We start from the raw sequence: 72,089 nt of genomic DNA, 5'->3' as shown, positions 1-72,089 counted from the left end.
GTCGAGCCTTGATGTTGCATCAAAACTTCAAGGAAAAAAGACTAATGAAGGAAGGTAATAGGCTATATTCTATTACATATCAAATTTCATATGCTCTTTCTAATACTCACCATTCTGAATTATTTATTAGAAATGAGTTCATTGAAATTCCAGAGATATTTGAGAAAGTTGCTCAAGCAATATACCCGGAAAGAATCGAGTTTCCTTTAATTCAGGAAACAGACATTCAAATTCAAGACAGACCTGTTCTATACAGAGACCTTAAAATAGAACCCCGAAGGTTATATTTCCAAGGAGACCGAATGACAAGTAGGAGATGGGACAAATCTTCTATTCAAGAAATTCCACCAGAAGAAAAGGAGTTTTCTATAATAGGAAAACTTAGATCTTCAGAAGGATGAAAAGAAGTGAAAATAGTATTCGAAATTACAAGTCATCGGAATCAGTTTCCTTGTAACTCGATTTACTATTTGGAACAACAAGAAAAAGCAACTTACCAAGGAGTGATAAATATTGGAGAATTGGAAGTTCAAATCTGTGGAATTCCAGGAAAAGAGATGGATCAGCTCATTCTTGGCCTAGAATTTCTGGAGGACCATAAACCATGGAAACGCCTTGAAAAAGGAATAGAGTTTATGGCAAAAGAGAAGACTTGGAGGATTCAATAAAAATTCTACGAGATGGAAAACCAAGAGAATTGGATAAGGGACAATCCTTTAAACAGATTCGAAACTCTGTTTACAAACAGAGGAAGAAGCAACTATTGAAATTAGTAAGTCATGAACATGATTTACTAGGACGCATCGAAGAAGTAGAAAGAAGTAACCATACTCTACCTTCTGAAGCCTTAGGAAAACTAAAGGTGAAAAGTCTTAATCGGATTACTGAGTTGCAACACAGTCTGTTAAAAATGGCAGGGCCATTTAGTAATCCCTTTAAAAAATGACAACAAGTCCTTTCTTCATATACATTCCAATAGGAATGTTGTATGAACAATATAAGGCTGAATACTTTGCAGCTTATATTGACTCAGGAGCAGGAATTTGTACAGCAAAAAGAGGAGTCTTCCCTGAAGAATGTGAAGAAGAATTGCCAAAAATTTCTGGACGGGATTTCTCTAGAAGAATTTTAATTCTTTGCAAAGGAATAAAACAAGCAGAAATCCTCATGGAGGAGCAGGTCAAACACCTTGGTACAAGGTAAAGACACCACCAATCTATTTCCATGATACAGGAGCTGATATCCTATTAGAAAATAACTTCTTACAAATGTTTAAGAAGTACACACAAGACAATGAGTCAAGAAGACTTATGTTCACTACAATTTGTGATCATAAAATTATCGTTCAAAGACTCAAAGTCGCTTTTTATCGACAATTGCCGATAATATTTCGCAGTCAGCGTGGTGATAAAGGACAACTTTTTCACCCAAAAATGAAAGATCCATGAAGGTTTGGAGAAACCATGTTGAAAATAACAACAGAACAAGAACTCCAAACAGAGGATATGGAGCTTCTCAAGGTGACTCTAAATCACAGAGATATAGAGTTAGAAAATAAGGTATCCCTTGAAGATGTCAAAAAGAGGCTCCAAGAAAGTTACAACGAGCATCCTTTGGCATGGTAGGATAGAAATCAACTCAAAGCTAGTCTTACTCTAAAGGAAGGCAAAGAGTATGAATTCGTCAGATATAAGCCTATCTCGATGAACATAACAGATCAAAGGGATATGAAAATAATTATCAAGGAACATTTGGACCTTGGTCTAATCAAAGAAGGAGTTTCACCATATAGTAGCCCAGGATTTCTGGTCATAAATCATGGTGAAATAAAAAGAGGGAAACCCAGGTTAGTTATTAACTACCAAGGTATTAATAAAATCCTGGAGTTTGATGGGTACTTCATACCGAGTAGAGAACACCTAATTAGCTGTGTACGAAATGCTAGAGTATTCTCAAAATTTGATTGTAAGTCTGGATTTTACCAGATTCGAAAGGAAGAAGGCAGTAAGAAATTCACAGCCTTCTCTACTCCACAAGGACACTATATTTGGGAAGTTATGCCTATGGGATTGGTTAATGCACCCCAGATATTTCAAAGAAAGATGGATAACCTTTTTAAAGATTATTTCAACTTTATGTTTGTTTATATTGATGATATTCTTATAACATCAAAAAAATATAGACGAACACGTTAAACACTTAGAGATTTTCTCTAAAATTTGTAAACAAGAAGGACTGGTCTTATCTGAAAAGAAAGCAGTCATAGCAACAAGGAAAATTGAATTTCTTGGTATTGAGATTGATGAAACTGGAATAATTCTACAACCCCATATTGTGGAAAAGGTAAAGAATTTTCCAGATAAACTCAAAGACATAAAACAACTCCAGAGTTTTCTTGGAGTAGTTAATTTCGCAGGGATGTTCATTAACAACCTAGAAATGTACAGAAAGGTGTTCAGTCCTTTGTTAAAAAAGGATGCTAGGTTTATATGGACCAAAGACCATACTCAAGGGGTAAACCAATTAAAGGAGATATGTAAGAATCTCCCAAAAATGGCTATACCCGAAGATGAGGATGATCTGGGTTTATTTACGGATGCTAGTGACGATTGGTGGGCAGCAGTCCTTACCAAGATCACTCCGGATGGAGAAATACCATGCAGATACTGTAGCGGTCTTTTTTCAGAATCAGAGGCCATCAGATGGCATATCAACGAAAAGGAATTTTATGCAGTCAAAAGGGCTTTCGAAAAATGGCCATTATTTTTACTTGCTAAAACATTCACGCTAAAGGTTGATAACACCCAGGTAAAATCTTTCTTAAAAAATAAGATTGAATCTAAACCTGAGAAAGCTAGGTTATTAAGATGGCAAGCATTATGTCAAAATTATATTTTTGATATTGTTATTATTAAATCTCAAGAAAATATTCTTGCAAATTTCTTAACAAAAGATGGAAGGCAGTGACGTGGATCTCAGGGAACACCTTGGATTGCTTCAAACCGAGTTCAACCAATTAGCCGTTAATGCTGAAATGGCCGGCAGGTTACAACAAGCTGATCGGATCAAAGTATCTAATCGAACTATAGGGTGTATGCAAGCTCAAAGACAACTATGGGATGCTATTCAAGGGCCAATTGTGAAGGCCATAGAGAAACCATTGGTTTCTCATAAACAAGATATGATAAAACCATTGGTTTTACAAAAACAAGAGATACAACCACCGGTTGGAAAACAAGATGTTGAGGAAGCTAAAACTCAAGAAACAAGTGCTAATCTATAATCAGCTTTTGATGATCTAGATGAAGCAACAATTGATGAGGAATCCTCATCAAGTCAACCCTCCGCCTCTGGGGTAAAAGAGGAAGAGATCAATCTTAGGCCCAACACTGACAAGGGAAAATCTAAGATCGATACTAATCCAGCTATTATTTCTCCATTTCAGGTTTATCAACAGAGGTGGGAGAAATTAAGTACAAGAAGTGAAATTAACCCTAACACTTGCAGGGTTGATGTTGCAGGAATATATCCTAGGGTATGGCTAAAAAACAATGTCAATCCTAAGGATGTAAAGCTTTGGTATGAATTTGGAGCCTTGGCCTCAGTTTATACAACGTCACCAAGCTTCCCTGAGATATCACAGTTACCCAAATGGATTCAGGAAGCAGTCCAAGAAACATGAGCAAATAACGACCATTTGTCCAGAGGAGATGTGCTTGAATTATATTTCTTTAGTGCAGCTCCAGAACCAACAGGGAAAGGATCACACGAACCCTTTCATTTCATCAAGCTAAGGAGACCTGACATGAATAATCAAAGATTCATTAAGGACCCTATTCCTGAGGAAATACCATTAGTGTCCACTTTTGGAGAAAATAAAATCTCAACCAGAAGGGCATGTGGTATTTGGGTTTGTCTCAACGAGATGGACAAGATCAAGTTTTCATTCAAATTTTATCAGAATTCTGTGAACGGATCATTCCTGTTAAACACAATGACAGGAAAAACTACGGCTTTTGCGGAAGAACTCTTCGAAAAGAAGAGAAACTTTTTATGGAACAACAAGCTGCCAGGGAGTAAAGAGACTCGCCGAAAATTTTGTAACATGGCTCATATCGAAAGATGGTCAGAGAACATCTGCCCAGAGTGTCCTAACCAGAAGGATCCAGAATTCGGAAAAAAAATCAGACCCCGAACGGATCGAAAAGATTTTTCCGAGACAAGCAAAGGTAGACAAGGACCACAAAAAATGCGTTTTCACAAGGGCCTACTTCAAAAACAAAAGATTCTCCGATAACAATAAATCAGGCATGTGAGGAGAATAAAGCCAAAAGAAAGTGGCAGACATGTGATTCCTCCACTAGTAAAAGATGTCATCAATAATGACATAAAAAATACAAGACAGCTGCCTCCTCCACTAGTAAAAGATGTCATCAATAATGGCATAAAGAAATAGAAGATAGCTGTAAGATTCCCTGAAGTTTCTCGATGAAACGAGTGGAACCTCAGCTATAAATACAAGCGTTCAAGAAAGCTGAAGATATCGATCATTCCCTTCAGTTTTCTTACAAACAAATTGTTGTAATATTTCTCTCTCTATTGTATTAAGTTTTCTTTATGTATTACAAGAACAAGGCTACTATGAGTAGCTAAACAAGTTGTCTTCTCCTCTTCAAAGGAGTTGATTTATATAATAATATCATGTCTGAATAATTTCTTTAAAGCTTCTTGTTCTTTCATGCTCATATTTTATAATTAAATTTATATACCATACGCCTTAAGGTAGAAAACGAATTAAGGCTGTGCTGGGTGTCGTTGAAGGAGCTTGTGCAGAAACCATCTGTTGCGACTGCGTGGTTGGAGTGTGAGGAGCACTTCGTAAAACTCGGCAGGTATGACCCAACGACATTTTGTTCAAAGAGGTATTTAAATTTATTTCATCTTACGGAAGCATGTTGGATCCTAATTCAGAGTATATCGGCTGGAAACCTTGCGTAACTGATAGTCTTGCATGGCCGAGACTGATTCGATAGGTTAATAATGTCACGTACAAAGGATTAGTTGCTAAATAATATTTAATTCAAAAATGGGGACCACTAGGGAGTTGAAATAAAGAAAATTATGGTTAGGGAGTTAAGATAAAGTTTGAAGGGTTGGTAGGGATTTTTAAATCATTTACCCTTATATCATAATGATAAAAAGTAATGAAGTGTCATAATTGATTTGTACGTTATACCATACGTACGTTGTAGTATCGAGCGTTTGTCGTTTAACCAAAAGTAATAGATGGTGGTAATGATACAAAAACTCTACTCTTTTAAACCGCATAGCAGCCCAAGCATCATTGTTCGATCGCTCTACCAGTAGGACAATTATTGTACCCCAACAATCTTTCTCCCAATAATTGCACTCCTTGCAATCAATGATACTTGAACCCATGACCTTGGCTGTAATACCAATTGTAAGACAAAACGCTTGTCGCTTTATCAAAAACTATAGCTGGTGATAATGGTGCAACTCAAATATTGTAAACCGCACAGCAGCCCAAGCGTTATGGTTCGATCGCTCTACCAGCAGTGATAATTATTGCACCCCAACATACGTTATATCATACTTTTAAAAGTTATCGAGGGAATACATTGTAAATTGAAATATCTTTTACTATTTATTAAAGTTGGGCATAGTAGAGTAACTAAATGGTGTCTTGGTATGTTTTTCAATCTACCTAAACTACCCTCACCCCATTTCTCCATATTTTCACGGTTCCAGTTCCAAGTTCCAAGTTCCAAGTTCCAACTTCAAACTTCCAACTAATTCACATTTCTTATTTTCCTCACAAATTTCAAACATATTCATTCTTTTTTTTTAAACGTCATTCTTATTTTTCAGCTCTAGATGAATTCTCTTTTTCAAGCCAACACAAAAATTATACTCATTTTTTTTAATTTCTGACGAATTTTGAACAACTATCTTTTTTTTTCATCGCTTTCGTTAATATCTTATTGCGTGTGCTTATTTGCTAGTATATATTATGTACCAACGTAGACGTTATGTGCTTGTACAGTTATTTTTTAATTAATTTGATTTATATTTAAATAAAAGTTATATCAAAATTATAAAAATAATGAAGTGTCATAATTGATTTGTACGTTATAACATATATATATATATATATGTTTACGCACGTTATACCATACTTTTAAAATTATCAAGGGACTACATTGTAAATTGATATATCTTTTACTATTTATTAAAGTTGGGCAAAGTAAAGTAACTAAATGATGGCTTGGTCTGTTTTTGAATCTACCTAAACTACCCTCACTAGGGATGGTAATGAGTCGGGTTTAGATTAAACCCGTCCCGTCGACCCGCCTAACCGGGTCCACAAGCGGGTTTGGAGTGGATCCCGGGTTTGGCCAAACCCGTCCTGGACACGCTACGCCAAAGCATATATATATAAATTTATAATATACATTTATATATATAAAAATATATATGTAATATATAATATATAATTATATTTTTATATTAAATAATTAATATTTTATCTATAATTTGAGTGTATAATATTATTGGGTTGTAATGAATTTATTTTATTATGATATGTTTAGTATAAAAATATATCATTATAATTTTTTTGGCTAATAATTATTAATTAATTACAAGTTGATAAATTTTAACTTCGGAGAATATTTTTTTGTCTTAAATATTATCAATATATATTTAAAATTAAATTTAATGATTTTTGCTAATTTTTAAAATTTTAAAATTTTTAATTTAATAAATTTAAAATTAATTAAATTATGGCTGGTCCTACGGGTTTAACCCAGATTGGACCCACCGGGTTCGTTGGGCGGGTTCTGGGTTCAGCAAAACCCGCCTCAGACCCGCCCCGTTTCCATCCCTAACCCTCACCCCACTTCTCCACATTTTAACGGTTCCAGTTGCAACTTTCAACTAATTCACATTCCTTATTTTCCTCCCAAATCCCAAACATATTCATTCTTTTTTTTTTTGAAATTTCTTTCTTATTTTTCAGCTCTAGATGAAATCTCTTTCTCAAGCCAACACAAAAATTATACTAATTTTTTAAAAAAAAATTCCGATGAATTTAGAGAAACTATCTTTTTTTTCCCATCGTTTTCGTTAATATCTTTTATTGCACATGCATTTTCTAGTATATATTATGTACCAATGTAGGCGTTATCAGGGACGTAACCATGATTTGACATTGAGGGAGACTAATCAGAAATTCTTAAAAAATCATATTGACGAACGCAATCCCGGTCCCGGATCACCTTCTAAGTAAGGACCACTAGTTGTAAGAGAATATCAACTTTCTAAATATCAGTTCTTGGAGAGTTAGGAAAAAATTAAAAAAAAGAAGATGGTTCATCAATATTTTGGAAAGAAATAGTTGCACTTGTTTAATCATAATTCGATTGTTATAAAAATTGATTAAGAGTAAGTTTTGATTTTTTTTTTCGCTTAAGAATGTTGTGTTCTCTCGACATTGTAACTAACATGTATAAATTTCATTAATAAAAACAATTACACAACTAATAAAAGTATTATTATTGAAAAATAAAATTCCAAACATTAACAATAATCATTATCTATAATCAAAAAACAATATTTTTACAATTTAATCTAATTACTAAGAACATTTCGATTAACATAATTTCAATTTCTAAACTATTATTATGTTGAATAAAAATATGTTATAAAAAATTATTCTGGTCCTTAAAACACAAATAGTCAAAAAAATAACATATGAAATATATAAATAAAATATTCAGATAAGGCGAAAATGAAACCGCATAAAGGAAACATGATGTGCTCTTCAAGGCTTGAGTGGTGGGCCGATTAAATAACTTTAAGGGGTTTTAGAAGTGAAATTAGTATTGGGTTGGGCTATACATAAAAATAAAATGATTATTGGGCTATTAAATTGGTGATATACTAATCCTATAATTCGAAGGGTTAGATTGGGCTAAAGCCTAGTCCAGCCCCTCCTTTTGGTCTGTCTCTGGGCGTTATGTGCTTGTACAATTTTTTTTTATTAACTTTTTTCTAATTAATTTGATTTATATTCAAATAAGAGTTATATCATAATTATAAAAATTAATAAAGTGTCATAATTGATTGTACATTATGCCATAATTTTTTTATGTACGTTATTCCATACTTTTAAAAATTATCGAAGGACTACATTATAAATTGAAATATTTTTTTACTATTAATTAAAGTTAGGCATAGTAGAATAACTAAATGATGTCTTTGTCTATTTTTTAATCTACCTAAACTGTCCTCATCCCACTTCTCCACAATTTCACGGTTCCAGTTCCAACTTCCAACTTCCAACTAATTCACATTGCTTATTTTCCTCCCAAATCCCAAACATATTTATTTTTTTTAACGTCTATCTTATTTTTCAGCTCTAGATGAAATCTCTTTTTCAAGCCAACACAAAATTATACTCAATTCTTTTTTAATTTCTGACGAATTTAGAACGACTATATTTTTTTTCATCGCTTTCGTTAATATCTTTGATTGCACACCCAATGCATGTGCTTATTTGCTAGTATAGATTATGTACCAACGTAGGCGTTATGTGCTTGTAAAGTTCTTTTCTAATTAATTTTTTACTAAATTAATATGATTTATATTCAAATAAGAGTTATATCATAATTATAAAAAGTAATGAAGTGTCATAATTGATTTGTACGTTATACCATACTTTGTTTTGACGTATGTTATACCATACTTTTAAAAGTTATCGAGGGACTACATTGTTATTTATTAAAGTTGGGTATAGTAGAGTAACTAAATGGTTTGGTCTGTTTTTTAATCTTCCTACACTACCATCACCCCACTTCTCCATATTTTCACGGTTTCGGTTCCAACTAATTTACATTCATTATTTTCTTTCCAAATCCTAAACATATTCATTCATGTTTTTTGAAACGTCTTTCTTATTTTTTAGCTCTAGATGAAATCTCTTTTTCAAGACAACACAATAATTGTACTCAAAATTTTTTTTTGACAAATTTAGAAGAACTTTTTTTTTCGTCTATTTCGTTAATATCTTTTTTTGCACACGCACTTATTTGCTAGTATATATTATGTACCAACGTAAACGTTATGTGCTTGTACAGTTCTTTTTTAATTAATTTGATTTATATTCAAATAAGAGTTATATCATATTTATAAAAAGTAATGAAGTGTCATAATTGATTTGTACGTTATACCATACTTTTTTTGACGTACGTTATACCATACTTTTAAAATTTATCGAGGGACTACATTGTAAATTGAAATATTTTTTTACTATTTATTAAAGTTTGGCATAGTAGAGTAATTAAATGGTGTTTTGGTCTATTTTTTAATCTACCTAAACTACCCTCACCCCATTTCTCCACATTTTCATGGTTCCAACTTCCAACTAATTAAAATTCCCTATTTTCCTCCCAAATCCCAAACATATGCATTATTTTTATTTTTTATTTTTTTTGTTGAAACGTCTTTCTTATTTTTGAGCTCTAGATGAAATCTCTTTTTCAAGCCAACACAAAAATTATACTAAATTTTTTAATTTCTGACGAATTTAGAACAACTATTTTTTTCCATCGCTTTCGTTAATATCTTTTATTTCACATGCATTATTTTCTAGTATATATTATGATGCGTTCAAAAATTTTGGATCATATAAATTAGCTCGAATCGATAATCAACGAATCAATTTCTTCAATAAACCGAGCCAAATTATCCCAAAATATTGTTGTGTATCAAAAAAAACATGTGACTCCAACACTCAAGTCAGTATAGAATTTAGTAGAAAAAATATGAAAATTGGAAGGGATAGAAAACATGTAAAAAAAAAAGACATAAATAAGATGTGTATGAAAAATATGGGAGACATATGGAAAAAGTACCTTAATAAGGGTTAGAGACCCCTTTTTTTTTTTATTGGAATAGAGTCCTAGTCCATATAGAATTTTATTGTATAAGTCTACTAGATCTATCCATATCCATGCAATATTATGATATATCTCTAAAATATAAATAAATATATGATAGGATTTTTATCATATCATCAATACTACCTCCCGGAGAGAAGTGACGACGAGTAAAATGAGGAAGAACTTTGAAGGGGTTGACTCTATATTTTAGAGCATGTAAGAAAATATTTTTGTTGCTTGAAATTTTCTTTGAGCTTTCGAGATGGAGTGAGCTTATTGAGAGGTGCCAAATAATGTGGATAATATAGTCGCCAGACACAGAAGAAATAATCAAATGATCTTTCACGCCGAGTTGATAAAGAGTCATCAAAAGAGCCAATATTAACTATATCACTCAATAAGAAGTCGGGTCAAGATACTCAAATAAATATATGTAGATGAAAATTTGGTTAGAACCGATCTCAAATAAAGAGCTATTGAGAATAATCTGCTGAACACCGAGCCCAAATAAAGGGTAGAAAATAATTGTTGTTGCCGAGCGTGTGGTTGGACTTTTTATACAACCACGAGTGGTGGATTTACCTAGTGCCGAACTGATCGGGATTTTGAGACAACTACAAGTAGTGGATTTACGTGATAACCACGAGTGACATGGATTTAGAAGGTGTCGAGATGGTCGAGCTTTTATACAACCACGAGTGGTGGGTTTACGTAGTTCCAAACTAGTCGTGCTTTTGAGACAACCACGAGTAGTGGATTTAAGTGATAACCACGAGTGGCATGGATTTAAAAGGTGCCGAATGGATTGTGCTTTTGAGATAACCACGAGTGGTGGATTTACGTGATAACCATGAATTGCGTGGATTTACAAGGTACCGAATGGATCGGGCTTTTGAGACAACCACGAGTTGTGGATTTACGTGATAACCATGAATTGCGTGGATTTACAAGGTGTCGAGTTGTTCGAGATTTTGAGACAACTACGAGTGGCGTGGGTTTACGTGATAACCATGAGTTGCGTGAATTTACAAGGTGCCAAACGGATCGGACTTTTTAGAGTATCGAGCTGTAGATTGGGGCCTTACTGCTAGATTGCATGCATGATATAATAGAATAGGGTTTTACTGCGAGATTGCACGCCCGATGTGGTAGAATAGAGTCTTATTGCAAGATTGCATGCCCGATGACGTAAAATAGGGCCTTACAGCGATATTGAATGCTCAATGACGTAAAATAGGGCCTTACAGCGAGATTGCATGCCCAATGACATAAAAGTAGGCCTTAAAGAAAGATTGCATGCTCGATATAATTAAATTAGGCCTTGCTGTAAGATTGCATGTCCGATATCTGTGAAAAGGCTCAAACAAAAAACACAAGACAATAGAAGTTCGATACAATATTGGGTTAATTAAACGTATGGATTTACATAAAATATTCATTATGAGATATCTCAAAATGTGTCACAACAAGAATAGTTTGCTAAAAATAAAAACACTTAGAAAACTTATCTTTATTTCTAAGTTGTCGAGTAGACTTGACTAGGTTGTCACAAGGTATCAAGATGCGGTGCCCGATAGTAAAAGTGCCATGTGAAAGGAATATTTTATTCCTTAAAATTCTCAAGTTTTTAAAAAAAGATTTTAATTGGTATCTTTTGCCTTTCTTGGACATGAAGTAACAAGTTATTTATTTCCTTGAATAAGTTGATTTGAGATTTTGATAAGCTTATTATAATATTTATCATATCATATCTAATATATATCTTTCTTTAATTGTGTAGATTTGATATGATCAAATCACAAGAATCCTATGCCTACAAGGAAACATGTTGAAGAAGGATTCTAGTCCATATATTGAAGATGGACGTACCAACCGAAAAATAGAGAGAGACCGTGAGATTTTTCTAAGAGCTTTACGTACGTACTTTCTGAGAAGAATTGAACTTCTTCTAAAGTTCATATCGATCAAGACTACGTGATGCATTGAAGAAAAATCTAAGATTAAAGATCAAAGGGTTTCTGTTTCTACGAAGTTTTGGCATCAAGATTTTCTACTCCTTGCTTTCTTTTATTTATTCTATCGTGCATAAAATTTTTAGGAGTTATTTTTATGGTTTATTTTCTCACTTGTGTTGAGAAATTGATTTTTACAATAATCATTAGTTTTAGGGTTTGTAAAACTCTTTGATTTATTTTCTAGTGAAGTTTTGCCCTGAAAGAATATTTTATAGTCTTGCTTAAATCATTTGAGTCTATTTATTTAGTTGCTTGTTTATTTTATTCACGTTTAAATCATATTCCGCTGCAAATTACTCAAGATGTTATTTTAGGTGTTGTCAACATATTGTGACAACACCTCAAACTGTTTATGTGCAACCCCCATTCCCTTACAAGTGGCATCAGAACCATCTTCTTGATACACTAAGAACTGATCTTGGTTTGTTTATTTTATTATAGGGAATAAGATGGACTCATCGTCTGTTGCAAACTTGTTTTTGAAACCTCCGGTCCTTGATGGCATGAATTACGCACTATGGAAGACTAGGATGCGATATACTATCAAAGCGATGAATGTTCGTGCTTGGCAAAGCATTCTGGCTGGTTGGACTCCTCCAAAGATGTTAGATCTAGAAGGAGAATATATTATCAAGCAAGAAGAAACTTGGACCGCCGAGGAAACACAAAGTTCAAGCTACAATGCTAAAGAACTCAATGCAATTTTTTCATCTGTGGATATGAGAATGTTTGGACTCATAGCTGATATCTCTGATGTTAAGGATGCAAAGGAAGCTCTTCAAGAACACTGTGAAGGAACTGATAGTGTGAGAAGAACAAGACTGAGATTACTAAACACAAAATTTGAGAATATCAGGATGGATGAGAATGAGACTATTGCTGATTATGATAAAATACTTAGGGAGATAGCTACAGAGGTGCATGCTCTTGGACGACCTATTGCTAGTGAAAGTATGGTGAACAAGGTTCTTCGATCTTTGCCAAAGAGATTCAATGGGAAAATTTGGGCACTTGAGGAAGTGAAAGATACCTCAAAGATGAAGATGACTGAACTAGTTAGTATCCTTAAAGTTTTTGAGATGAACCTTATAGCACAAGAGAAGGATAAAGGGAAATCAATAGCACTTCAAGCTTCAAAGCCCTCATATGAGGAGTATGTTCAATTCCACCAAGAAGTTCATCAGTCTGATTTAGATGATGATTCGATCTCTCTCATGACTAGGAAATTCAATGATTATCTGAAGAAGATGAAAGAGACAAGAAATACGGATAAAAAACTCAAGGCTCCAATGTTTTCTAGCAAGCCTTTGAGAATTACTGGACCAGAACAGTCACCAAAGAGACCTAATGATACTCCTAAGCCTCGACTGATGTTGGAAAGGAAGAAGAAGCCAGTACCAAATAAGTTAGACACCGTATAATGTCATGCTTGTCAAGGCTTTGGGCATTATGCAAATGAGTGTGCTAACACGCTTAGGAAAGGTATGAATACGTCTTTGAGTGATGAAGAGTTTGATGAAGAAGAACATGAAGATGAAGAAGGCCACACTGCCTTATCTGCCCTATTGGAGAGCAAAAAGAAGTTTTAAGTCAATTTTTTAGGTGTTGCTGCAGGTGTTGCCACACCTGGCCGCAACATCTCCCAAAGGTTAGTCTGTTTAAATTCTTTCATTACTGATAATTTGTGTGATAATGATTCAGGTGATGAGATAATATCCATGGAAGAAGCTCGGATGATGTTTGAAGAATTACATGCTGATTGGATTGAAAGGAATAAGATGAATACTATTCTTTCAAAAGAAAATTCTGATTTAAATGCTGATGTGTCAAGACTTGAAGTTATGCTGAGTAAGAAAGACACGAAACTAAGTCAATCAAAGGATGAACTCGGAAAAGCAAAAGCTACATTGGCCAAGTTCAATTCAAGAACCTCCAAACTTGATTCTCTACTCATGATGGGAAGACATGATATGACTGGTTTAGGTTTTGAAAACAGCAAATTTAAGGTTGGTGAAAGTTTTAAAGGCCCTGTGTTTATCAAAGAAAGTAGCAGTACTGAAAGCTCAATCAAAAAGGTCTTACCATTTGATCCTCCAAAACCAAAGCCACAGCCTACTGCTCCTTCAATGTCTAGAAGAAAACGTAAGTATATTTGTCACTACTGTCATAGACCTGGTCACATCAAACCATACTGTTTTAAGCTGCAGGAAGACTACAGACAAAGATCTGCATCAAAGGTATTGCCTAAGGTGTTGCCAACACCCTTCCACAACATCTATAGAAACAGATCTTCTGTAAGAAAAGTTTGGGTATCAAAAGCTGATAATCATTGTCACATGATTTATACTGCTTTGAGAACTAATGTTTCAGGTGCTTGGTACTTTGATAGTGGTAGCTCACATCATATGACATGTTCCAAAAAGTTTTTCACCGATTATATTGAACAGAAAAGTGGAAAAGTAACCTATGGATGAGGTTCAAAGGGAAACATTGTTGGAAAGGGAACTCTGAATGTTGCTGGTTTGCCTAAGCTTCGCAATGTGCTTCATGTTGAAGGACTAACTGCAAATTTAATAAGCATAAGCCAACTTTGTGATGATAATTTGCATGTGCAATTTGTTAAGAAATTATGCAAAGTTTTTGATGATTCAAATCTCTGTGTCATGACAGGTACTAGATCATCCGACAACTGCTATCAACTCAAAGAAGAGATGAATTGTAGACACACAAAAGTGAATGAGTTTGATCTATGGCATCAAAAATTGGGTCATGCAAATTTCAAGACATTAAAGAACCAAAGTAAGTTAGATGCTGTCAGAGTTATGCCTAACTTAAAATCTGGTATTCCATTCGTGTGTGAAGCATGTCAGAAAGGGAAGCAGACTAGGGTGTCACACGAGGTGTTGCCAACATCTGTGACAACACGCTGCCTTGAGCTTGTTCATATGGACTTGATGGGTCCAATGGATGTTGAAAGCTTTGGTGGTAAGAAATATTCTTTTGTTTGTGTGGATGATTTTTCACGATATACTTGGGTAAATTTTTTGAGAGAAATATCTGACACATTTGATGCCTTCAAGAAACTGCTCACTAATATTTTGAACCTACACAATCTGAAGGTTATCAGAATTCGCACTGATCATGGTAAGGAGTTCGAAAACTCTTCTTTTGCTAGTATGTGTGATAAGAAAGATATTTATCATGAATTTTCTGCTCCTAAAACTCCACAACAAAATGGAATTGCTGAAAGAAAAAATAGGACTTTGCAGGAAATGACAAGAGTGATGCTGAGTTCGAAAAATATTTCAAAACGTTTTTGGTCTGAAGTCTTGAATACTGCATGTCATATTTCAAATAGAGTGTATTTGAGGAATGGTACTACTATGACATCCTATGAAATTCTTATGGGAAAGAGGTCAAACCTTAAATATTTTCATGTTTTTGGATGTGTATGTCACGTTTTGAATGATAGGGATCATCTTGCTAAGTTTGATGCAAAAAGTGATAAGTGTATGTTCTTGGGATATTCATCAAATAGCCGAGCCTATAGAATGTATAATTTGAGGACAAGGACTATTTTTGAGTCAATTAATATTGTATTTGATGATTTTGCAGATCTAAAGAAGAAAACAGCTGAGGATGAAGTTGATGATCTGTTGGATAATTCTGAAAATTCAGTTGTTGTCCAAGGTGTTACAACACCTCCGACAACACCTCCTGCAAAAATTTTAGAAACAAAAGTTGAAAAGCCTACTGATGAGAATACTGATGAGGACAGTGAGGTAAATGAAGCTGGAAAGAATGTTCCAAGCAGAATTCAAAAGAATCACCCAACCTCACAAGTAGTTGGAGATGTGCATGGAGACTTGCAAACTAGAAGGAAAGATAAGGTGGACTACAGAAAGATGGCATGTCTAATGTGCATGAGTTCTACGTATTCTCAGGTAAGATTTTCTTGTTTCGTGTCAAACATTGAACCCAAAAAGGTTGAAGAAGCTTTAAAAGATGAATTTTGGGTCAATTCTATGCATGAAGAGTTAGAACAATTTGTTAGGAATGATGTTTGGTACTTGGTACCGTGTCCTGCTCATGGTAATGTTATAGGAACTAAATGAATTTTCAAAAATAAAACTGATGAGTCGGGAAACATCATTAGAAATAAAGCTATGTTGGTAGCTCAAGGATATACACAGGTTGAGGGGGTGGATTTTGATGAAACCTTTGCTCCTATAGCCCGCATTGAGTCAGTCCGACTTCTGCTTGCTATTTCATGTAACATGAGAATGAAACTTTTTCAAATGGATGTAAAAAGTGCCTTTTTAAATGGGATCCTAAATGAAGAAGTGTATGTGAAACAACCTAAAGGGTTTGAGGATCCAAATCATCTTGATTATGTGTATAAGTTGAAAAAGGAATTATATGGATTGAATCAAGCACCACGTGCATGGTATGGAAGACTAACAGAGTACTTGCTCAATATTGGCTTCAAAAGAGGTGAAGTTGATAAGACTTTATTTGTGCAAAAGTCTCAAGGTAATATCTTAATTTGCCAAATTTATGTAGATGATATAATTTTTTGTGCTTCAAATGACAAACTTGTTGATGATTTTGTGAAGTGCATGTCTTCTACAATTGAAATGAGCATGGTTGGTGAATTAACTTATTTCTTGGGTTTGCAAGTAAAACAAATGCATGATGGTATATTTTTGTGTCAAATCAAGTATGCTAAAAATTTGGTGAAGAAGTTTCTGAATGACAACACTAAACACATGCGCACACCTATGGGGTCTAATGAAAAACTGTCTAGGAAGGATGTTGCCGAAGGTGTTGACAACACCCTCTACAGAAGCATGATTGGTAGTCTTTTGTATTTAAGTGCTACTAGACCTGATATCATGTATAGTGTTTGTTTGTGTGTTAGATATCAGTCTAACCCAAAAATTACTTACTTAAAGGATGTGAAACGTATACTGAAATATGTGGCAGGTACTTTGAACTTGGGTTTCTGGTACACTAAAGAAACCATTTCGAATTTGGTAGGGTTTAGTGATGCTGATTGGGCTGGGGATTTAGATGAGAGAAAGAGCACTTCAGGAGGATGTTTCTTCTTGGAAAATAACTTAGTGTCTTGGTATAATAAGAAATAGAACTGTGTCTCACTTTCTACTGTCGAGTCTGAGTATGTTGTTGTTGGTAGTTGTTGCTCACAACTCATTTGGATGAATCAAATGCTAAATTATTATGGTGTTAAGAGTGATACTCATATTGTGTACTGTGATAATTCTAGTGCCATTGATATATCCAAAAATCCAGTACAACACTCTCAAACCAAACACATTGACATTAGACATCACTTTATTCGAGATTTGGTCGAGAAAAACATGATCTTAATTGAGTTTGTTGGAACAAATAAACAATTAGCTGATATATTCACAAAAGCTTTGGATTTCGAGAGATTCTTCAGTCTAAGGAATTCTCTCAGTATGTGTGCATTATAGACAGAACCTAGATGTTGTCAGGAGTGTTGCCTACACCCTATGACAACACCTTTTCATGCATGTGCATTTTTAGAATCTTAGGCATATTGCATTCATGCATTCATTCTGTTTTGTGATGTGTTGGATACTTTGTAACCATCTACTATTTTTCACTCAGGATTTTATGCAAAAGGTTTTACAGTTTAATTTGGATTAATTGAAGAAGAGTTCTGACTAAGTTACGAAGTAGTGGAGGGATGTTCGTGTATTCCATGATCTTGTTCCAAATGAAAAGTGACTTTGCAAAATCAGAATCTCAAAAGAACAAAAAGATTAAACTTGAATTGAATCAATCATCAAATTTGATTGAAAATAAGAAGCAAATGGAAAAAGCTACCTAAAGGGGTCCATTGAAGATCGTTTCCTTTAGTGTGCAGACTACCACTTCTATAATAATGAATTGGATACCATAATTTTTTCTGAATCCTGAAGTGTTGCTGGAAGATGTTGTCAACATAGTTGAAAACACCTCATTTGTCAACATATATTTTGCATGTGATTGCATTTTATTTTTATGTCACACTCTATTTTAGACATAATTATGACATGCATATTTTTTTAATTTGTGAATATCTTGCGCCGAAAGGTTATGAATTCTAATCAAACGAATTTTTTTGATTTTTGGCCTATCCTCTGAATTTTTGAATTTGAATGAGATTGGATTTTGTTTCAGTGGTGTTATATTTTGATGAGGAGTTAAAATTGGAAATATTTGAGCTTAGATTATCGGTGAAAATCGAAGAGATTTGTTTCCAAATTTAATTCGATTTGTTACCATATTGGAGTGTTACCGTTGGGGTTTTGTTACCGTTGGGGCCTACTGAGAATCCGAGTTAGAATAGGAAAAGGTTTGGTGTGTTATATATTTGGGTTTTTATCTGTTTATGGAAATATATTATTTTCTTGCTTCATCTCGCACCTCCTTATTCTCAGTGCTCCCTGTTTATCAATTACCTAAATTTTTTTCGTATTTTCACTCTAGAAAATTTTAAATGGCAAGAAAGAGATTTGACTCTCACGATATTCGTTCTGAGATGGGTTTCACAAAGGATGCTACTGAAGGTGTTACAACACCACCGTCATCACACCCTCTGATCGAGCAAGCCATAATTCCTGTTGCTGAAGAACTAGTGCCCCTGAACTCCATCGCTCCACGAGAGCCAGACAATGAGTTTTATGTAGAGAATTTGCCAGATATGGGCGTGCTGAACAAGGTGTTTCCTTCGAAACCCTTGACCCGTATATCCAAGAGACAGGCTGGATATAATTCATATTACACGGCGTCAAAGAGATTTTGTGGGAAAGGACAGCCTTCAAGATCATCTCTGGTGGACACTGAGTTTACCTCTAGATATGAAAGCTCTGATGAAGATTGCAAGCTTGTGCGCCAAAAAAAGGGAAAATCAAGTACCCAAGAACCTTCTGGAGAAGCTATTCCGGTTCCGTTTGCTGCTAAAGCAAATCAGCAGGTGATTTGTCTGATGATAGTGATGATTCTACAGAGTCAGAGGCTCCATCTGTTGCTGCTGAAGAGAAAGATGCATCTGCATCTATTCCTACTGTTGAGAAACCATTAACTGCTGCTCCTCTTGAGTTCTCTGATGATGAAAAAATTTCAATAGCCCAGTTAATGGCTAAGATGAAGAAGTCCAAAAGCAAGAAGCCTATTGTTGCTGCTACTTCACCTAATCATGAATCCGATGATGAACCCGGTGAAGAAATATTGCAAGAGTTTGGTGATAACCATCCTCACCCCTCTGATAGTTCCAGCACTGACTCAAGTGAAGACTCAGATGCTGAGAAAGAATTGGATGAAGAGTCAGATTTTGATGACTCTGAGAAAGAAGAAAAAGATGCTGAGGAAGGTGTTGCCGACACCCTGGACAACACCTTAGGAGAAGACTACCGAGTAAATTCTTCCTATTCCTAAACTTTTTATTCCATGGAAATTGCTGACTGCTGGGATAAGTATGCTGATAGAGAGTTCCTTGAGGAACACAACATTGATGTGGAAAGCTATCAAGCTCAGAACATGGTGAAGTTCTTTGAGGTAAGAAACATGTTGTCCACTGTCACCACTGCTGGTCCGTATTGCAGGACACTTGTTCGTGAATTTTATTGCAATTTGACTGAAGCAATGAAGGACCCTCGGTATGTTAAATATGGGAAAGTGTATGTGCGAGGATAGGTTTTTACCTTCAGTATTGCCATGATTAATGGATTCCTCCATACACTTACTGGTGATGATGCTGCTCTACCTACTTTGGATGAGATGACCTCTGTCATCACAGGTGGTCAAGTCACAGTATTTCCAGCTCATCCTAAAAAGATTCCAGCTGCCAAACTCACCTCTTTTTACTCTGTTCTACACAAGACCGCTGTCAAGACATGGACTCCATCTGGGAATTCCACTGTTGTCACAAAGCACCAGGCTCTAGTCTTATATGCCATTGGAACAGGAGTAAATTTCAACTATGGCCGACTGGTGTTTGATACAGTCATGGTCTTTGCTGACTGTGCACAACCAACTCTAAAGCTGCCATATCCTTCTCTGATCTATTCGATGCTGCTATCTCAAGAAATTGATAAGGATGATGATGAGCTGCTCACGGAGTCTGGAGAAGTATTGAAGATTTCACCTGCATTGCTGCGAGGCAACAGAAAGACAGACCTACCTTGGTCTGAATCATGTGTTGTTGCAGGTGTTGTGGCAGGTGTTGCCAACACCCCCTCTGCCACTGAAATTTTTGTACCCCCCTCTGCTGCTCAGAACAATGATCCGACATTTTCTCACGCTCAATTACTGCATGCTGAGCAAAAGATTGCACAGGCTAAGGCTGATATTGCCAATTATGAAGGGTTGAAGGCTCACTACGAGTCACTACTAAGTAGAGCTGGCCCTTCTGAACAAAAAAGGGGAGAAGAAAGTGAAGTTGGAGAAGAATAAGAAGCTGATGCAGATGGCTCATTTGAAAGCAATCAATTCTAGATTTGCTTTAGTTATTTTAGTTTATTTTTTAATTAGTGCTTTTGTTGCTTAGTTTTTGTTTTTGCTCTGCTCCTATTCAAAAAGTTTTTTTTTGGTGTTAACTCTGATATGTTTTCTTGTTTCTGTTTCTCCTTTCACTTATGTTTTCTGATCTGGAGTGTCGTCGCTAGATGTTGTCAACATCTCATGACAACACCCCTTCTTACACTTAGGGGGAGAATTTGTTTTATTAATCCGGGAGAGTTTTGATTAAGAGGGAGCTAAGTTGATTTGTTTTTGGATAAAAGTGTTTTGTCCAGAAAGGTAAAAAGGGGGAGATTGAAAGAAATATTTTATTCCTTAAAATTCTCAAGTTTTTAAAAAAAGATTTTAATTTGTACATTTTGCCTTTCTAGCACATGAAGCAACAAATTATTTATTTCCTTGAATAAGTTGATTTGAGATTTTGATAAGCTTATTATAATATTTATCATATCATATCTAATATATATATATATATATATCTTTCTTTAATTGTGTAGATTTGATATGATCAAATCACAAGAATCCTATGCCTACAAAGAAACATGTTGAAGAAGGATTCAAGTTTATATATTGAAGATGGATGTACCGAACGAAAAATAGAGAGAGACCGTGAGATTTTTCTAAGAGCTTTAGAAGAATTGAACTTTTTCTAAAGTTCATATCGGTCAAGACAACTTGATGCATTGTTGAGAAATTGATTTTTACAATATCACTAGTTTTAGGATTTGTAAAACTCTTTGATTTATTTTCTAGTGAAGTTTTACTCTGAGGCGCTGCAAGAGTATTTTATAGTCTTGCTTAAATCATTTGAGTCTATTTATTTGGTTGCTTGTTTATTTTATTCACGTTTAAATTATATTCCGCTGCAAATTACTCAAAGTGCTATTGTAGTTGTTGTCAACACCTTGTGACAACACCTCATACTGTTTATGTGCAACCCCATTTCCTACACCATGAATCAAGTCCAAGCAATGTCCATGAAGCCAAATATAAAATGTTTTGAGTTCTGCACCAAAAGACGAAACCATGGCAGAAGGAATCCAAAATAATAATAATTTGGATGTATGGCATTAACATATCAAGAAAAATTTATAATATCCAAATTCATGAAATGGTGAAATCTGGATCTTTTGAAGCCTGTCACATAAGATATGACAATAAAATATCTTAGTAAGTGGAAAATTAAAGAATGATAAAATCGAGAGTGATAAAACCATTTATCAAGGATTTAAAATTGAGCTTGTGTGGCTCGAAATAATATTACTACCATGGATTGATAAGAATAAACAAATAATTAACATGAGTACTGATAGTATGGATGATTCCAAAAATTATGCAAGTCCTTCACCGAAGGAAAACAAAAAAATAACTGAGGTGCATGCCTATGTGACTAGTCCACTAAGAACGTAAATACATTCTGAGTTCTAATAACGTAAATTTATTTAGTAGGCTCATGGTAGTGATGACATGATTTTCCATCTCTCGTTTGCCGAAGTTGGTGGAGATGGCATGAGAATTAAATTTTTTTTTATTTTAAACAGAAACATGATACATATAGGGACGAATTTAGCTAATTCCGTGTAATTTGTTAAGCTAAAGATGCATGGAGGAGTTAAAGGTAGAGTTTGTTCCATTCTCTCTGTACTAATATTACATGCAAGGACATAAAATACTACTCCATCCGGGTATTTAAGCAAGATGACAAAAAGCTTGGAATAGTTCAGCCATAATCCATGACATGAATTTAGTTTGCAACTAAACTGCCAAAAGAAGAGAGAATTACATTTTTGGCTGTGTAATTTGCACATTTTTTATTTTTGGTCCTGTTAAAAGTAAATTTGTAATTTTAGTCCTATAACTTGCATTATTTTTTCGTTTTTGGTCCTATTAACATTAAATTCGTATTTTAGTCATGTAACTTACATGAATTTTTCATTTTAAGTCTTGTTAACACTTAATTTATATTTTTAGTCCTGTAACTTACATTCTTTTTCATTTTTAGTCGTATTAACACTAATTTTTCATTTTTTTTCATGTAACTTCCATATATTTTTATTTTTATTTTTAGTCATATTATCAATGAATTTACATTTTTAATTCCATAAATTGCATAATTTTTTATATTTGTAATTATAATATATTATGATTTACATATTTTAAAAATTTTAAAATTTAAATGAATTAAATAAAAAAACAATCAACTAAAAATTATTCAAAATGTTTTTACACTAAATACCATATTATAAAATATATAATATAAATAAAACTATAAATAATACAATTAAAAATGAAAATTCACCTTTAATATGACTAAAAAATAAAAATAAAATATACGAAAATTGCAGGACAAAAAAATAAAAATTCAGTGTTAACAAGACTAAAAATAAAAAAAAAATTACGTTACAAAACTAAAAATGTAATTCAGTGTTAACAAGACTTAATATAAAAAATTCATGTAAGTTACAGGACTAAAAATGCGAATTCAATGTTAATAGGACCAAAAATAAAAAAGAATACAAGTTACATGACTAAAATTATAAATTTACTTTTAACATGACCAAAAATGGAAAATGTGCAAATTACAAGATAAAAAATGTATTTCTCCCTCCAAAAGAAATACAAGGTCAATCTCACTATAATTATTTGCGCAAAAACCAAATATTTATGCAAGGATGAGTGGAGGTGGAGCATTTAATACTCAATTGGTTTTTCTTCATTCTAGAATAAGGTATAAGCTGTCACTAGTGAAATCCACATGCTGCATGATTATGAAGAAGCAAGTTTTAAATTCTAAACAATTTACCATCAAATATCTTGGAACAAGTGGGCACCCAAAGAATATAGAGTAGGTCTCTTTTGAATTCACCCCACGTAGACTTCATGATCAAGCTATTTTGATATACTAAGAATTTAGAAATTCATTTGGTAGAGACGAATAGACCTTTTTATATCTTTCACGAGCCTAACTCATCCACATAAATTTGGATTTTGGAACCATAAACAATAATCATCCCACCGTTCATGAGCTCACATATAATAAGTACAATGATTATTGAATGTTGGGCAACAAATTAATAATCATTCCCCTAATCCAGGCATGTGAATATGTCATTCATGTTCAGTGTGCATGTACATAATTTTATGTACCAATTAGTGAATTCTATAACAAGAAATAACTCAAGTATGTTTCTTATATAATTTAGTGCATCCATGTTTGCCGAAATAATATACACTCTTGTGAGCCACATGAAAAAGTTTGATCGCATAATGCACTGAAATAAATATCCGATATGAATGTTAGACTTATCTCGATGGGGGCCAGCCGTTAGAGGATGCTCAGGAGATGCAAACACTATCGTTGAGATGCCGACCGATATTTCAGTTTTTTGATAAACCCCTCAATCAAGCTTCGTGGCGGACGTATTTTGTCTCGGGAAATAGGGTTTTTGATATAATTTAGTAACTCGATTTTTTTTTTGGTACAGTTCACCATGGATGAACGAATTGCTCCCTTTTGTTTTTTCGTTCCCACATACGGTGCCAATATTATGTACCAACATAGGTGTCATGTGCATGTACAATTTTTTTTTAATTAATTTTTTTTCTAATTAATTTGATTTATATTCAAATAAGAGTTATACCATAATTATAAAAAGTAATGAAGTGTTATAATTGATTTGTACGTTATACCATACTTTTTTTTTACGTGCGTTATACCATACTTTTAAAAGTTATCGAGGGACTACAATGTAAATTGAAATATTCAAATAAAAAAGAAAAAAATAAAAATGAGATATCTATATCATATAAGACATTTTTAAAAAAAATAAAATAAAAAGCCGATATCTTCTTTTGTCTATATTAGACAGATTCTTTATATATAAAGCTACCGTGACACATACACGTTGTGTGTGATGAAAAAATGTGGCAATCAAGTTTTTTGAAAATGTTGCACATCAAACTTGACAAAAAAAATTCGATATTAACTGCATCCTAATTGAAACATGTAAAAAGTTTTGATAATTTGGATGCCAGTACTCATTGCCCAAAACCTTGGTAGCATCTTCACACATCAAGATAGATTAGGACAAAAAAAGGCACCATATCGCGTATCTTTAAACATAGAATTAATCAAAATTCTTTTTAAAAATCAATAATGCACGCTTTTGAATAAAAAAGAATTATATCTTTAAGAACAGTGAATGAAAAAAAAAAAAGTGAAATCAACTCATAATCATTCAAGTCAGAGCTATAGTTCTTAATTTTAACCTATGAGGCCCCATATCAATTCCTCCATCATAGACATTTCGGTTCCTATCGTAAGTTAATTTGAAATGGGAAAAAATTTCAATACCTACATATATGTACCCGAACAAATAAAATAAACCTGAAAATGCAATTAAAAGAGAAAGTATTTCTTCCAACTTGGTGGAGACGGGAATGATAGTGTTGTTTTGTTTGCATATTTTAGGGTTATTTTGTTAGTGTTTTGATAAATTCATATGTCTTTGTTCATGATTTATCTTAGTTTTGTTTTATGCATGCATTTAGCTACATAATATACTCCCGGGTTTAATGTGTAGGAATTATCAAATTTTAAGAAGAAATCGGATTTTTGCTCATGCGCTCGATCGGACGTACTCACAGGATCGAGCGCGACCCAAGAAGAAGTAAGGCAGAAGGTTTGCAAAGTTTCATGCGCTCGATCTTGCAAACTCATAGGATCGAGCGCGAGAGCTGTTCGGGAAAGAATTTGTAATTTTGAAAACTCTTTTATTTTGGACTCTAGACTTTTATTAGGCTTTTATTCCGTTTTTCAGAGGGGAATTATCATACTTTGGCATATCTCTGAGGCGGCTAGATTTTGTTTTAGAACTCTCTCTGAAGATTTCTTCCTTTCTTTTAATTTTTCTTGAGTTTTTCATGAATCGTTGTAGCTAAACTTTTAATACTTGGTAGAGGGAGACGAAGCTTTGATATAATTTATTCATGAGATTCGATTTTCAGTATTTAATTCTTATTAAGTATCAATAGTTGATCTATTTTATTTCATGTTTGTATGCGAAATTTTCGGATTGGCCATCTTAGGATTTTGCTATGCAAACTACAGCTAAATTAGAATTCAAATCCGTAATTGTTTGAATCAACTAATTTGCGAAGCAACTACGTTTGATATTTTCTGCTGTTGAATTTATTAAATTTTAGGATCAATTCTTGACTCGATTAAATACATCCTCTGGTGCATGTGTTGTCTAGATTCATCAGTTTTACTTGTTTGAATGCTATCTTAAATTTAAATCTAGATCGCTGGAATCCGGGTTAATTTATTGGTAATGGTTAATTTAAAACGCTGGTGTCTAATTAACTAAGATTAAGGTAAAACAGGAATTTGATTTTCAATGATGAATATTTGATAGGATTAATTATTTTTAGGGAATCGATGATTGAATGAATGAATATCAAGGGTGTAGTCGACTGATACCAAGGCTTGTCTCTTCTTGATTTCTCCAGTTTAATTTTTAATCTTGCATGATAGTGATAATAATTCTCTTTAATTGCTTAATTTTCAGTAGTTAATCCCAAAACTCAAAAACCCCCCTTTATTCTATTTAGAACGCATTAAATTTCTCTTTCCTCGTGGGAACGATCTCTACTCACATTACTACATATTCATGGTTATCTGATTGAGTTGGGTAATTTGGGCGTGACGCAACTTAGCGCTACCAAATTTTGGCGCCGTTGCCGGGGAATACGGTGTTTAATTTATTGTGTTTTTTTTCTTTTTTTTTTGTTTTGTTTAATCTCACTCTCCTCTCTTTTCTTTGTTTCTAGTTCTCTCTCGTTCATGCTTACAGGTGAATTTGTTGAAGAAAACTTTCTCTACGACCCAGAGATCGAAAGGACTTTGCACAGGCGAAGGAGAGAACTTTGTAGGCAACAACAAGAGGAAGCTTCTCGAACTGCATTTCCAAAAGAAAAAATGGCGGCTAATGCTAATCTGAGTCTTAGACAATTGGGCACTCCTGATCCCAATCAACAACCCTTATGCATTACTTTTCCTACATTAGAAAATAATGTCACTTTTGAACTTAAATCTGGATTGATTCACTTATTACCCTCCTTTCATGGTCTTGTAGGTGAGGACCCGAATAAACACTTGATGGAATTTCACGTGGTTTGCAAGAGTATGAAACCCCATGGAGTGACAGAGGGGCAGATTCAGCTAAGAGCTTTTCCTTTCTCTTTGAAGAGTGCTGCTAAGGATTGGCTATATTACTTGCCCTCTGGTTCTATCACAACTTGGACGGAGATGAAAAGAATCTTTCTGGAAAAATATTTTCCAGCCTCTAGAGCTGCGAACATCCGGAAGGAAATCTATGGAATCAAGCAATACTCAGGGGAATACTGCATGAATACTGGGAGCGATTCAAGAAGCTTTGTGCTAGCTGTCCGCAACACCAGATAAGTGAAAATCAATTGATTCAATTATGCTATGAAGTTTTGTTGCCTCATGACAGGAGTATGCTAGATGCAGCAAGTGAAGGCTTGTTTATGTATAAAACGCCGGTACAAGCGAGGAATTTAATTGAGAATATGGCTGCAAATTCTCAACAATTCGGCACCAACAGGAATGAGCATGTACCAAAGAAGAACAGCGAGGTAAATGTCTCTTCCCTTGAGCAACAATTAATTGAATTGACGTCTCTTGTGCGTCAGATAGCCGTAGGGAATGGTCAAACTGCAAAGGCATGTGAGATTTGTGTTGCAGTGGGACATGCTACTGATATGTGTCCCACACTTCAAGAAGAATTGGTTGAATATGTCAATGCTACTGGAGGATTTCCTAGACCACCACAGCGGAAATATGATCCATATTCCAACACATACAATCCTGGTTGGAAGGATAATCCAAATCTGAGATATGGGAACCCTCAGGCAAATCAACCTGGGCCTCAAGCACCACCACACAATCAAGCTTATAGGCCACTGTATCCTCAATAGCAGCAACGTCCTCAGATTCCAAATCCAGGTGAGTTTCTTGAAAATATTGTTAAGGATCTTGCTACTAATACTGTAACTTTCCAACAGGAAACAAGAGCAAGTATCCAAAACTTGAATACCCAGATGGGACAGCTCGCCACCGCAATTAATAAGTTGGAAGCACAGCATTCCAATGCTTTACCATCTCAAAAAATTCCTAATCCAAGAGAGAACGCAAGTGCTATCACTCTAAGGAATGGAAAGGATTTGAAGATTAAGGAGAAAGAAGTTGAGGCTTCGCCTAAGGAGAAGCCACAAGAAGAACCGAAGGCAACTGATGGAGAAGCATCCAAAGAAGAAGCGCCAAGAGGTAATTTTCCTCAACTTTCTGAATATAAGTCTGTTTTCCCTTTGCCTTTAGCACTTAAGGAGTCTAGAAAAAATGAAGAAATAAAGGAACTTTATGAGACTTTTCGTAGATGTGAGGTGAATATTTCGTTGTTAGATACTATTAAGCAGGTACCTCTATACGCAAAGTTATTGAAAGAATTGTGCACAGCAAAGAGGAAACAGACACTGAAGGGTTGTCAAAAAGTGAAGCTTGGTGAGAACGTATCTGCTGTGATCCAAAGAAAATTGCCCGCAAAATGCAAGGATCCAGGTATGTTTTCTATCTCATGCACTATAGGCAGGGGCGGACCCATGTAGGGTCCAGGGGGGCATCCCCATCCCACCCCCCCCCCCCCCACCCCTCAAATTTTTTAAAAAATTATTAGTGTATACTTATATTAATTTTTTAATAAAATAAAATATGGTACATGTTAATTTTAAATAATATTGATGTATTATATTCCAAAAAAAATATTTTTAATAACTCATCAAATAATTGTATAATGAATTATTATGAATTGATTATAATGTTTTAATTTTTTTAGCCGTCCTTTAGTTGATATAAAATGCACATTCATGATTATTTTATAAATTATATCCAATAACGGAGCCAGAATTTTATCTCTATCCAAACTAAAATTTCTAAGCTCTCTATTTTTTTTATGTGTTGAGCTTTTATATTTTTATTTTTAAAATTGTTCACGGGATATTGACAAATTTAACTAAATTTAATGTATAAAAAATAGGAAAAAAATTAGGTCGCCCAAGCGACCACCCGGGCGAAACAACACATAGCTCCGTCCGTAAATGTGCCCCCCTGACCAAATTTTCTTGGTCCGCCCCTGACTATAGGAAATGTTAGACTTGAGAAGGCCATGTTAGATCTAGGAGTATCAATCAATGTTATGCCATATTCTATTTATGCATCCTTGAAACTTGGTCCATTTAATAAAACTAGAATTATTATTCCGTTAGCTGATAGGTCTAATGCATACCCTAGGGGAATAGTGGAAGATATGTTAGTGCAAGTAAATAACTTGGTATTTCCTGCAGATTTTTATGTGCTTGACATGAAAAATGGTGATCACAATAGTCCTATTTTATTAGGCAAACCATTTTTGAAAACTTTCATGACTAAAATTGATGTTCACAGTGGCACACTCACTATGGAATTTGATGGAGATGTTGTGAAATTCAATATTTATGATGCCATGAAATTTCCTGATAGTGATGATTGTGTATATTCCGTTGATATTGTGGATTACTTGGCACAAGATTATTGTGAGTATGCAGGAAAAGATGAGCTAGAGGTGACTATTGTTGCACCCATTCAGCAGGATGATGGAATTGAATTCAGCGAAGAAGCGAAAGAGATTGATAAAATTTTGAACAGTTCTCCTGAGCTATCTCAGTCAGGTAATGTCTCTTATATATCATTACCAATCTCTAATACTCGGCGCCTTCCATCTGTTTTGCAGGTTCCAGTGGTTGAACTGCTTCCCAAACATCTTAAGTAAGTTTTCCTTGGAGAAGGAGAAACATTGCCAGTCATCATCTCCAATAGTTTGGAAGCCGGCCAAGAGGAACAATTAGTCAAAGTACTACAAGAACACAAGACTGATATTGTGTGGACCATAGTAGACATCAAGGGAATTAGTCCTTCTACATGCATGCACAAGATTTTGATGTAGGAATGAGCGAATCCCTCGCGTTAGCCGCAAAGAAAGTTGAACCCACCAATGATGAAGGTGGTAAAGGCTTAAATTATGAAACTTCTTGAAGTTGGAGTCATCTACCCGATTTCTGACAGTCAGTGGGTCAGTCCGGTCCAAGTGGTACCCAAGAAAATCGGAATTACTGTGATGAAAAACAAGGATGATGAATTGGTTCCCACCCGCATTCAAAACGGTTGGAGGGTTTGTATAGACTATAGGAAATTAAATGCTGGAACCCGCAAGGACCACTTTCCTCTACCTTTTATTGATCAAATGATTGAACGGTTAGCATGTCATCCTTATTATTGTTTTCTTGATGGGTATTCTGGTTATTTTCAGATTGCTATTACGCTGAAAGATCAGGAGAAGACGACATTCACTTGCCCGTTTGACACCTTTGCATATCGACGAATGCCCTTTGGACTTTGCAATGCACCGGCCATTTTCCAACGGTGTATGGTTAGTATTTTTTGGATTTCATTGAGCATATCTTAGAAGTCTTTATGGATGATTTCACTGTCTATGGTGACTCGTTCAAAACATGTCTGTCTAACCTTGTTCTTGTCCTTAAGAGGTGTGTCATTTTATGGTTGGGCAAGGTGTTGTGTTGGGTCATGTCGTTTCATCCAAGGGAATAGAGGTAGACAAAGCTAAAATTGATATTATTCAGTCTCTTCCTTATCCCACATGTGTGCGGGAAGTGCGCTTTTTTCTTGGCCATGTAGTTTTTTACAGGAGATACATTCAGGATTTTACCAAGATCACATCCCTCATGTGCAAACTGCTGCAGAAAGATGTCTCGTTTGAGTTTGATGAACCATGCAAAACGTCTTTTGACAAACTCAAAGACTCATTGACATATGCACCCATAATCCAACCACCAGACCGGAGCAAACCATTCGAGATCATGTGTGATGCCAGTGATTATGATGTAGGCGCGGTTTTGGGCCAAAAAGTTTGGAAAGCATTGCATTCTATCTACTATGCTTCGCGTATCCTAAACGATGCCCAACGAAACTACTCCACCACTGAAAAGGAGCTCTTGGTTGTTGTTTTTGCATTAGAAAAATTTTGCTCTTATTTACTTGGTGCTAAAGTCATTGTTTATTCTGACCATGCTGCTCTTCGCTTTTTGATGGCGAAGAAGGAGGCAAAACCAAGGCTAATAAGGTGGATACTGCTTTTGAGCGAATTCGATGTGGAGATCAAGGACAAAAGAGGAACAGAGAATCGAGTCGCTGACCACTTGAGCTGCCTGGTGCATATCGAGGAGGAGCTGAGCTTGCGTGAAGAATTTCCTGATGAACAACTGTTTTTAGCAAGCACAGAATTACCCTGGTACGCAAATATTGTCAATTATTTAGTGACTAAAGGGTTTCCTTCTGAATTTTCAAAGGCGCAAAAGGACAAAGTGAGAAGCGATGACAAGTATTATGTGTGGGATGATCCATACTTGTGGAAACACTGCGCTGACCAAGTCATACGCCGATGCGTACCTGCTAGCGAGGTAATCCCTATTCTCACGTTTTGTCATTCATATGCTTGTGGTGGCCATTTTGGAGCAATAAAGACAGCGAGAAAGGTGTTGGATTGCGATTTTTTCTGGCCATCCTTATTTCGAGACGCTTATGTATTTTGTAAGTCGTGCACTCAATGCCAGAAGACAGGTAATATCTCCCAGCGTAAGGAGATGCCTCAACAACCTATTTTGGTTTGTGAAATTTTTGATGTGTGGGGAATCGACTTCATGGAACATTTTCCTAGTTCATATGGAGTTATTTATATATTGCTTGTTGTGGACTATGTCTCGAAATGGGTGGAAGCAAAGGCCACCCGTACTGATGATTATAAAGTTGTTGCAGAGTTTATCAAGCACAATCTTTTCTCTAGGTTTGGGATTTCACGAGCCATTATCAGTGATAGAGGAACGCACTTCTGCAACCGAACTGTGGCCAGTCTGCTGAAAAATTACCATGTGACGCACATGATCTCCACTGCATACCATCCACAATCCAATGGTCAAGCTGAGGTTTCGAACAGGGAGATCAAGTCCATCCTAAAAAAGATCGTGAATCCTACAAGAAAGGACTGGAGCGTGCGCCTGGATGACGCCTTGTGGGCGTACAGAACCGCGTTCAAGACACCGATTGGAATGTCCCCATATCGGCTGATTTTTAGAAAACCATGTCATCTGCCAGTAGAATTGGATCATAGAGCCTATTGGGCTATCAAAAACTTTAACATGCAGATGGATGAGAGTGGCGAGCACCGGAAGCTACAGTTGCAAGAATTAGAAGAGATCCGCAATGATGCTTATGCCAGTTCAAAGATCTACAAAGACAAGACAAAGGTATTCCACGACAAGATGATTTCTAGATGGGAATTCGAAGTCGGTCAGAAAGTTCTGCTCTATCACTCACGAATTCGGTTGTTTCCAGGTAAGTTGCGTTCACGTTGGAATGGTCCGTTTGTTGTAACTAATGTCTTTTCCCATGGTGTAGTCGAAATTCAAAGTTTGAACACATCCAAAACATTCAAGGTCAATGGCCACCGGCTTAAACACTACTATGAAGGAGTCCAAGCGAATGTAGAAGGGGACGAGCATGATATCACTCTAGATGCTCCGCCAAATATCAAGTAAATCGCAACATTCAATCGAGCCAACAACCGTAAACAAAGGCGCTGACTGGGAGGCAACCCAGTGTTTCTATTCCTTTTGTTTTTATTTCATCTTAATCGTTTGTTTGTTTGCTTTGTTTCTACTTGGTTTTTAGAAAATTATGAAAAATTAAAAAAGCAATCACTGAAAGAATTCCGCGCTCGATCCTGCAAACTCATAGGATCGAGCACGCGATTGTCCCCAACTCACTGCCCCAAAAATATTTTGGACGCGCTCGATCCTGCAAACTCATAGGATCGAGCGCGCGATTGTCCCCAACTCACTGCCCCGAAAATATTTTGGGTGCGCTCGATCCTGCAAACTCATGGGATCGAGCGCGCGGAAATCCCAAACTTATTGTCCCGAACTTTTAAGTTCCGCGCTCGATCCTCCAAACTCATAGGATTGAGTGCGTCCCCTTTTGCGCGTTATATTTTGTTTCTTTTCTTTTCTTTTCCCCTCATTCTCCCTCATATTTCCCTCGGCTCCCTAAAACCCTAAATCCCCAAAATTTTGAATTCTACCAAATCATCACCAATTGCTCTTCATCTCTTGCAGGCATCATTCTATGGCTTGGAATCATCATCCATTCTCTCATCTACACTTCTCCACCTCCACAGTTTATTAGGAACGCCGGAATTTTTGGTGCACACCACATGTTCGACGAATTGCCCCTGTCAATTTTTCTTGCACTCTTTGAGATATCATGGCTCCGAAACGCAATAGAGAGATAGGCGAATCTTCTCACCAGGGCACAAGGGCTTCAACCGCTTCACTAAACCTCGCCGGCCGATTTGTCAACCAAACGGCTCGGGATAGGTATGATCATGCCAAAAACCATCGCTCCCCTATTACTGAGAGGGGTTTTGATCTTGATGTTAACGAAAGCAATGTGGCCGTCCAAGTATCGAACCGTGGGTGGGGAACATTCTGCAAGCAGCCCCAACCGGCCATTGTTCCTATTGTTAGGGAATTTTATGATAACGTTGCGGAACGGGTGGATGACAAAGCCTTCTTCAGAGGCACTTTGGTTTCTTATGCGCCCAATGAGTTGAATACTATGCTGGAGACGCCGGATGTCGATGATAGCCTATAACAAAGCATCGCCCTTGCCCTGGATTACACGAGGTTCTTCAGCAATTGTGCTTTGTCGGGGCTGCCTGGCTGGACCCTGTTACTTTCAAATGCTTTAAGGAAAAATACCTACTTTTGGGTCCGGCCACTTGGTACACCTTCGTCGCCCACCGTATTATGCCCATCTCCCACACGAGTGAAGTCCACGTTGAGCGTTCCGTGCTACTCTACACTCTTTATCTTAATTTGCCGGTCTTTGTGGGACGAGTGATTCACGATTAGATACGACGTTCGATCACTTCCAGGACAGCGGGTTTTTTCTTCCCGATGATCATCACATAGCTGTGCCTGCGCGCCGGTGTGCAACCTCGACCCGAAGAGGAATGGTTGCAACCAAAATGCCCCATCGACAAAGCAGCTATCGATGCCAAACGAGCATATCGGAGAAGCCAATTCATGGTGGATAATCACTTTGAGCCGGTCCACGATCACGTACGCCTTGTGCCGCCTCCCCGCCGAACTATTATTGTCACTGTTTTGGAGTTGGCCAATTATGCCCAGCACCAAAACGCGTTTAATGCGGCGGCGGCTTCGAATCTTCAGGCCTTGGACTACATTTGCCGAGGTATTTCAGATAAGCTTGGGATCGACCCCACCACGTTGCCACCAGCTACTCCATTCCCCCCTCTGTTCGAGTTTCCACTCGCTAATCATGTTCTTCCTCCCGAGTATGAAGAGGAGAACGACGCCAACCACTAAACCAGGGAAGTCTTGTTTACTTTTCTTTGCATTGCATTCCTTTTACATTTTTGTTCTTTGGTATGTTGTTTGTTTTTGTTAGTTTAGTTCTCGAGCATTGAGGGAAATGCTTCGTTTAAGTGGGGGGGTGCATTCATGCATTGCATTTGTTTTTATCGCGTTGTTGCATTTAGTTCATGTTAGTCAGTGTCATATCATTGTGTTGCATTAGTATTGAGTTGAGAAAGAAATGGGTAGCCTGGCCAATGATGAAGAGTTATTTTTGTTGTTCAGTAACTGAATCCCATGCCTATTTAACCGAATTTTTGCACTGATGGAACCAAATAGACGAGTGAACTCCTATATACTCGGTGATTTGTGCTTGAATCTAAAATTTAAAACATACAAACATGGATAGGATTGAGGCATTGTTTGGGTTATTTGGGCCGAATTTTTTCTTGAATTATCCTTAGATGCCCTGTTGAGCCTTTCACGCTATATATGAGCACATGAGGTGCATTCTTCTGAATTTTGTGCAAGATCATCGTTTACTGCTGATGATTTCTCTTTTCTGCACTGATTGAAATTTGTATGAATTGACTGTGAATTGAGACATGTCTAGAACAAGTTCGGACAACCCTCGAGGTGCAATACGGGTAAACTGTGACTTAGGAGTGATGTAGGCAATTTTTTTGAATATCGTTTGAGCTTTTTAAGCCACCTACTGAATTATTTATCCCTAGTACCTTGTTTGAGTTTAATTGAAAAACGAGTGGCATGTGTGTAAACGTGTGGTAAACCCCCATTCGGCATTGTTTCAAGGTCCTACAAGTACTACCTATAGCCTAAACACTAATTCCTACCTTAAAGGGAGTAAGTTGAATGTTAGAATTATTTTATACTCCTACTTTGTATTGTGAATATGGAATGGTGTGGTGATAGAAATTTGAAAACAAAAGATTGTATTGAAAGGGGATAAAGAGAAAAATAAAAAAAAAAGTGGTGCAAAAAGAAAAAAAAAATTAGTTGGTGAAAAGCAATAGAAGAAAAATAGAGATCAATGAGGTGAAAAGAGGAGTGAAATCTGAATAAAAAGGAGTGGACTTTACAAAAAGAGCATAATTTACTCTCTCTTTGAATTCCTTTTCCTTCATTGTAGCCATGAGCCAAGCCTAACATTATAAGCTGATTAAGACCTATTGACCGAGTCACAGTCGCCCAATATACTAGTGGAGAGGGTTGCGAGAATTTTGCCTATGGACTGTCAATTGACACTTTTGATGAGTATGAATTTTTGATCGAAACACGCACACACTAGAATTCTTTGCATTTACCCGATTGTGAGTGTGTTGATTTGAATGTCCATTCATTTTGATCCTATGAAACCTTAAAAAGTCCTCATGATCTATGAATGTGTGAATTGAATTTGGAAGATAGTGTTTTGAATTTGAGTTGCGGAGTTTATAAGTTTGTGCGGTGAAATTAGTCTGTGTTTAAAATTTTCAAAAGAATGTTAGTGAGTTGGATATGGATGGATGTGAAAATTTTGAAAGTATTGAGGCCAGTGTTCCGTAGTATTTTTTGATTCTTGTTTGTTCTGTTTCATTCTGTTTTTGCATGACTTACTCGAGGGAGAGTAAGGATTAAGTGTGGGGGAATTCGATAGTGTTGTTTTGTTTGCATATTTTAGGGTCATTTTGTTAGTGTTTTGCTTACATTCATATGTCTTTGTTCATGATTTATCTTAGTTTTGTTTTATGCATGCATTTAGCTACATAATATACTCCCGGATTTAATGTGTAGGAATTATCAAATTTTAAAAAGAAATCGGATTTTTGCTCATGCGCTCGATCGGACGTACTCACAGGATCGAGCGCGACCCAAGAAGAAGTAAGGCAAAAGGTTTGCAAAGTTTCATGCGCTCGATCCTGCAAACTCATAGGATCGAGCGTTAGAGCTTTTCGGGGAAGAATTTGTAATTTTGGAAACTCTTTTATTTTGGACTCTATGAGCTTTTCGGGGAAGAATTTGTAATTTTGAAAACTCTTTTATTTTGGACTCTAGACTTTTATTAGGCTTTTATTCCGTTTTTCAGAGGGGAATTATCAGACTTTGGCATATCTCTGAGGCGGCTAGGTTTTGTTTTAGAACTCTCTCTGAAGATTTCTTCCTTTTTTTTAATTTTTCTTGAGTTTTTCATGAATCGTTGTAGCTAAACTTTTAATACTTGGTAGAGGGAGACGAAACCTTGATATAATTTATTCATGAGATTCGATTTTTAGTGTTTAATTCTTATTGAGTATCAATAGTTGATCTGTTTTATTTCATGTTTGTATGCGAAATTTTCGGATTGGCCATCTTAGGATTTTGCTATGCAAACTACAGCTAAATTAGAATTCAAATCCGTAATTGTTTGAATCAACTAATTTGCGAAGCAACTACGTTTGATATTTTCTGTTGTTGAATTTATTAAATCGTAGGATCAATTCTTGACTAGATTAAATACATCCGTTGGTGCATGTGTTGTCTAGATTCATCAGTTTTACTTGTTTGAATGCTACCTTAAATTTAAATCTAGATCGCTGGAATCCGGGTTAATTTATTGGTTAGGGTTAATTTAGAACGCTGGTGTCTAATTAACTAAGATTAAGGTGAAACATGAATTTGATTTTCAATGATGAATATTTGATATGATTAATTATTTTTAGGGAATCGATGATTGAATGAATGAATATCAAGGGTGTAGTCGACCGATACCAAGGTTTGTCTCTTCTTGATTTCTCCAGTTTAATTTTTAATCTTACATGATAGTGATAATAATTCTCTTTAATTGCTTAATTTTCAGTAGTTAATCCCAAAACTCAAAAAAAAACCCTTGTTCTATTTAGAACGCATTAAATTTCTCTTTTCTCGTGGGAACGATCCCTACTCACACTACTACATATTCGTGATTATCTGATTGAGTTGAGTAATCGACCAGGGAACTTGAAGAATAGACATTGACTTGCTTGCTTTTTTATATATCATTTTGAACACATTTTTAAAAGCCTGTTAGAAGTATAAATTTCGATTAAAATTGAAATAAAAGACATAAAAAAAACATATCATTAAAATCCATAGTCTATGATTCAACAAAACAAATTGAAAAATAGACCTTACTAAATTACAAGGTTTTTTATAAACCGTTTTGAATACATTCTTCAAAAACATGTTAGAAGTATCAATTTCGATTAAAATAGAAATAAAAGACATTAAAAAAATTGTTTCAGTTTATTCTTGTGATGCTTGTTTTACATTCTCGGCCAAATTAAGATTCTCCTTGTCGATTAAGTCAAGACACCATCAGCTTCTATGTGGTGCCTAAACATAGTAAATAGTAAATGATTAAGTATATGAGAAAATGTTTACTCTAGATAGTCCAGAGCTATCTAACAAAGTATTAGTAAAAGTAAAAATTAACACAGTATTCGATTAGGATATCCAAAAGTAACGGGTCAAGCTACTTAACCCATATAAAAAACTTTTAACGAAATATCCAAAGGTTGTAGTAAGAAAATAATCTACCACTATATTAATCAGCTAACTTGTTAAACTAAATGCACTACATTTCTCTTTTAAGATTTACTCTAACCACGTGAGGCTGTAGTCTTTCATATTCCAAGATGTAATAAATTAAGTTAAAACAATACAAAGATGAAAATCAGCTAAAGATGAAATGTGAGACTTCTTTATGATCACAACCATCCGATACTCCTAAAATATTACAGCTCAAAATGAGAACCATATTTAATATCTAATCCTTGGATGATTTGTGTAAGGTCTCATTGTAGAATCTTAAAACTGGAAATTCGATGTACCCTCTCAATTCATCATATTAACATAGTTCCCATCAGATCAAAGACATAATATTTCCAAGAAAAGTGAATACCCGTGACTGAAAAGCACCAAATCCGCCTCCAAAAAACATAAATCCTTAAATTTATAGCCATCTACGAAATCATCAAACTCTGAAAATAACTATTACAGAACCCAAATTTAAAAGGTTGATGCAATCGCTGATTAGTAACTGTTCGGAAAAGCAGAAAGATCACAAAACAACCAATATCTAGTCCAAGAACTCAACACAAGAATCAAATATAGGCAACATGAATCATATTATTTCAATATAACATATAACATCTACAGCAGAATCTTGGAGTTACCATGAAATACAACAAAGGGGATGGAATGAACGTAACAGTTGTTTAGGTCAAAATAACTGAAACTATGCATAGAAATAAGAATAATTTCAAGAAGATTTTGAGGATCATTTGTTCTTGCAAATGGTGGTTCGAATCCGTTATTTTGAGGAGCCAATTATCAATCTCTGAGTTCCAGAAATTTTTGGGTTTTCGTGGAAAATGATGGTTGGAGAGTTGAACGAAGGGACAATGAATAATTTGTTACACATCTTGTGTATCCCATAAATAGACCAATCCAAAAGACAAATGTGAAAATAAGCTAAGCAAAACCCAAAATCCTGAAACTTAAAATAAACAGATACTCAAATAGCATACAATGAAATGGTGATATAGGAAACTGAAATTAAAAATTTAATGGATGAATAGTTAAAATCCCAAATCATCAAAAACGAAAACTTGAAAATAAAATCAAAATTCATTAAAATGAAAACTTGAAAATAACAAACAGATTAAAAATAAAGAAATCCAATATGAATAGTGTTCCTATTGGGTATGTCTTATCGAAAATTTGAGGTAAAAGATGCGTAACGAATTGAGAGGCAAAACAACATAAACATAATTAAGGAAGAAGCACATACGATGTTTGCTCTTGATTTCCCAGAAATTTTGAGATGGGTTTTTTTTCTACGTTGAAGAAGAAACATAAATATTTGGGGGTTGGTTTCTCTCCGTAATTAAAGAATAGGAAACTTCTGTTTTGAGAAGAAACGATAATGATATGAACGTGGATAACGAGATGAACATGGTCTTTAATCGTGTGAAATTTAAGTTTATTGACAGAGTTATATTTTTGAATAGAATGTGGTGTGACAAAACATACCGAAGCAGTTATTAAATGTCACTCAAACTTAATAAAATAGTAAAAATAGAATGTGGTGTGGCAAAACATACCGAAACAGTTATTAAATGTCACTCAAACTTAATAAAATAGTAAAGATAGTAAAGATATTAGAATAAATTTCAAATCTCCTCAATAAAGACATAATATGAAATCAATTTTACTCTGTATTATTAAAGTGTAAATAAATAAGTTATAAATCTAATATTGAACTATTATTTTATTGTAATTATTTTATTGTAAGCGATAAAACTATTATTTAAATCTAACATTTAAAATTGTGGAATCAACTTTTTGATCATCAATGAAACACAGCGAGTAGTGTCATAATGAATCAGATTCAAACATTTTTCAAACAGAACTCGGTAATCTCAAGATTCAACCACCAACAAAAAAGAAACACCTTATTTTATTGGGCATATGAAGGGAAATCGACATTCAAAATCTTAACTTGCAGCACATATTTCCGGCTACAAGAATGTTTCTATAACGGCAGTTGGCGCAAAGAACCCGAGGAGAATGAAAGGCATCATAGATGTGGTCACGTTTCAGCTCCAGCATTTTCTGCATTTTGTGCTTCCAAAAGCTTCATCTGGCGGCGTTCAGCATGTTCTCTTTCACAGGCAGTGATTCCCATGATTATGTCAAGCATAGTGCCGGTTGTGCCAAAAAATACGAGTGGTGCCAAGGATTTCCGTTTTATTCCCACCGGGATAGCGATCAAAGCACCGGCTACAGAGAAAACCCATGTGCCCAATGCACTACAGGAATGTATGCATGAACAAGTTCAGGATACAATACTACTACTATAAAACACGGTATATGGGGAAGAAAGAATGAATTGTAGATGCACAACCAAATTCATTCATTTGTTAGAAATGGATGAAATGTTTTTTTTTTTATCTACTTTTTGTCCTGGAAGCTGGAATTATCTCATTCAACCTTTAACATCTGTTTCTAAAAACTGCAGTTACGACACAACATCCTGTAAAATCACCCCCGATCTCGTGATCAAACATTCAGAGTCATCTCTAAAATTTGATTATAGGCAAGGGAAAAGAAGATTCTGAATCAGTATTACTTTAGCAAAAGATTCAAGGCTTTTACTCAGATAACAACCACGGATGGATAAACTAAGATGGATAAGTTTCGTTGTGCGTATTATCAGCACACGACGTAGAAGTCTCAGCCATGATGGTTGGCAAAGGCGGGATCAATTACAAGAAAACAACCAAAATCCAAAACATACGAGAATTCACCGCAATTTCGCCCATAACTGAGCAGTGAGCACGTGCTCTCAAAGACCCCCAGAAATCATTTAAACAAACACTAGGTGCACAACATTGACAAAGCATCAAGAAAAACCACAAGCACAACGCATATGAACCTGAAATGGTAATACAAAACACCATACTTTGAAACCGAACATTCCTCAAGCTGTTTAACCTCCCCTTTCCCATCCATCTGCGATAGAAAACTCTCAATTTTCTTCACCTTCTCGTCAAAATTCAATCTAACTGAACCTGTTTGACAAAGTTACAAGGTAAATATACAAAACCCAGATGCGGAATGTGCAATAAACCCTAAAAGAATCGTAAAAACACTCCATTTTCTCACTAATACCATTTGTTCCGAAATTCCAAACAAGTTAATTTCACGAGAATCGAAAGAGGAGAGGGTTAAGGAAAGAATCTAACCTCAGAGAGAGCAATTAGTCTGACGACGTCGTTGCAGATAGAAATTTTTATTTTATATAAGCGCTTTTTTCTTTAAAAAAATAACATGATATTCGTTTTGATTTGCGATTTTGGTACTTTAATATTTTCGAATTTTATTCCTAATACGTTGTTTTAGTTTCTCATTTAAAATTACAACTTAATAGATGGAAATAAAGACATTTTCTCCTTAATTTTATGGAACACATGCATGCCCAAAATTATTGAGACTGAAATCTAAAAAAATTAAATTGTTTTAGAGAATTCTACGAAGCCCAGAATCACTTGTCAAAATAGAAAACAGTAACATCACCTAGAATTTAATCGTGTTTTACTTGCCAAACAGTTTTGGAGAATTCTACGAAGCCCAGAATCACTTGTTAGTAGGGTCCTGAAAGGCGGATATTTAAAACATGTGAATGTTATGCAAGTTGGGTTGGGATAATCCATCCTATATTTGGAAATCACTTATTTGGAGTTGAGAGATTTTATCAAAAGGAATGTTTTGGAGGATTGGGAATGAGAAATCTGTTAATATCTTTACAGAGAAGTGGGTGCCAAGCATGCATGAGGCTGTTGGGGCCGCTTTGAGTCCATGGGAGCATGACTTAACAGTTAGTGGACTGATAAAAGATGGAGATTGGGATGAAACTTTGATAAACAATAGTTTTAACACCTATGTGGCAGGTGAAATATTGAAGATTCCACTCACTGCAGTAGAGTCTGAGGATGTACAGTTTTGGCGATTTGATACTAAGAAAAGATATTTTGTAAGGGATGGTTGTATATTACAACGAGGGTTTTTTGATCCACCTGCAAGCCAGTCGGTCTTCCCTTATGAGAGATGGTGGGCGTTTTTATGGAGACTCTCTTTACCCCAAAGGTTAGGTTGTTTTGGTGGAGTGTTTCGCATGACAATATACCGACTAATTTGAACCTAGCTCGTCATCATGTTCCGGTACTTACATTTTGTGACCTTTGTGGTTTTTATGCAGATTCCACTTGTCATGCCCTATTCTTTTGCCCCGCTATAAATCATTGGTGGAGTAAGTCTAATTTTGTCTCTCAGTTCAAAGTTGCTAAGAGGGCCAGTACCATGGAGCTTTTTTTGTGGATGCAAACACAATTGTCCAAGACAGAGTTTGAGGAATTTGCGATTCTAGCATGGGCTGTTTGGAAAGAAAAGCAGAATTTTTTACATGGCGACAGATCGAAACCTCTAATGGCGCAGATTACTTGAAGCTCGGCTTTTCTTACTAATTTTCGGGAGACAAGGGAGATGGGAAAAATTCCTGGTGTGAGCGTTAAGAAAAGTGGGTAAACAGTGTGGAAGCCGCCGGATATTAATTGCCTAAAGCTCAATGTTGATGCATCCTTTAATAACAATCCCAATAAGTTTAGCGTGGCTGGAATGGTGAGAGATAATCAGGGTCGATTGCTGTTAGCTTTCGGAAAATAGATTAATCAACCGATATCGGTGGTCCATGGTGAGTTGCTGGCTATTCGGGAAGGGGTCAAACTGATTTATGAGAAGAGTTTCAGAGATGTACATGTAGTAACCGATTCTCTCTTGGCGGTGCAAGCAGTCAGACTGATCGGGAGAATATTGGATATGAAGGATTGTGCGCAAAAGACATCAAGCGAAAATTGAAGAAACTGGTGGTTTCGAATTTTTTCTATGTTTCTAGATCGGCTAATAGAGTAGCCCATAATATTGCTTGTTTTGCTTCTTTCTCCCCCTCACCGTTTATTTGGGGGAATGAGAATTTTCCTTCTTGGTTGGTACGGCTTGTAATAGACGATTATCATCAATAAATTTACAAGTTTTTCAGTCAAAAAAAAGTTTTTTAAAAATAATATTCAAATATTTTACTCAAACACCTACTTAAAATTTTTTCACTTATAAAACACTAAAAACGTTTTTAAAGTACACGTCCAAACGGAGCCTAAATTATTATTAATCCACATGTAAATTATTTTAATTGACCAAAATTATTGAGTATAAATATTATTTATTTTTTAAAACAAAAATTAATAAATTGAGTTAATCTTTTTCCCATGAATAAGGATAAAATCTAATGAAATGTATTAATCATATCTTACATTATTAGAATTTTTATTCATGTTTTATAATTTTTAATAGGATATTTCTTATATTAAAATCAAATGAAATGTATTATAATATCTCAAAATATTTGAAATTTTGTATCCATGTTATATAATTTTTTTAAATGAGATTTTAATATATTATTTTTTTGGAAAGTAAATTAAGGATATTAGTGTAATTTTTACAATTGGAAACATGATTAGTTAAAAATGATTATTTATCACATCATTTATTTGTGATAAATTATCAAGGTTTAAAGTTTAAATTAGGTAAATATGGATGTGCTTTATTAGTTAATACGAACACTTAAAAAACAAGTAAACATGTGATTGTGTAGGATTGTTAATATAATCCTATGTTTATCATAGCAGTAAACGCAACCTATATATATATATATATATATATATACATGATCCCAATTCACTAATTTCGAACAAAAAAAATATAATATTCGATGAAACTTTGGGCCGTAACAGCATGAACTTTGGGCCCTGGTGATATCAGTTTAGAATCCAAAACCATTAAAGCCCAGTAGTCAGGTTTACTGTTCAGCCAGCAGGAGTGACAATTTCCTTAAATTTGATGGAAAATCCAATACTCAATTCGAAAGGAGTAAGCTATGAAGGTATTTTTTGGACCCGATTAAATAAATAAAAAATTGAATATGGGGATTTCGGATTTGGGGATGAAGGAGAATATAGTAAGATCATACTCATCTCCGACCTGAATACCCGATTAAATATATATATATATATATATATATATACACACACACACATATATTATATATAAATATATATTTATATATTTGTTTATGTATTTATTATATTTAAGAAATGTTGATTCTAATTTATTTTTGTTGAATGATGGTTGGATGAAACATATAAAATTATTAGTATAAAACTAACGCTATTTTGTAGAATGATGGTGTTGAGAAAAATTTGTATATAATATTTTTTTATTTCTTATATTATGTTTAATTTGCTAATTTTTTTTTATCTTTTATCATTTTCTTATTGTTTTTATAAAAATTCAATGAATAAGCATAATTTTATAAAAATAATCAAAATCTAAAACAATGCAATTATGTGTTATAATAGGATATTTGAGTAGAATATGATTATCCATCCTCCGATGAGTGTGAGGATGTGGATGTGGATGTGGATGAGGATGTGGATGAAAGTTGAATATCCGACGGGGTTGGAGATAGATATATGGGTGAATCGTGAATATAATAAATGGAGATGAGGACAGAGGTATGAAATCCTACCCAAATCCGATCCATTGACATTTCTATCAGCTAGTGTATATATATACTAGGTCGCGATATGAGAGTGCATTCGTAAAAAAAAAAAATAATGAAATTAATAAAATTTAAAATTTAAAAATTGAAGTATTTAAATATTTTTTTTTATTTTTTAAATCGAAATTTTAGAATACAAATAAAATAATTTTTTTTAAAATTATGATATAGTAAATTATGTAGTTAGTTTGATAAAATAGAGGATGCTTTAGACAAATTCAAAATTACAACATACCTCCTTGATTGGATGGAGAAATTAATGTAAACAAAATAAAAAAAAGTAAAAGTTTTTTTTAATTGAAAAAATGGTGTTTGGTTACAAAAGATGTAAACAAAAATAGCTTAAAAAGTACCTTCTTTTCTTTACGGCTATATTTTTTTGGTTTTTTTTTTTGGTTTTCTGTTTCTGATTCTATTTTAAAATAATAATAAAAATATTTTTCAACATTTATCCAAACTTCAAAACCTCTTCTATTTATATATATATATATATATATATATATATACAAAATCAAAATTAAAGACTTATGGAGCTAATTTTCTCCAACATAAACAATTTTTATACCACATAGTTTTTCCCTATTTATTTAATTTTTAAAAAAAATTTGTAACCAGAGAATTCTATTTCTATTATATATATATATAATCAAAATTAAAGACTTGTGTAGCTAATTTTCTCCAACAGAAACAATTTTTACACAAAATAATAGAAATAGAATTTCCTGGTTACAATTGTTTTTTAAATAAATAAAGTATATAAATAGGCAAAAAAGTATGTGGTTGGTTTTTTAATTACGATTTTCGGGGAAATATGTCCATCATCTTATTTTGATTTTTTTCTGAAAGACATCTCAAATTTCAACAAATTTTCAAAATATTTTTAAAAAATAGTTGACTTAAATTTCAATTCACTATTATTAAAACGTAAATACCATACAATTATTTGTTATACACCAGTACCTAGGATTACTTTTTATATTCATAATCCATTAAAACACTTTTTATTTTATTATTTTCTTGAAAATTCAATTTAGCCCAAAAATAAAAATCATCAAGGCCAACCTTAATAACTGGCAACAAAAAATAATACTAGAGGCGCTGTTTTGGACAATAAATAGGATTTAATTTGATCGAATAAATAATTATTCACAATAAATGATAATTAATCAGAATAACAACCATAATATTTATTTAATTTGTAAAAAAATAATGTATTATTGGAATAAAAGACACAATTTCATTAGATATTAATGTCCATTTATTTAAATCTTAATTATTACTCCAAGTTCAACCCCCCTTAAATATTAGTGATAATTTCTCAAATGTTATTATTTTATTGAAATAAATTCTATAAAAATATAAAAGTATTCAATGAAAATATTTAATTATTTGGTTATTTTATAAAATTGAATCAATGTTTTCCCATTTTCAAAATTTGGGAGACCCTGTCAAGAAATCTGAAGCGGCTATCGTCTTTGGCTTCTTCACTAAGTATGAATAGCGGTTTACGTTTTCTGTTTGGTGAAAAAAATTGATATACAGTTTAGATATTCAATTTAACCAAAAATAAATAAATTCTGACTTTGATCGTGTAAGCTTTATTTCCTTAAGATTTTGATGATTCGTGTAGTTAAATTTTAGTTTTAATCATCGTTTTTTTTAGTTTTGAGTCCGCTACAATAATTATCTATGTTGTTTAGGGCGGAGCTACATTGACGGTCACCCGAACTTTAGCCTCGTGGCCCAATTTTTTTTTAAAATTTTTATATATTATTTTAGATTAATTCGATATTAGTTCGAGTAAATCAATTAAATAATTTAAAAGATTCGAGGACTTAAAATTCTAGCTTGGATAAATTGATAACCCTGACTCGCAATTGCATGTTGTTTTGAGCATCGAAACTTGATGTTTGAGTTGTTATATGACTCGAATATTTGAGTTGTATAATCACTACCAAATATAGTTTTTGGTAAAACAACGAAAAATCACTCATATAATTGATATTATAGACAAAGTCATATTTCACATGTTGATTACAACAATTACCATATGACTTAAAAAAATTTCATTTTATTGTTACCATGAGGTATAATTTTCAAAATGACAAACACTCAATCATATACTCCTATAATATTAATCATTTTTCATAAAAAAAATAATTATGTCATAACTATTTCGATGTCACATCAACACAACATGAGTGTCAAGAAAAAAGATAACTAAAATTATGAGAAATCAAATAAGACTAAAATATCACAACACGAGTAAACAACGAACTAAAATCACAAAGAGGCTGACTACATCGTAAACATAGTTTACCTCTTTACTTAGGCTCCGTTTGATAGCCTATATTATTAATATGTGTATAACTTATTCTATCAAATCACACGTTCTTCTCATGATATTATTTATCAATCTATTAATTATTTATTTTACATCAATCAAATCATCAATTATTTATCTTACATCAATCAAATCATTTAATTTAAATTACTATATTACCCCTTATAAATAATATTATTCATATTTTATTTATTGTTAAAAAGGTAAAATGGTAATTTGTCATTTTTTAATATAAAATTTTATCAATCAAATCAATAAATTATAATAAATCAATCAAATCAAATATTATATTTACTATCATTATTTATTTATTTTTTATTATATTATATTACTTATCTATGTATTATTTATCTCATCGTACCTACAAAGCGGTACATTATTATAATCTTACTTACATTGCATTTTTTATTTTATGTTAAAGGTTATTATTTTAATTTAAAATTGCATAAAAAGAATTGAATTTGTATTGTCACGTGACCGGAATCTAGATCCAACGACCATATATTGCCGTCAATAGCGGGAACTGTACGTCGAACGGTCACGAATAACGCATTGATATAAACCGTCGGATGATCCATCGACGGTCAGAATCAAATCTAGATGGTCCCCAGAGGCAGCCCTTTTCGTACATATAAATATATAGGGCTTATCACAGTAGATCCGGTCCGCTCTGAACTATTCTATAACGACTTTCTCTCTCTTTTTAAACATACGCTCCCCACTCCTGCTTATCCTGCGCACCGCCGGAGATGGAGCCCTCGCCGGAGTTTACGAGGCGTGGTGTTTCGAGGTTTAGGAGGCTGTTGGAGTAGCCGCGGGGAGGTGGAGAAGATCGAACGGCTGAGATTTCAAATTCTAGGGAGGTAGTTGATAATGGAGGGTCAGAAGAGCCAGGCGAAGCTTACGAGGACGAATTCTTCGCTCCTCAGGTCGTCTCCCACCATCAGATCGTCGATTCAGAGCTTGTCTTCGGTCAGCGAGATCTCGCCTGACCAAGAAATGGAGGATCTCGAAGAGCAGAAGCCACACAGCAAGCCCTGCTCCCCGCCGGTTCGACCGGGTGTGAGGTCTGGAACGGGTAGCTTGGCGCCGGTTCTCGCTATCATCATGCTCTCTGCTTACACGCTCTTCGCCTTTTCGTACAGGGACGACATCCCCGCCTCGGAGAATTTGCTGCTGGTCCTTATTTTTGTTGCGATTTTACTGTTTATTGTGTCGAGGAAAAGAGCGTTGATTCGCCATAATTTTACCATTTTCAAGCACTTGTGTGATGAGTATGGTAAAAGAGTTGGCTTTTCTTGTTTTGCCTCCAAAAGCCAGTCAAAACCGGTGCAATGGTTCATTGGAGAGGCGAACTTTGAGGAAACGGAGATGAAGCCGTGCGAGAAGGAGAAACTTATTAGGGAAGGCGTGGAATTTTACAGCAACGGGGATTTCTATGAAGGGGAATTTCACAAGGGGAAGTGCAACGGCAGCGGAGTGTACAATTACTTTGTGAATGGGAGATATGAAGGGGACTGGGTTGATGGGAGATATGATGGATATGGGATTGAGAGCTGGGCGAAGGGGAGCAAATACAGAGGGCAGTACAGGCTTGGATTGAGGCATGGCTTTGGAGTTTATAAGTTTTACACTGGGGATACTTATGCTGGAGAGTGGTGTAATGGTCAGAGTAATGGAGTCGGAGAGCAGACTTGTGCAGATGGGAGCTGTTACATTGGGGAGTTCAAGTGTGGGGTGAAACATGGCCTCGGCCGTTACCATTTCAGGTCGCTTTTTTTTTTTTTTAAAAAAAAATAATCATTTTCTTAGTTTGAAGTTGATGTGTTTTTTACGTGGTCTATTCTTGAGTCATGTTTGCTTTTGCTTGGTGTCGTTTATGGTTCTATAGACAAAGGTTTGTGTTGTTTGCTTGGATGCTTCCACGTCCTGTCATCGGAAGAGGTCGAGTTGAATTTTTTTTAGCTCGGTTTTGTTCTTGTCCAAACTGGTTGAACTTAGTTCCTGGATTCCATTTATTCTACCTGGATTTCATTCATAGGAAGAGATAAAGATTGTTTTTTGTTTTTTTGTTTTTTTTAACTCAGTTGCTTACATGATATTACTGGTTCTTATAATCTTTGAATGATAGAAGAATGTTTTTTTTTTTTTGATAGCGTGTTTGTTAGTTCTATAAAGTATGGACTAGTTGATCTTGTAGCTTGTATTGAAAGTTGTAATTTTGATTCAATTTCATTCGAATACAAAGTCAACCTTTCCTGTTGAGTTGTTCTACGATTCTTAGTCCCTGATCTAGTGAATCGATGACAGCTTAAGAAACATGATGTCCAATGCACAGTTAAGAATGTGAACATCTTGTCTTATTTAAATGAGTTGACTGATTTCGTTTTAAAGGATTAAAATTTTAATTATCAGTTTTATAAAAGTTGCATAATCCCTTTCACAACTTTTTGATCTGTGTCTGGCCTTTGTTTCTGTGTTGAAGGAACTCAATTTATTGTGTTTATGTTTTACAGAAATGGAGATAGATATGCCGGAGAATATTTTAACGACAAAATCCACGGTTTTGGGGTCTATCACTTTGCCAATGGTCATCGTTATGAAGGATCATGGCACGAAGGCCGCAAGCAAGGTTATGGCATGTATACCTTCCGAAATAGTGAGACCAAATGTGGAGAATGGGATGGTGGCAATCTAAAGATTCCCCTTTCCCCTTTAACTGATGCAGTTTTTCGAGCAGTTCAGGTGACACATTCTCGTTAATGCATATGATTCATTTTTGTCAACCTTATCGTTTGGAAATTTTGTTTTCTCGGATCATTAATCTTATCATATTTTCCTGTACCTTTTTTTCAGGCTGCTAGAAAAACCGCAGAAAACGCGATTCACCTCCGATGTGTGGATGAGCAAGTGAACAAAGCGGTGATTTCTGCAAACAGAGCTGCCACTGCTGCAAGAGTTGCTGCTGTCAAAGCAGTTCAGAATAGGATTGATGGAAAATTTTGCGAAACTAACTTTTAGCATAACTAGCATTGCTGGTAACTGTAAATTTTACCAAGTCCCCCTGTGAAATCGGATGAACACGATCACCCCGGTTAAAGCTAAAAAGCTTCTCGGAGGTCGAGAGTTTGTTTAGGTTTGTCTAGTTATAACACTGTAATTGTACATAACTCCTTTGTAAATCAATGGAAAATCAATTTTATCAAAAGCTCTCTTTTTTGCATCAGTCCTTTTGCATCAGTCCAATCGATATAATGCATGTTGTTTTCCCCTGGTGGGGTTAAACCACGAGGTCGGTGAATCATTCTGTTGTGCTCTGCAATAATAAGTCCATGCCATTGACCCCATCTTGTCTCTCACACATCATGTAGTATTATCTCAGGGTTGATCTATGAGAATGCAAACCACATTTTTCAGAGATTTCTGTGAGTTTTCTATAAACCACTCCCCCTTAATCCGAATACTTAGGTCCTGCTGTTATTATCTGTGTTATACACTATAATGCTGCTATACAGCGTTGTCCAACGAGCTATTATCTTAGATCCCTCCTGGTATTATTTGTGTTATACTCTATAATGCTGCTAAACAGCGTGGTTCAAAACACAGCAATGAGCTATGATCTTACATGTATTTACTATTTTATGTACTTGAATCTGAATTATGAATCGGTTAGTCATGGAAAGGAGGATGGACGACGAAATTATGTAGTTGTATAGCATCATTCATTGGTTATTTTGTTTGTGGAGAATGTTTCTGCGTGGTGAACTGTGCATTCCCTTTCCATGTTTCCTCTCTTTTAACTGTTTATTTGTTTCTTTTACCTCCCTTGCTTTCCCTGCGTGCAAACTAGCAATGTCCTGTTTGATTTGTCATACATGCAAATGGGCAGATTCTAACTACGCAAGTGGCATTTTGATTACTTTTGCTATGTCTATTCTTAGCATGATCATTGTTATTGGATTTTAAGCCTGTCAAGTTAGAGCACCTCAAATGGAACTGGTGTTTCATCAATCAATTCATTGTTTCTTGCATATGTATGAATATGAAATTCGAAGTTTTCGTTTTTGGTTCAAAACGCTTCAAATATCGAGCTTGATAAAATACATAATTCTGAACTTTCGTTTTACTAAAAACAATAGTTGATGGTTCAAATGTTTTGTTTGAAGCATTTTGAAACCAAAAACACAATACACATGTTTTGAATCGACAATCGCTTGACTATTAATGTATTTAAATCAAACGATCTCAATATAAAACCATATTTTTTAATCATTAAAATCTTGGTAATATTTCTTTATAATACATAGGATGGCTTCTTGAAAATTCTTAGAAATCGAAAGTGCTCTTTTATGCCCAAGTTGTAGAAAGTTGGGAAGTTGTGCTTGTTTTATGAAAGAACATGCAATAGTGGTGGGTAGGGTTGAGTTTGGTTTCTTGGTTAAAAAATTATTCTACTTTTTATTATGATATATCATGCATGCTTGAATCTTGATCCACAATCTCTGTTCCATTTTATTTTTTTAGTAGGCAAAAAGGCACCAACTTTTGCTTATTTTCAATTTTCAAATCATACCATATCTTGATTCTTTCTTTTCCCTTTTTTTTAAAAAAATAATAATTTTGCTTTAATATTCATCATTCAAATATTCGAATTTCTTGAAATTTAAACATTCAACCACCCCCCACATGCATCTGCCTAGCCAAACTATAATAAAGAACTGTCACCAGCATTATTCTTTTTTACCAGTCTTTCTACTTCTTTTCCCACCTTTGAACTAATGTAGTAAATTTAGTTCCTGAAGAAAATAAACCAAAAAAATTCTTCAATTTTTGCCATTTTATTTATTCCAAATAACGATTAATTCAATTGCCTTTTTTTTATTTTTTTACGACGCTTATATCTACTTAAGATTGTGTGAAATTCTCTCAAAAAAAAATATTGTGTGAAATTATTTGAATAACGACTATCTCAGTGTTAATAATCATAATATTATTTATCCATACTAAATGGATTTTTACGTTGTTTGTTCATAGATGAGATGATGAATGATTAATGATTCATAATATAAGGACAATAATATAATATATTTGAATAAGACAATGATGCATGTCTTTTGTAAAACTTGAGTCAAATATAAAAATATTAATTGTCTATTTTTGAAACAAAAACAAAAACCATGAACATATAGGCGGGTCCAATTTTGTATGAATTAAAGTGATTGATATTTTGAATTGATGAATAAGATTTTACTATTATAAAAATAAAAAAATTTGATTAATTAAATGTAAGACGGTTTCGATTTTAACCGGATCCGCATTAAACGATTCTTTAAAAGTTTATTTTGTTTTCTTGTCAAAATAAAAAAAAAGTTTATTTTGTTTTTTATTTTGTGTTTATGTCAATATTGAACATCCATATCCTACCACTGAGCACACGCATTGCGTGTATAAATCATAATATATAAATATAATGTATTGTATATTTAATGTTTTTTTTAAAATTTTAAAGTACTTGGTTTATCCTTATTTTTTGTGTTGTGGATTTTTTTCCCAAATTTATTAGAAATTTAGTTGTTGTAGAAATTTAGTTTCAAAAGAAATTGATGAGAAGCGAAATGATAAAATAAGTAATAAGAGAAAAATGTGAGAGAAGTGAGTAAGAGATGGAGTTAGAAAGAGAGTGTGGGGGCATAAAAAGAACAAATAAGGGAAAATCACCATGACACCAAAAAACAGTTTGTATAGGTCTCTCACACTTAATAAAATAGTAAAGATGAGCTGTTTGCACACGCAATGTGTGTGTTTGTTAATGTATATATTATTAATTTACCATTTTAGAAGATATATATATATATATATATATATATATATATATATAATAGTTATTATTTTTTTCAAAAAAAAAAAATCTCAAACATTTAAAACATGGTGGGGAGCTACTTTTCAAAATATTGAAATTAGTGAATTACACGTTTGCTTTTTTAAAAATGATTTTATTAAGTGGAGGATAATTTTGGAAATTCACTTAAAAGAACCAAAGACAGTTATTATAACATTCTCTCACTTTATTAAATAGTAATAGATTAGTACTCTCGTCCACGCGTTGTGTGCTTGTAAAGTTTGTGTTTTTTTAAGAAAAAGAAAAAAACAAAAAAAATAAATTTTAAAATTAAAAAATACAAAATACAAAAAAATATAGTGTTTTCATAAATAAATAGTCATTAAAACGCAACAAATACATCAATTTATATTTTCGTAAATAAAAAGACACCAAATGTCTCAAATTTAATGTCATTTTGATAAATACGAAAATATCTAATGGCTAAGCAAATATAAGATAATATAAAATGACTGATTTGTCTAATAATTTTGGTTTTGTTGCGAATTGAGTTAAAATATAATCACAATTTTATCTCAAAATTTATCAATTAATTGAAACTTAGTTTTTTAAAATGCCTCTATTATAATAGTATAATAAGATGAATTATAATAAATTAAAAGAAAATATAAATTTAAATTAATATTACTCCTTCAGCTTCGTCCACTAGGTCTCTTGTGAGTCTGGTCACATAAATTTATATCCGAGACGGTCTCGTGGATTCATATTCGTGAGACGGGTCGATCTTACCCATATCTATAATGAAAAATAATAATTTTGGAATAAAAATCAATATTTTTTTGTGAGTTTGGTCAAATTAGATATCGATCTCACGAAAATTGACCTATATGACTTGTTGGAACATACTCGATGTAGTAGCCCGATTCCATTTTACAAGATTAAGTTGCTAATCATGTTCAAATTTAATAAAACATGATTAAGGGATTTAAATAATATCTAACGGACCAAGATTTGGGTCTAAAATGCCCGAAAAATGGTTAATGGGCTTATTGGGCTCGGGCAGTTCGGAGGGTCCGAACCCAAGGGACTTCGGAGGCACGATTTGGGTTCGGAGTCAGAGTAAGATCGGACGATCCGATCAAGGGATCGGACGGTCCGAAATTACCCAGGAACAGATGTCCAAATCTCAGGTAGGAGATGACGTCATTGCTGACGTCACATGGCCAGATCGGACGATCCGATGTGTAGGATCAGACCGTCCGATGTGTCACCAAGACAAGTGGCAAGAAGAGTTGTACAAGTGTCTCAGTCGATTGAGATCAGACGATCTGAAGAGGGATTGGACCGTCCGAAGTTTCATCAAGGCGACGTGGTAACCATGCAAATATCAGACCATCCGAACCAGGGATCGGACCGTCCGATCGATGCCTATAAATAGGGGTCCGAGAGCTCTCATTTTCTTGCTCATTCTCACCTCTCCTTGGCCCATGTTAGCTCGATTTTAAGAGCTTTTGGGTACTCTTATTTTAAGAGTTGGAGTAGGTAGTAGTTTTTTTATAACGGACAGTGTCCGTAGTAGTGTCCAGGCGACGGAGATATGGCAAGGTGTCCAGGAGTCGTAGCTAGGCTATGCCCAAGTTCTGGGGCATTCGACATCAGCGGGATTACGATGGACGAAGGCATGGCTCTGGTTCCCTATAGTAAATAGGGAGTAGGCTATAGCATAATTAAGGCTTTTAGAACATGATAGGTGATTTTTGGCATGCTAGATAATACATGGTATTTATGTATTGTAGTGATGCATGGTAGCCTTGGAACCTAGAGAGGAGCTTCTAGGATCTGCCTTAGTAAGGTACAGATGTATTATTTGAGATATCCAGATTGAGTATGCATGTATTATGTGTTTGCATGGATTATGTGATTTCATATTTTTATATGCCTTTATATACAACATGTCATGAATGTATGTTGCATACATGAGCATATTGAGCCTTTAACTTAGAGGTATCTTGTAGTAGGACGCTCACCCTACGAGTTTGTGGATGGTTGTATACGTAAGTCTTGTGTCAGGTCACCATGATGGTTGGACAAATGTACTAGTATCAGGTCACCATTATCCACTGGATATATGAGCCACCTCCTGAGGAGACGGCGCAACGTGCTATATACCCTGGGCCCGGTCTATGAGCTAGTTTCTTGACCTGAGGGTCTTGGTACCCAGTTCATTTGCATTTATGCACATATAAGAGTGTATACTCATACTCTCATACTGAGCATGTTAGGATAACTTCCGGTTGTTTTCTGTTATCTGAACACCTCATTCCATGGGGCAGATGCAGGTTGTTACTCCTGAGGTCAGGGAGTTTAGGTGGTGACAAGGCTGGATGACAGGGTTGACCACTTATACTTTACTTTCTGGTATTGGTTTATTTAAAGTTCCGCATTTACTCTGATTTAGGTTATTTAATGTTTAATTGCATGCTGAAGTCTCTGATTAGTAGGTGATCACGGTGCGGGTCACTACACTCGGTCTTGGTATTAGTAAAATTAAGTTAAACTTAGAGACCAACTGCTCTTACTTACGAGATAAACTGAAGACATAAACTGAGTTAACTATTGAACAAAGCTCAACCAAAAATATGAGGTAAACTGCATTCAGTTTAGGAAGCTAAACTGAATCAGTTTCACATAAGCTAAACTGCTCAAGTAAACTGAACCATCCATAAGACTGTGTGATCGCAACATCAGTTTAACTCTTGTGGATATAATTTTCCGTACATAGCTGACGCCGCAAAACCAGAGCAATAGTGTATTATCATGTCAGAAGATGTTAGAGAAAAAGGCAAGTTAACGGCCTCAATTTGAATTTGAAAGAGTAGTTGTTTGTCAAGTATAAATACATATGAAGGAATGCTTGAAGAAGCATCCGGCTCCTTAGAAAAGAACTTGAAAATACATTCAAGCTATCAAGAGGTAAACTGAACACTTTCAGTTTACCCATGCACATACATTCAGTAGAGGAATTCAAATCTTACTTCAAAGAATACATCAAGAAGCCGAAGAACACAAGCACGCATATCAGTGCATCAGATCAAGTGAAGAATCACTTCGTGCTAAGTGTTGTGTTGCAATACAAGTGTTGTATTAGTTTATCAGTTGAGGTGCTACAAACCTTGTTGTAACAAGAATCAGTCAAGGGCTGAGTTTTTGAGTCTAGAAGTTCTGGGATATGGGATTGTGTGTAAGTCCTAGTATTAGAGTAGGTTGTTTCAAAGTGTTGTAATATTCAAAGTCTTCTAAAGTGAATCTTTTCGAGGTGTAAGAAGGGATGACGTAGAAGTATTGAAATATGCGAACATCCGTAAACAAATTCTTGTGTTGTTTAGTTTCTTTCAAACACTCACACACTTTCATTCAAGCCATTTGAAACAAGTTCAATCTGTTATTCGACCTCATTCCGCACTTAGTTAAATTTGGTTGATTAACATATACACGCGAGAAGGAAAATAGTTTAGTTGACCAACTCAACTGAGCTCAATATTGAAGATTAAGGGATCAACTGCTACAATGTCAATCAGTTTATCAAACTGATCCCCTATCTAGTGACATCAAAACAGTTCTGCCACCCTCAACTGATCCTAACAAGTGATATCAGAGAGAAGCTCCTTCTCGTTTCTGAACTTATCTCAAAATGGACGCATTTGGAGAAATTGCTAAGAGCTTCTGGTACACAATTGTTGACAATTGCACTGCCAAGACTGTTGAGGCATTCTATATAGCCAAGAATCTTTGGCATCAGTTGATCGAGGTACGAGATCAAGAGATAAAGACTCAAGAGAGTAGAAGTCCACTAATCAAGTTCATTGAAGAACCCTGCCACTCAAAAAAATCCACGAGCATAAGTGAATAAAACTGCATCATGGCTCATGATGATCAATCATCCATCAGAGAACAAACTTCAAAACAACCCTCCACGAGTAGACATGTATTTGAATTTAACTCCAATAATTTTTCACGAGAGGAGTTAGCAGAAACATTGCATGACATGGCTAATGAGTACTAGAGACCGTGCTTAGCATTTGAAGAAGTCAAAACAAAGCAAAATTACTTGTCAGACTGTTCAACTAAACCTGACTGGGAGATGTCGGTTGAGAAGATCAGTCTATAGGTAGAGATTTCCAAGGTCAAGACTGAAAATGATAAGCTACAAGTTAAGAGTCAGCAGTTGAAATCAGAAAATCTGAGGATGACTGAACTGATTCAAACTTAGAATAAGCCCTCAGTTTTGTTGACAAAATTTCAAGAGTTAAAAAAGCCAATAGAGATAGAACTGGTCTCGGGTTTAGTGAAAAAGACTGCAGACCAACCGATACAAGTACTCTACCAAAACTGAATATGTGAAAATGGAAGTACATTTACTTTGTGAAAGTCAATTTTGTATGTGAACAGAGTAGTCTTGCTTCACAGAATGATGAAACTGTTGATACTTGGAACAATGTTCGGAATTTTGGAATCGGATATGTGCTGAAGAGCTCTTGTGCAAAGCAATACTGGAAATCCAATCAAGCTAAACACATCTCGACGATGGAGCAACACAACCGTAGACCCTACATAAAGCTTGATCCAAAAAGGATACATAAAAATTCATGATGGAGGAAAGATGAAATCACACACTGCATCACGATCATATTCACGAACATATCACTCACACCACAATACTCATCATTCATAGTTCAGTACATATTATTCACCTCACAAGCACACAAGACACAAAACACAAACCTTATGGGATACATTCAATAACCAACCAGTTAGGTTGATTCAAGTATGAATTCCTAAAGGACTAATCCATCGAGGACCCATCTAGACTTGGGTACCATAGTATAGTTTGATTATGTAAATGTAAGTGACAGGAACATATAAAGTCAAGGAATCAGTTCGGCTTGAGCAGCCAAACTGATATCATACCCCAAACTGCAGTAGTGAGAAACTGAAAGAAAATCAGTTTTGGGAGGAAACTGAAGTCAGGGGAACATCAGTTTTGTAATATTATCAGAAAACTGATTATAAGGGCGAAGAATTCATCACGACTCAAGACTAAACATTCTTAATCTTAAACTCTTAAATTTAAGCATTAATTAGTTTTATTAATTCAGTTTGCTTCACGATTACTGATACATTTATGCAATGTTAGTTTTGATCATTTGTAAGTAATGTCTTGCATGAATTAAAGGGAACAACAAATCAAATAGAAATATATTTTATTCATAGATTATTTTTTTAATATATATTTACCATTTCACTGCCATTATCCAGTAGCTCATCTAGGTGCCAAGTTCACCTGCCGATGCCTCCAGAAACTCGGCATTAGGGGAGATTTTGACAAGAGTTTGAAGTTCATTCATGAGCATCAGGAGAAAAAAGCCTTCAGGACTGAAGACATCTTCAGATTTGGAAGAACCAAGTCGTTGCTTATATTTATCTAGCTTCTTGTCTTCACTCTTCAGAAGAGGAGCAGGAACCATTTGCAGCATCTTCACTTTAGTTTTCAATGAATTTGTCTTCTTGGCAACATATTTCTCATACTTCTTCATTAGAGCCTCCATGATAAATTCTTTTACTCTTTGATGATATTATAGTTGAACTAAAACTTTGAGCGTTTCTTTTATAGACATAGTTGAGAATACGAAGAGTCTTTCACACGCTCCGTATTCTCATAAATATTCCAGGTACTCTTGAGAATATGGAAAAACAACAAAGACCAATGCATTCAAAGAAATTCCAACACAACAAAAGTTTCGATAACATCAAAAAATAAAATGTCAGAGAGTTTTGTCAATACCAAAAAGAGGGAAATTGTTGGAACATACTCGGTTTTGGTATTGGAAAAACTAAGCTAAACGTAGAGATCAACTGGTCCTACCTACTAGATAAATCAAAAACATAAACTGAGCTAACTGTTGAACAAAGCTCAACCGAAGATATGAGATAAACTGTATTCAGTTTAAGAAGCTAAACTGAATCAATTTCATATAAGCTAAACTGCTCAAGTAAACTGAACCATCCATAAGACTGTGTGATCGTAACATCAGTTTAACTCTTGTGGATAGATTTTTCCTTACACAGCTGACGCCGCAAAACCAGAGCTCAACAATGTACTATCATGTCAAAAGATGTACGAGGAAAAGACAAGTTAATGGCCTCAATTTGAATTTGAAAGAGCCATTGCCCACCAAGTATAAATACATATCAAGGAATGCTTGAAGAAGCATCCGGCTCCTTAGAAAAGAACTTGCAAATACATTCAATCTATCAAGAGGTAAACTGAACACTTTCAGTTTACTCACATACATTCTTTAACATCCCAAACTCGAGAACGTTACTAAACATATATACTTAAATACTTTAGGAAAAATAAAAATCTTCTCATTAAAAGAAAATATTTAAAAATGCATCAACAACCGTAAAATGTTTTTTTTTAGTATTGCCAACAAGGCCAACTTAAAAATACGTAAAACTTGTGTTCGTTCCTCTGAAGTAAAAGAAATTGCAAAATAACATCGTTTATAAACATAGCTCTCATGCATAACCCGTCGGGTCGACCGTTTGCTCCTCTTCATGCCTAGTTCCATACTCATTAATATAATCATCAATGGTGTCATCACCTGCACCATTCAAGTATAGTGAGTATAAAGACTCAGCAAGCAATGCACATGGAAAACATGCGTAACTTGAAACTTAAAATGATTTCAAATAAAGCATAACTGGACATATCATAAAACTGTTGATAAGTTTATTTTATGCACTTAATTTATATATGATTTGACTTGGCTTTTGTGATGTATCGAGAAGATATTATGCATATTTGTTGTTGTTTTTGTGAGATGCAAGGATATGTGGAAAAGTAACAAGAAGAAGCGGAAATAGGAATTAAGGACAACAAACTTCAGAAAATTACTGAGAATGTTTGAGACATATAAATCCGATCTCCACCATTCACAATAAATCTAGGTTGTTTTAAAGCTTCTGTCAAAATTTCAGCTCGATCCGATGGTTAGATCGTGAGATATTATGTTTTGAAAATTGTCGCGCAACTGGAAAATATGCAGTAGCGCCTCTGCGCAATTTGGCCGAGAAAAACTTGAGTAGCTGCGTAAAAGAGAAAACCAAAAACTTGAGCAGCTGCGCTTAATGAGGGGAGTAGCTGCGCCAAATTCCAGAAGTTTGAGAAAGAGGTATCGAGTCTGCGCTATGATACAAGCGCATCTGCACTGATGAGTGATGAGGAAGCAAGTCTGCACTAGGAATGAAAGGAAGTCTACGCTTGGGTACGATGACGAGAAGATTTGAAGCACATATGCGGAATATTCAAGCGCTTCTGCGCTCATGAATAAAAGGAAACAAAATTTTTAGAGTTTTGGAATCACGAAACACGATTTGTTGGGCTTCAATTTACGGGCTTCGAGCGAGGCCCTAATCTATATAAAACCACAAGATAAATATAGCTTGGGGGAGAAGTGAGCGGCCGCACAACAACACTACACAAATTTATTTGAGAGCTTACACATGAGATTGAAGAACTTGGAAGAGAAAAATCTGCACAAGAACTAGAAGAGAAAAGCTGGAACATATTTTGAAGATCGATCGTCCGGACACGGCATCGAATATCCGGCTTTGTTTTCCTTCTTTTATGTTTATTAAATTCTGAATTATGTCTAGTTTCATAAACATGAATTGTTTTTACATTATTTTGAGTATGAACTAAATTTCTTAGTCTAGAGGTTGACGTATCCTGATGTAGACACTTCTATAACTTTTTATTCCTAGATTAATTGTTTTTTCTAGTATTGATTGCCTTTTCAATTTACTGGTCATAGATTGAATTATTATATTTATTTGAAATCGTTGCTCGGGAGAGGAGACTTTGAATAGGACAATTAGAAAATACACTTTTAATTATTTATATAGCTCGGGAGAGTTTATAATGTTAACGGAGCCTTAGAAAGAACATCGTTTTACACATATCACTAAGACTAGATTTTTAATAGGGATATTGAAATTGAATCTTAGTTGATACATATTATTTGTTGTTCGGGAGAGAGAAATAATATAATTAAGTGTTCTTGGCTATTAATTGAATAGAATTCATGAAAATAATTTAATTAGAAGTAGTTGTTGTCGAAACCAGGTGAAATCAAAACCTCTAGATCATTTTCACTAATTGATATTTTTCCAAGTGTGTGTGAGCTTTGCTGAAATTTTTTGAATTTATTTAAGTTGAAAACAAAAAAATATTTATTTAATTTTATAGATAAAGTTTAGATTATTTTAATTACAAGTACTGAATAATTTTCACATTACTCCTCTTGGGATCGATACTCTACTCACTAAATATTAAAACTTGACACCATGCACTTGCAAGCACAAAAATACGCAACAACTGTCATATGAATGTGATGAGATACATTCATCTGTGGCAATTGTCGTATGAGCACGTATTTTGGAACGGTCATCCCCGGAGCTCATCCTATTCCTCCATTTCTCGAGCACATATTTGAAAAGGTCATCCCCAAAGCTCATCCCAAGGAGCCGTTTCCACATTATCTTGAGCACCTATTTTGGATAGACCCTTCCGAAGCTCATCCCAAAAGTACAAATCCCATCATTTCGTCTCGTTTTGCCACCACAAAGTCACAAACAACATCAAAATGTTTTCACGCATACATCATATCATCATAGCTTTCATCATAAACGTCGTCATCTCATGCTCATAACTTTCGTAATAAACGCCGTGCTTGCTAATAATGATGCAAAACTCATTCATGCATGTAATGCTTCATAATATTTTGTGACTTGCATAATAAACATGTCTTTCATGAAAGGGTATAACATATAGATGCAGTACATAGCTAATTCGATCACGTGTGTCGTTTCTTCCGTTCTGACACCAAAACTTGAAACGTTTTGCATAGGGACTCTAAATGTAGTGACCCAACCCAGAATAATTAATTAACCAAATCTTAAATATGCAAATCAAATTAAAAGCGATAAATCAGAAATCCAGCAGAAACTTAATTCAAAAAACTAAAAACCATCGGCAGAATACAACCGGTATCCAAATCTAAATACCAATAAACATGTTATACAACCCCATCGAATAACAGTACTAATATCCCAAAAACAGAAACCTGGTACAGTACAAATCCACCCTGCTGCAGATCAACGACCGCCACCACCTGGTTCGTCCAACCTGATTCTGACCCTGTGGAATGGGGTGTACAGAACAAAACCAAGGACATGAGCATAACAAGCTCAGTACGAAAGCATGAGTATACAAGTGCTATGAATACTAATGCAAATGAAAGGTACATGACACCTATCTAGAAATCACTGCTCAATCAAAGGCGCCATGATATGTAGTACAGTGGGCCGTCGAATCAGGAGGCAATCCCATACCATAAATCCGTGGACATATCTGGATCCAAAACTATGGTATCCATACACAAAATATATCGGAGATGAGCGGCCCTTCTACTGGCCGGTTATAACAATAATACATGCTCAACGTGTAATGCATGCATCAATAATATCCGTGACATAATCCATGCACATATAATCAATGCCACATAAAACATGCAAACATAGAACATGCATACTCAACCAAGATATCTCAGATAATATGTCCGTACCTCAAAGTAGGCAACCTAGCGATAAAAGTTCTCTAGTCCAAGCCTATAAGCAGACAATCATTGTATCACTATTTATCATCTAAAATCCTTAACTAGATTAATAGATACTCACTTAAACAAATCTGATTCTTGTATTATATATACGTTCGTCGTTATCGATCGGCCTCCGAAAGAACGCCCAAAAGGCCCTAAAAGCTAGTATAACTCGAGAGGGGAACAATTGGAATTGGAAAGTGCAAATGAGCTCTCGGCCTCATATTTATAGACCAAGTTCGGAACTTTCGATTTCGCGATCGGAGATTCCGATCATGCTTTGGATCATTCTCCTCCAACCACGTGTCTCCAATTTGACCACTCGACTGACGACAATGGTTCGGAACTACCGATCCTAGTTTGGAGCTTTTGAACTCTTTCTTGTCCAATCACCCAATCAAAGCCCATGTCTTTTCCGATTGTCACACGATCAGAACTATAGATCTCACGTTCGGAACATCAGAACTATTAGTATCTTCCGATCAACAATGCTAGCTTCCTAACACGATCGAAACTTCCGATCCTCCTTCGGAACTTCCGATCTGTCCCATATATTCGAAGTCTTGGAAACCATTTTTAATCATTCTGAATTCGATTTTCAACTCTTTAAGCTCAATTAGTATCCCATAATCATATTTAAGCGATAGATTAGCTCAAGTAGGAGTCAAACTAGTACATTCTATCCAACTTAAGAGATTTCATCCTCGAAATTCAGACTAGGATAATCAGAACAATTAATCACTGAACACCTTATTATTACAATTATATTGCAGTTCAAAATACAACTTAGCTGCTTGAAAAAAAAAATTACACCAAAACAACTCTGAGTGCTCAGAACTCATACGAGTCTCTAATTCCCAAGTCACTTCTTCAGTTCCTCGATGCTGCTATTGAACCATGACTAGAGTAATGATTTTATTCCGAAGTACCTATTCCTTCCTGTCAAGAATCCTCAGTGGTCTCCCAACGTATGACAAATCATGTTCCAGCTGAAACTCTGTCGGATGTAGAATGTGCGATTCATCTTCAATTACTGATGGAGTAATGATACGTGGAACACATTGTGAATGCTGGAGAGATCTGGTGGTAATTCCAAACGATAAGCCAAATCTCCAACCTTCTCCAATATCTCGTATGGACCAATGAATCTGGGCGCTAACTTTCCCTTCAGGCCAAATCTCACCACCTTCCGGAAAGGTGATACTCTCAGGAATACATACTCTCCTGTCTCGAAATGCAGTGGTCTGCGCTTGGTATTGGCGTAACTGGCCTGCCCGTCCTGTGCTGTCTTGATCCTATTCTTGGTCAGCTCTACGTTATCCACAATCTGTTGAATAAATTCCGGTCCTTAGACCTATTGTTCCCCTATCTCATCCCAAAGCAAAGGTGTCCGATAACGGCGAGCATAAAGAGCCCCGAATGGTACCATGCCAATTCTACGATGATAGCTGTTGTTGTAGGTGAACTCTATCAGCGACAAATGATCCTGCCAGGATAACCCAAAATCCATTACTGAAGTCCTCAGCATGTCATCCAATGTTCGAATAGTCCTCTCAGACTGACCATCTGTCTCTAGGTGATAAGTTGTACTCAAACTCAGAGTAGTCCCCAAAGATTTCTGAAAGCTACCCCAAAACCGTGAGATAAACCTCGGATATCTATTGCCGACGATGCTCAAAGAAACTCCATGTAATCGCACAATCTCCTGAATGTATAACCTCGCCATGCGATCAAAAGTGAACTCGCGGTTATACGAAAGAAACTGTGCAGCCTTGGAAAACCTGTCTACCACAACCCAAATAGCATCACACTTCTTGGAGGTCATTGTCAAGTGGGTGACAAAATCCATCGTCACATGCTCTCACTTCCATTTCGGAATCTCCAAGCTCTGCATCATACCACCTGGTCGTCGATGCTCCGTCTTGACCTGCTAACAAACAAGGTATCGAGAGACAAACTGATATACGCTATGTTTCATACCTTTATACCAGAATCTGGTACGTAGATCCTTATACATCTTATCATTATCAGGGTGCACTGCAAATCTACTACGATGAGCCTGAGACAAAATCTCATCTTGCAAGGTCAAATCATCAGGTACCACCACTCTATTGGACAAACATAACAACCGTCTGTTTGAAAATGGAAACCAAAGGTGTTGTCTCCCTAAGAAAGTTTCGCTAACTTCTGCGTCTTAGGATCAGAAAACTGCACATCTCGAATACGAGCAAACAAAAATGGTTCAACTATTACCGAAGACACTCGAATCCCCTGTTGTCCTTTATTATGTCGGAACATAAAGTCTGAATAACAACACTCTTGAATTGTACTAGCTTTTGCACTAGTGCAAAGAGCACTAATACTCACTTTACGACTCAGTGCGTCTGCCACTGGATTTGCAGTACCCGGATGATACTTAATATCATAATCATAATCCTTAAGAAGATCCATCCATCGACGCTGATGCATGTTCAACTCTGCCTGAGTGAACAAGTATTTCAAACTCTTGTGATCCAAAAAGATCTCGAACCTCTCGCCATAGAGATAATGGCGTCAAATCTATAGTACAAGAACGATCGTTGCAAGCTCTAGATCATGAATTGGGTAATTCCTTTCATGGGTTTTCAACTGTCTAGAAGCATAGACAATCACATGCCCATTATGTGTCAACACATAGCCCAACCCTTGAAGAGATTCATTTGTGTAAACCACATAGCTTCTGGGTCCATACGGTAAGGCCAGAACAGGTGCAGTAGTCAATCGTATCCTCAACTCGTCAAAGATTTGCTCATACTCACTTGATCAGACAAAAAGAACATCCTTCCTTGTCAGCTATGTCAATGGCCTAGCAATCTGCGAGAAATTATCAATAAATTGTCGATAATATCCAGCTAAACCCAGAAAGCTACGAATCTATGAAGTTGTAGTCGGACACGACCAATTCAACGTTGCTTCAGTCTTACTTGGGTCAACTGATACACCTTCCCGAGAGATCACATGACCAAGAAATGCCACTCGATCAATCCAAAACTTGCACTTACTGAACATGGAATATAACTGCTTCTCACGGAGAATATGCAATACAAGCCTTAAGTGTTGCGCATGCTCGCTCACACTACGCGAGTAGATCAAAATGTCGTCAATAAAAAACACGACAAACTTATCTAGATAATCGCAAATAGCTCTGTTCATTAAATCATTGAACACCACAGGTGCGTTTGTCAACCCAAAAGGCATCACTAAAAACTCATAGTGACCATACTAGGTACGAAATGCTGTCTTCGAGATATCCACATCTTGAACACGCAATTGATGATAACATAACCTTATATCAATCATAGAGTACACAGAGGTATCCTGAATTTGGCCAAAAAAATCATCAATCTGTGGCAAAGGATACTTGTTCTTAACTGTAGCTCGGTTCAACTATCTGTAATCAATACAGAGACGCATAGAACCATTATTTTTCTTCACGAAAAGAACTGGCGCTCACCAAGGTGAAACGCTCGATCGGATATAACCCTTATCAAACAAATCCTGCAACTGCTGCTGCAATTCCATCATCTCTACTTGTGCTAGACGATAAGGCTCACGAGAATCAGTGTCGTCCCTGGCACAAGTTCAATCCCAAAATTGACTTCTCTAACTAGAGAAAACCCTAGAATCTCATCCGAAAAAACATCTGGGTAGTCACAGACCATAAGTAACTCCTCTACTGTCTTGCTTGCTGTGGACGTATCAATCGCATAGATAAGGTATCCTTCCCCATCCACCTCTAAAGCCTGACAAGAGAGGCATACGGGGTCGTGCTACTCACCATAGAAAAACCAGCTATTGCCCTCACCCGGAAGAAACTGAACAACCTTCTGGTAACAATCCACAGTAGCTCTATAAGAGGTCAAAACATCGATACCTGAAATACAATCAAAGTACTCAATCGCTTGAATCATAAGATTCACTAACAACTCAGAGCCCTAAAACTCTAAATTACAACCCAAGAATAGACTCTTGGCCAAAGCCGAATGACCAGTCGGAGTAGATACTGTCAGTACTACGTTTAGAGATATGTACGGTAATCTATGAAGTTTAGCAAATCGTGCTGAAACAAATGAATGTGATGCACCAGTATGTATGAGAACAAAACAAGAACTCTGCACAAATTAAATGTACCTGCAATGACTTTCTCATTCTCTCTCTGAACCTGATCATGGCTCAGGGAAAAGACTTGGCCTGTAAGTGGCTGGAACATGAGGCCTCTGATCGGTGCTCCTAACTGATTGTCCTGCTATCCTCTGCGGAACAGACGCCTGTGAACCCGAGCCGGATGCTGATCCTCTACCCAACCTGTGTACAATCCCTCTTCATGTGACCTATCTGGACACATCGGAAGCAAGAACCACTGGATCCACATCATCTGTCTGTAGGGTGACATCCCCACACTTCTCGCACTGTCCCTTCTTATTTCTATAGTGAAACACACCTCCTCGAGATACCGATCCTGATCCTGATCCTGGAGAAGTAGATGCACCAGATTTCTTGGAAGACTGGGCCCTTGGACCCAAAGTTACCTGGTCTAAAAGAAGAATAGAAGTTCTTGTTCCTCCTTATAGCGTTCTTGGCTTGACGGCAATGGTTCACCAAAGCCTCATACAACGGAGGGTCGTCTCTAACAGACACCTGGGAATAGATCTCTGGGTTAAGGCCTTGCAAGAACAAATCATATTTTGCCTTCGAGTTGTTGGCAACATATGGGCAATATGGTAGAAGCTCAAAGAACTTCTGCTGGTACTCGTCAATTGTCATATTACCTTGCCTCAAGTTCGTTAGTTCGTTCGTCTTAGCTTGTCTGAGTGCCACAGAAAAGTATAGCTCTCGGAACACTGCACGGAACTCCTCCCAAGTAGTTGAGCCTTGCTCTGCTATGATGGGCGTGGAGGTAGACTTCCACCATTTTCAAGCACTCCATGTCAGAAGGAATTTGAAAGCCTGCATAGTTTGCTCTTCAACGGTATACTTCAAAGCAGTTCTCCATCCCTTCCAATTCTCTGCGACTTTCGGGTTTTCTTCGCCACCCTCTAATGGATTAGGAGCCATTTTCACAAATCTGCGAATGTTGAATTTATGTCTGTCCTCCGTATGACGATGATGCCTCCGTTGTTGCTCCTTGTCCTCGTCGTCACCCAACGACCCCAGATACTCTCGTGACTCTCATCCCCACGTCCAGCCATCTGATAAGAGCAACATAATCAAACGTCAAAACTGTTAACCTATGTCCCTAATTCAATGCATGCTCTTATAACAATAAATGTAGTGACCCAACTCGGAATCACTAATTAACCAAAGCTTAAAGCATGCAAATCAACTTAAAAGTGGTAAATCAGAAATCCAGCGGAAAATTAATTAAAACAACTAAAAACCACTGGCAGAATACAATCGGTATCCAAATAAAAATGCCAATAATCCTGTTATACAACCCCATCGAATAACAATAATAATATCTCAAAAATAGAAACCTGGTATAGTACAAATCCACCCTGCTGTAGCTCAACGGTCGCTACCACCTGGTCCGTCCAACCTGAGTCCCGCCCATGAAATTGGGTGTCCAGAACAAAACCGAGGACATGAGCATAAAAAGCTCAGTACGAAATCATGAGTATACAAGTGCTATGAATTCTAATGCAAATGAAGGGTACCGAAAACCTATCCAGAAATCACTGCTCAGTCTAAGACGCCATGGTACGTAGTACGCTCGGCCGTCACATCAGGAGGCAATACCATACCATAAATCCGTGGAAATATCTGGATCCAAATCTATGGTATCCATCCACAAAATATATCTGGGCTGAGGGACCCCTCTAATGGCCGGTTATAACAATAATACATGCTCAACTTGTAATGCATGCAGCAATAATATCCGTGACATAATCCATGCACATATAATCAATTCCACATAAAACATGCAAACATAGAACATGCATACTCAACCAGGGTATCTACGATAGTACGTCCGTAACTCAAAGTAGGCAACCTAGCGATACAAGTCCTCTAGTCCATGACTATAAGCAAAAAAAAATTGTATCACTATTTGTCGTATAAAAGCCTTAACTAGACTAATAGATACTTAAGCAGAAAAAATTGTATAACAGGCACGGACCTGAAATGGGGTCCGTGCATGTCGCGAGAAAAAAATTGTTTGGGGCAGAAAGTTGCTCGCTCAAGCGTACTCTTACTGCGCTCGAGCGAGCCCGACGTGCAGAAAAGGAAAAAGTAAATTTTAGGAAATAAAAACTCTTTTTTTACTGGCTTTAATTCATTGGCTTTCAAAAGCCATATAAATAGAATCGTTTAGGAGCATAGGAGGGGTTTTTTAAAAACACACACAGAAAACGCAGAGGAGGAGGCGACTAGGCTTGGAGATTGGAGATCTGCTCCATCGTCATCAGAGTTTTTCTTTTTTTCTTATTTTTGTTTGAATTCTAGTTTTAATTATTGAGTAGATTGTTTTCAACCAAGACGACGTGATTGAGCCGAACAAATTTATGTAGAAAACTTGGATGTTTATTTGGAATTTTTCAGACTTGATTTTATTTTATTGATTGTTAGATTTATATTTGTCTTGTGGATAGTCTGATCAACTGTTTGCTTGTATATTAATCGGTTCCAAGTTGACATAGGAGGGATTGATTTGATCACTTTAATAATCAACACATCGAGATTCAAGCCGTTGATGAACTGGTTGGCTTTGGCTTCTTCACTGTCGGCAATGTGCGGTGCAAAACGCAACAAGCTGTTAAACTTGGCTACGTACTCATCAATGTTCAGATTCCCTTGCCTCAGATTGGCAAATTCGGCTCCCTTGTCCTTTTTGTACGAAACAGGGAAAAACCGCTTATAAAACTCAGTTTTGAAAAGAGACCAAGTAACAACTGTACCCCTGTTCTCCATGGACCTCTTTGTCGCGATCCACCAGTTCTTAGCAACAACATGGAGCTGATGAATGACTAACCTGGTTCGGCGGTCATCTGTATAATCAATGGAATCGAACAACTGATCAATGTCATCCAACAAACTCTCACAGTCAACTGGATTTTCTGTACCCATCAACAACGGTGGATTAAACGACTGGAACCTCTTCAGTAAGGTTTCCATAGGCGTCGCTGTAGCATCCAACTGATCAACTTCAGTACTAGCTTGCTCAGTTGTAGGAATAACTGGCGGTGGGTTTTTGTTTAAATTAAATCACAAAATCATGTAATTCAATTAATTCTCAACCAATAAAGCATGCTCGCATGGAATTAAATAAAAAATTAAATAACTCAAACAGATGCAAGGAGCCAATACATGCGGACTCGAACTACCCCGCTCACTCTAGTTCAACAAAAAATCTTAACTCTCTGATACCACTTAATGTGAGACCTCGGTCTAAACAACTAATTAAACATACAAGATCCAACCAATAAAGCCATTAGAATTTTTTTTTTAAAGAAGATCGCCTTGCGCGCGCGCAGGCAACACATCCAGGGCCCCGGATGAAGGCTCGCGCCCGCGCGAGGTACACCTCTCGCGCGCGCGCGGGCTAACAAACCCGAGCCCCTCGAAGACCCCATGCGCGCACGAGGAACCACCTCGCCCGCGCACGGAAGAACTGGGCAGAAATTCTCAGGCTAATAATTCATTTCCGCGCTCGCTTCCGACGTGCCTTCAAATACATACACAAAACGGGGTGTAGAGAATACACGCAATATCACAACATGCAAAAGCTCAAGTCCGATATATCAAGGTGCATAGCAAGATTATTAGAACATGCAATGATGACATTCCAACCCTGAAACTCGCATAGACAATACAATAAAACGACGAAGTTCGAATTCTAAACATGTTCCAAAAGTAAACTAGATTGACATGCTGATTCGACTTCTAAACCGAGTCCCACTACTAGCTCTCCCTCTTTATGCTAACCGGGTCTTCTCTGACTCGATCCTGCCCCACCTGTTGCCAAGTACACATACAAAACAAAGAAACAATTGGATAACTCCGGTGAGAATGATATTCTCAGAAAAAGCAACATAACAAGTAATATACCAACAACATGCTTTCAAGACAACATAATCAAATCAAAACCAATGATATGCATGTCTTTAAAATAGGGATATCAATTCTGATAAACAAGGGGTTGCTGCTGTGCTTTTGGGATCCCGAGGATGAGATCACGTGAAGACTCACCGACTCTCCCAATCGAGGTGGTGCCACTTATCCCACTCCCCTAGACTTTGGTGCGACTATAAGGAGTATGCTGACACTAGGCGAACCTCTACGTCCAGGCCACTCGCTTAAAGCCCCCAAAACATCTAACATAAAAAGGACTATTCTGCCCACTGAAATCAAAGGTTTGGCTCAATATGAATGCATAAGAAAACATAAAGCATTAAGCCATATAACAAAACTCAATCAACACAAAATACAAGTTCCACATGCTAGAACAAGTATTGATGCAAGTATGTGATTTTAAGGGAAACTCGAGAACCAACTGTCCCGAGTAAGCTATCCCGCTAACGATGACTGTTTTTACCTTTCAATGCAGTAGCCCCAACTCTGGAAACGCTACAATAAAAGGTTTAATCAAAAACTAAACAATCCAACAACAACAACAACAACAGCTCAAGGTAATCTCTTTACCAATATTCGTCCAACTCTTGACGATCAACAGCTGTTAACTCCGGGCTTGACAACTCCAAACGAAACTGTTCAGATACAAATAGATGATCAACAATGACGATCAATTTACAAGCAAAAGATCAACAACTGAAAACAGTTCAAATCTCCCAAAAACTCAAACCGACGGCATAACGGCTAAAAACTGAACAACCAGAAACGCATACAGCAGTTCAATATCGATATCAACTCGTATCAATGCTAATACAACAATAACAAGGCAATTCCAACAAATCTCAAAACCTCATTTTTGAAAAACGCTTCCAAAAATCATAACAATTCCGAACTTCGTTCTAATTCAAAACCGACAGATAATAAACGATCAGAACTCTATCAAGAACAACATACTCGAATCTCGAACGATTCTAACAACATCCAAAAAATAGAATGTATCGGATCGTATAAAAACTTACGATATAACGGAGTTCTCGCTGCAGTGATCGCTAAACTGCCTTCAGAAATAAATTCCAACGGCCGGATCGAGCTCGGACTGGATTTTGAAAGCTTGAAACTCAAAAGGGGTGCTTCAATGGTGGAGATGGCGGCTTGGAGGAGGTGAATGGAAGAGAAGAAGACTTAGTCAAGTCTTAATATAATAACAAATCCAAAAATTGCGTTTTAGTCCCTGAAATTTCCAAAATTTACAAAATAGACTCTGATCAAAATCAAGTCGGCTCTTGAACTCTGTAATCTTTGATTAACTCAAATAAACTCATTTAAGATAAAAACGGGGCGTTACATGAAGCATAAACCAGGGGAGTGTTATTTTTTTGTTTTCATTATGTTTTTTGCTCATCTTGCATTTGTGTGTTTGTTCATGCATTCTGTTCATTGTTTCTGAAGCATTGAGGGCAATTCTTTGGATAAGTATGGGAGGTAGACTAGTTTATTGCATTGTTTGTTGTGTTTGTGTTGCATTAGTAATGTTTTTTGTTTGTTTGCATCTCGTTTATTTTTTTGTTGTTTGTTTTTTCTTGCATGAGTAGGATGAGTCATAATAGCCAATGATGATGAAGTTTATTTGAAAAAAAAAATGAATTTTTGAAATTTTTTTTATCTTGATTGGACATGAGAACCGTAGGTTGTGTAGTGAATTTTTTAAGCACACATGTTAGACCGGTGAAGTGTAGCGATATCATTGATGATGGTTGTGTCTGTTTGACCATTGCACTACAATAGGTGTT

The 72,089-nt window shown here is 35.6% G+C and overlaps 3 protein-coding genes across 4 annotated transcripts; 2 read left to right on the top strand and 1 right to left on the bottom strand.

The window, feature by feature from the left end:
• Positions 1 to 39,441: 39,441 nt before the first annotated feature.
• On the bottom strand, positions 39,442 to 40,893 carry LOC140884867 (uncharacterized). 2 transcript variants are annotated; one of them, XM_073291748.1, is made up of 3 exons: positions 40,861 to 40,893; positions 40,578 to 40,686; positions 39,442 to 39,924 (listed from the first exon to the last, which is right to left on the bottom strand). In XM_073291748.1, exons 2-3 carry the CDS (start codon positions 40,625 to 40,627, stop codon positions 39,705 to 39,707), a joined length of 270 nt encoding a protein of 89 aa, XP_073147849.1. In that variant the 5' UTR covers positions 40,628 to 40,686; positions 40,861 to 40,893; the 3' UTR covers positions 39,442 to 39,704. The 2 variants fall into 2 exon arrangements, with proteins under 2 accessions (XP_073147849.1, XP_073147850.1); XM_073291749.1 differs by lacking the exon at positions 40,861 to 40,893 and adding an exon at positions 40,787 to 40,825.
• Positions 40,894 to 41,378: 485 nt separating this feature from the next.
• Positions 41,379 to 42,118, top strand: LOC140878879 (uncharacterized). The gene is made up of 2 exons (XM_073282502.1): positions 41,379 to 41,766; positions 41,874 to 42,118. The coding sequence occupies exons 1-2, from the start codon at positions 41,379 to 41,381 to the stop codon at positions 42,116 to 42,118; spliced, it is 633 nt and encodes a 210-aa protein (XP_073138603.1).
• A 5,193-nt stretch (positions 42,119 to 47,311) lies between these two features.
• Positions 47,312 to 49,827, top strand: LOC140884292 (uncharacterized). Its single transcript, XM_073291007.1, has 3 exons — positions 47,312 to 48,401; positions 49,149 to 49,377; positions 49,489 to 49,827. Exons 1-3 carry the CDS (start codon positions 47,506 to 47,508, stop codon positions 49,651 to 49,653), a joined length of 1,290 nt encoding a protein of 429 aa, XP_073147108.1. The 5' UTR covers positions 47,312 to 47,505; the 3' UTR covers positions 49,654 to 49,827.
• The last annotated feature ends 22,262 nt before the right edge of the window (positions 49,828 to 72,089 follow it).

This window comes from Henckelia pumila, chromosome 2 (genome assembly GCF_033568475.1).
Source record: "Henckelia pumila isolate YLH828 chromosome 2, ASM3356847v2, whole genome shotgun sequence".
Lineage (NCBI taxonomy): Eukaryota > Viridiplantae > Streptophyta > Magnoliopsida > Lamiales > Gesneriaceae > Henckelia > Henckelia pumila.
The sequence above is the reverse complement of the archived record's forward strand: the minus strand, read 5'-3'. Positions and strand labels throughout refer to the sequence as shown.

Excerpts from the sequence above, each read along its gene's own strand:
- LOC140884867 (XM_073291748.1), bottom strand. The coding sequence starts at position 40,627 with ATGGATGGGAAAGGGGAGGTTAAACAGCTTGAGGAATGTTCGGTTTCA. Across the intron at positions 39,925-40,577 it reads GAGGAATGTTCGGTTTCAAA|TGCATTGGGCACATGGGTTT; the intron begins GTATGGTGTTTT and ends ACATTCCTGTAG.
- LOC140878879 (XM_073282502.1), top strand. The coding sequence starts at position 41,379 with ATGTTTTGGAGGATTGGGAATGAGAAATCTGTTAATATCTTTACAGAG. Across the intron at positions 41,767-41,873 it reads CTCTTTACCCCAAAGGTTAG|ATTCCACTTGTCATGCCCTA; the intron begins GTTGTTTTGGTG and ends GTTTTTATGCAG.
- LOC140884292 (XM_073291007.1), top strand. The coding sequence starts at position 47,506 with ATGGAGGGTCAGAAGAGCCAGGCGAAGCTTACGAGGACGAATTCTTCG. Across the intron at positions 48,402-49,148 it reads CTCGGCCGTTACCATTTCAG|AAATGGAGATAGATATGCCG; the intron begins GTCGCTTTTTTT and ends TATGTTTTACAG. Across the intron at positions 49,378-49,488 it reads CAGTTTTTCGAGCAGTTCAG|GCTGCTAGAAAAACCGCAGA; the intron begins GTGACACATTCT and ends CCTTTTTTTCAG.